Raw genomic sequence first — 72,089 nt, 5'->3', positions numbered from 1 at the left:
ACGCCTTTCCAAGGTGCAACTTTAAGCATGACCATCTCTCCAATTTCAAATTCTATATCTTTTCTTTTAATGTCAGCGTAGCTCTTTTGTCGACTTTGGGCGGTTTTCAACCGTTGTTTAATTTGGATGATCTTCTCGGTAGTTTCTTGTATAATCTCCGGACCTGTAATCTGTCTATCCCCCACTTCACTCCAACAAATCAGAGACCTGCACTTTCTACCATAAAGTGCTTCAAACGGCGCCATCTCAATGCTTGAATGGTAGCTGTTGTTGTAGGAAAATTCTGCTAACGGTAGATGTCGATCCCAACTGTTTCCGAAATCAATAACACATGCTCGTAGCATGTCTTCAAGCGTTTGTATCGTCCTTTCGCTCTGCCCATCAGTTTGTGGATGATAGGCAGTACTCATGTCTAGACGAGTTCCTAATGCTTGCTGTAATGTCTGCCAGAATCTTGAATTAAATCTGCCATCCCTATCAGAGATAATAGAGATTGGTATTCCATGTCTGGAGACGACTTCCTTCAAATACAGTCGTGCTAACTTCTCCATCTTGTCATCTTCTCTTATTGGCAGGAAGTGTGCTGATTTGGTGAGACGATCAACTATTACCCAAATAGTATCAAAACCACTTGCAGTCCTTGGCAATTTAGTGATGAAATCCATGGTAATGTTTTCCCATTTCCATTCCGGGATTTCGGGTTGTTGAAGTAGACCTGATGGTTTCTGATGCTCAGCTTTGACCTTAGAACACATCAAACATTCTCCTACATATTTACCAATATCGGCTTTCATACCCGGCCACCAAAAATGTTTCTTGAGATCCTTGTACATCTTCCCCGTTCCAGGATGTATTGAGCATCTGGTTTTATGAGCTTCTCTAAGTACCATTTCTCTCATATCTCCAAATTTTGGTACCCAAATCCTTTCAGCCCTATACCGGGTTCCATCTTCCCGAATATTAAGATGCTTCTTCGATCCTTTGGGTATTTCATCCTTTAAATTTCCCTTTTTTAAAACTCCTTGTTGCGCCTCCTTTATTTGAGTAGTAAGGTTATTATGAATCATTATATTCATAGATTTTACTCGAATGGGTTCTCTGTCCTTCCTGCTCAAGGCATCGGCTACCACATTTGCCTTCCCCGGGTGGTAACAAATCTCAAAGTCGTAATCATTCAATAATTCAATCCACCTACACTACCTCATATTCAGTTGTTTCTGATTAAATATGTGTTGAAAACTTTTGTGGTCGGTATATATAATACTTTTGACCCCATATAAGTAGTGCCTCCAAGTCTTTAATGCAAAAACAACCGCGCCTAATTCCAAATCATGCGTCGTATAATTTTGTTCGTGAATCTTCAATTGTCTAGACGCATAAGCAATCACCTTCGTTCATTGCATTAATACACAACCAAGACCTTGCTTTGATGCATCACAATAAATCACAAAATCATCATTCCCTTCAGGCAATGACAATATAGGTGCCGTAGTTAGCTTTTTCTTCAATAACTGAAACGCTTTCTCTTGTTCATCATTCCATTCAAATTTCTTCCCTTTATGCGTTAATGCAGTCAAGGGTTTTGCTATTCTGGAAAAGTCTTGGATGAACCTTCTGTAGTAACCAACTAGTCCTAAAAACTGGCGTATGTGTTTCGGAGTTTTTGGGGTTTCCCACTTTTTAATAGTTTCTATCGTTGCCGGATCCACCTTAATACCTTCTTTGTTCACTATGTGACCGAGGAATTGAACTTCTTCCAACCAAAATGCATACTTTGAAAACTTAGCGTACAATTCTTCCTTCCTCAATACTTCTAACACCTTTCTCAAATGTTCACCGTGTTCTTGGTCATTCTTTGAGTAAATAAGTATGTCATCAATGAAAACAATGACAAACTTGTCAAGGTATGGTCCACACACTCGGTTTATAAGGTCCATGAACACAGCTGGTGCATTAGTTAAACCAAACGGCATGACCATAAACTCGTAATGACCGTAACGTGTTCTGAAAGCAGTCTTTGGAATATCATCTTCTTTCACCCGCATTTGATGATACCCGGAACGTAATTCAATCTTTGAATAAACAGACGAGCCTTGTAGTTGATCAAATAAGTCGTCGATTCTCGGTAGTGGGTAGCGGTTCTTGATGGTAAGTTTGTTCAACTCTCGGTAGTCGATACACAACCTGAATGTACCATATTTCTTCTTGACAAACAAAATAGGAGCTCCCCACAGTGATGTGCTTGGTCGAATGAAACCACGCTTTAAAAGTTCTTGTAATTGGCTTTGCAGTTCTTTCATCTCGCTGGGTGCGAGTCTGTAAGGAGCACGAGCTATTGGTGCAGCTCCTGGTACAAGATCTATTTGAAATTCAACGGATCGATGTGGGGGTAATCCCGGTAATTCTTTTGGAAATACATCGGGAAATTCTTTTGCAATGGGAACATCATTGATGCTCTTTTCTTCAGTTTGTACTTTCTCGACGTGTGCTAGAACTGCATAGCAACCTTTTCTTATTAGTTTTTGTGCCTTCAAATTACTAATAAGATGTAGCTTCGTGTTGCCCTTTTCTCCGTACACCATTAAGGGTTTTCCTTTTTCTCGTATAATGTGAATTTCATTTTTGTAACAAACGATCTCTGCTTTCACTTCTTTCAACCAGTCCATACCAATTATCACATCAAAACTCCCTAACTCTACTGGTATCAAATCAATATTAAATGTTTCGCTAACCAGTTTAATTTCTCGATTCCGATATATATTATCTGCTGAAATTAATTTACCATTTGCTAATTCGAGTAAAAATTTACTATCCAAAGGCGTCAATGGACAACTTAATTTAGCACAAAAATCTCTACTCATATAGCTTCTATCCGCACCCGAATCAAATAAAACGTAAGCAGATTTATTGTCAATAAGAAACGTACCCGTAACAAGCTTCGGGTCTTCCTGTGCCTCTGCCGCATTAATATTGAAAACTCTTCCGCGGCCTTGTCCATTCGTGTTCTCCTGGTTCGGGCAATTTCTAATAATGTGGCCCGGTTTTCCACATTTATAACAAACTACATTGGCGTAACTTGCTCCGACACTACTTGCTCCGCCATTACTCGTTCCGACACCATTTGTTCCTTTCGTTCTATTAACCCCTGGTCCGTAGACCTCACACTTCACCGCGCTATGACCATTTCTTTTACACTTGTTGCAAAATTTGGTGCAGAACCCCGAGTGATACTTTTCACACCTTTGGCATAGATGTTTCTGATTGTTGTTGTTGTTGCGGTTATTATTGTTGTTGGGATGATTGTTGTAGTTGCTGTTGTTGTTGTTGTTGGGCCGTTTGTTGTAGTTGCGATTGATGTTACGATTGTTGGGATAATTATTGCGATTATTGTTGTAATTGCTGTTGTTGTTGTATTGGTGATTATTATCACCGTTTTCCTCCCACTTTCTTTTGACTTGCTTCACATTGGCCTCTTCAGCAGTCTGTTCTTTAATTCTTTCTTCAATCTGGTTCACTAGTTTGTGAGCCATTCTACATGCATGTTGTATGGAGGCGGGCTCGTGTGAACTTATATCTTCTTGGATTCTTTCCGGTAATCCTTTCACAAAAGCGTCGATCTTCTCTTCCTCATCCTCGAATGCTCCCGGACACAATAGGCACAATTCTGTGAATCGTCTTTCGTACGTGGTAATATCAAATCCTTGGGTTCGTAACCCTCTAAGTTCTGTCTTGAGCTTATTGACCTCGGTTCTGGGACGGTACTTCTCGTTCATCAAGTGCTTGAATGCTGACCACGGTAGTGCGTACGCATCGTCTTGTCCCACTTGCTCTAGATAGGTATTCCACCATGTTAACCTAGAACCTGTGAAGGTATGCGTAGCGTACTTCACTTTGTCCTCTTCAGTACACTTACTTATGGCAAACACCGATTCGACCTTCTCGGTCCACCGTTTCAATCCGATCGGTCCTTCAGTTCCATCAAATTCCAAAGGTTTGCAGGCAGTGAATTCTTTGTAGGTGCATCCTACACGATTTCCTGTACTGCTAGATCCAAGGTTATTGTTGGTATGTAGCACAGCCTGTACTGCGGCTATGTTTGAAGCTAGAAAAGTACGGAATTCCTCTTCATTCATATTAACGGTGTGTCGAGTAGTCGGTGCCATTTCCTTCAAAATAGTCAAATGGAACAAGTTAATCATACAGAATATTAAGAATAGTTAATAGTATTTCGTAGCATCATATGAACTCATTTATAAAAGCTTTTTCTTCATATTAGCGTTTTATAAGTTTAAATTCGGGTAGTACCTACCCGTTAAGTTCATACTTAGTAGCTAATATACAATTCAACTACTACAATTCTATATGAAAAACTGATTATAATAATATTTCGCGTTCAAACTTTTACACAATATTTTACAAACTTACAATACCGCTTATTTTACATATAGCATGAAATATAGCACACAATAAATTTGATACAAGATGGTTGTGAAGATAATTCTAGTTAGTACACAAGTCGTTCAGCAAAGGCAATAAAGACACGTAATTCATACGTCCAGAAACAAGTCATGCATTCTGGTTTTACTAGGATTACTTCCCATCCTTGGTCTTGTGGAACATAACCGTTATGGCCATTGATAAGACAGCGTGTTGTAACGTCGTCAAAGGGACGAGGGTTACGTAATGTCCAACAGTCCCTTAACAATCTAAAAACCTCATTTCTTACCCCAATTACCGACTCCGTCACTTGTGGGAACGTTTTGTTTAATATTTGTAGCCCGATGTTCTTGTTTTCACTTTGGTGAGAAGCGAACATTGCTAATCCGTAAGCATAACATGCTTCTTTATGTTGCATGTCAGCCGCTTTTTCTAAATCACGAAGTCCAATATTCGGATATATTGAGTCAAAATAATTTCTTAACCCATTGCGTAAAATAGCATTTGGGTTCCCCGCAATATATGCGTCAAAGTAAACACATCGTAACTTATGGATTTCCCAATGTGATATCCCCCATCTTTCGAACGAAAGCCTTTTATAAACCAAGGCATTCTTGGAACGTTCTTCGAATGTCTTACAAACTGATCTCGCCTTAAATAGTTGTGCCGAAGAATTCTGACCGACTCTAGACAAGATTTCATCAATCATGTCTCCGGGTAGGTCTCTTAAAATATTGGGTTGTCTATCCATTTTGTGTTTTTATACTGTAAAATAGACAAGAGTTAGATTCATAAAAAAAAATACTTATTAATACAAGCAATTTTTACATATATCATAAAGCATAAGCACACTATATTACATATATTACACCACACGAATACAACTATCTTATTCCGACTCGCTTGTTTCTTCTTCTTTGGTTTTGGTTCGTTTTGCCAAGTTTCTAGGGATATATGATGTTCCCCTAATACGAGACGTCGTTTTCCACATTGATTTAGAAAAACCTGGTGGTTTAGAGGTTCCCGGGTCATTGTTACAACTTAAGGACTTCGGGGGTTGACGATACATATAAAGTTCATCGGGGTTGGAATTAGATTTCTCTATTTTTATGCCCCTTCCCTTATTATTTTATTTTGCCTTTTTAAATTCAGTTGGGGTAATTTCTATAACATCATCGGAATTCTCGTCGGAATCCGATTCATCGGAGAATTGGTAATCTTCCCAATATTTTGCTTCCTTGGCGGAAACACCATTGACCATAATTAACCTTGGTCGGTTGGTTGGGGATTTTCTTTTACTTAACCGTTTTATTATTTCCCCCACCAGTTCTATTTCTTCATCCGGTTCCGATTCTTCTTCCGGTTCCGATTCTTCTTCCGGTTCCGACTCTTCTTCCGGTTCCTCTTCGGGAACTTGTGAATCAGTCCACGAATCATTCCAATTTACATTTGACTCTTCATTATTATTATTAGGTGAGTCAATGGGACTTGTTCTAGAGGTAGACATCTATCACATAATATCAAACGTGTTAAGAGATTAATATATCACATAATATTCACATGTTAAAAATATATAGTTTCCAACAAAATTTGTTAAGCAATCATTTTTCAAGTAAACACGGTCGAAGTCCAGACTCACTAATGCATCCTAACAAACTTGATAAGACACATTAATGCAAAATTCTGGTTCTCTAAGACCAACGCTCGGATACCAACTGAAATGTCCCGTTCTTATTGATTAAAAACGTTCCATATTAATTGATTTCGTTGCGAGGTTTTGACCTCTATATGAGACGTTTTTCAAAGACTGCATTCATTTTTAAAACAAACCATAACCTTTATTTCATAGATAAAGGTTTTAAAAAGCTTTACGTAGATTATCAAATAATGATAATCTAAAATATCCTGTTTACACACGACCATTACATAATGGTTTACAATACAAATATGTTACAACAAAATAAGTTTCTTGAATGCAGTTTTTACACAATATCATACAAGCATGGACTCCAAATCTCGTCCTTATTTAAGTATGCGACAGCGGAAGCTCTTAATAATCACCTGAGAATAAACATGCTTAAAACATCAACAAAAATGTTGGTGAGTTATAGGTTTAACCTATATATATCAAATCATAATAATAGACCACAAGATTTCATATTTCAATACACATCCCATACATAGAGATAAAAATCATTCATATGGTGAACACCTGGTAACCGAAATTAACAAGATGCATATATAAGAATATCCCCATCATTCCGGGACACCCTTCGGATATGATATAAATTTCGAAGTACTAAAGCATCCGGTACTTTGGATGAGGTTTGTTAGGCCCAATAGATCTATCTTTAGGATTCGCGTCAATTAGGGTGTCTGTTCCCTAATTCTTAGATTACCAGACTTAATAAAAAGGGGCATATTCGATTTCGATAATTCAACCATAGAATGTAGTTTCACGTACTTGTGTCTATTTTGTAAATCATTTATAAAACCTGCATGTATTCTCATCCCAAAAATATTAGATTTTAAAAGTGGGACTATAACTCACTTTCACAGATTTTTACTTCGTCGGGAAGTAAGACTTGGCCACTGGTTGATTCACGAACCTATAACAATATATACATATATATCAAAGTATGTTCAAAATATATTTACAACACTTTTAATATATTTTGATGTTTTAAGTTTATTAAGTCAGCTGTCCTCGTTAGTAACCTACAACTAGTTGTCCACAGTTAGATGTACAGAAATAAATCGATAAATATTATCTTGAATCAATCTACGACCCAGTGTATACGTATCTCAGTATTGATCACAACTCAAACTATATATATTTTGGAATCAACCTCAACCCTGTATAGCTAACTCCAACATTCACATATAGAGTGTCTATGGTTGTTCCGAAATATATATAGATGTGTCGACATGATAGGTCGAAACATTGTATACGTGTCTATGGTATCTCAAGATTACATAATATACAATACAAGTTGATTAAGTTATGGTTGGAATAGATTTGTTACCAATTTTCACGTAGCTAAAATGAGAAAAATTATCCAATCTTGTTTAACCCATAACTTCTTCATTTTAAATCCGTTTTGAGTGAATCAAATTGCTATGGTTTCATATTGAACTCTATTTTATGAATCTAAACATAAAAAGTATAGGTTTATAGTCAGAAAAATAAGTTACAAGTCGTTTTTGTAAAGGTAGTCATTTCAGTCGAAAGAACGACGTCTAGATGACCATTTTAGAAAACATACTTCCACTTTGAGTTTAACCATAATTTTTGGATATAGTTTCATGTTCATAATAAAAATCATTTTCTCAGAATAACAACTTTTAAATCAAAGTTTATCATAGTTTTTAATTAACTAACCCAAACAGCCCGCGGTGTTACTACGACGGCGTAAATCCGGTTTTACGGTGTTTTTCGTGTTTCCAGGTTTTAAATCATTAAGTTAGCATATCATATAGATATAGAACATGTGTTTAGTTGATTTTAAAAGTCAAGTTAGAAGGATTAACTTTTGTTTGCGAACAAGTTTAGAATTAACTAAACTATGTTCTAGTGATTACAAGTTTAAACCTTCGAATAAGATAGCTTTATATGTATGAATCGAGTGATGTTATGAACATCATTACTACCTTAAGTTCCTTGGATAAAACTACTGGAAAATAGAAAAATGGATCTAGCTTCAACGGATCCTTGGATGGCTCGAAGTTCTTGAAGCAGAATCATGACACGAAAACAAGTTCAAGTAAGATCATCACTTGAAATAAGATTGTTATAGTTATAGAAATTGAACCAAAGTTTGAATATGATTATTAACTTGTATTAGAATGATAACCTACTGTAAGAAACAAAGATTTCTTGAGGTTGGATGATCACCTTACAAGATTGGAAGTGAGCTAGCAAACTTGAAAGTATTCTTGATTTTATGTAACTAGAACTTGTAGAATATATGAAGAACACTTAGAACTTGAAGATAGAACTTGAGAGAGATCAATTAGATGAAGAAAATTGAAGAATGAAAGTGTTTGTATTTGTTTTTGGTCGTTGGTGTATGGATTAGATATAAAGGATATGTAATTTTGTTTTCATGCAAATAAGTCATGAATGATTACTCATATTTTTGTAATTTTATGAGATATTTCATGCTAGTTGCCAAATGATGGTTCCCACATGTGTTAGGTGACTCACATGGGCTGCTAAGAGCTGATCATTGGAGTGTATATACCAATAGTACATACATCTAAAAGCTGTGTATTGTACGAGTACGAATACGGGTGCATACGAGTAGAATTGTTGATGAAACTGAACGAGGATGTAATTGTAAGCATTTTTGTTAAGTAGAAGTATTTTGATAAGTGTATTGAAGTCTTTCAAAAGTGTATAAATACATATTAAAACACTACATGTATATACATTTTAACTGAGTCGTTAAGTCATCGTTAGTCGTTACATGTAAGTGTTGTTTTGAAACCTTTAGGTTAACGATCTTGTTAAATGTTGTTAACCCAATGTTTATAATATCAAATGAGATTTTAAATTATTATATTATCATGATATTATCATGTATGAATATCTATTAATATGATATATATACATTAAATGTCTTTACAACGATAATCGTTACATATATGTCTCGTTTAAAAATCATTAAGTTAGTAGTCTTGTTTTTACAGATGTAGTTCATTGTTAATATACTTAATGATATGTTTACTTATCATAGTATCATGTTAACTATATATATATCCATATATATGTCATCATATAGTTTTTACAAGTTTTAACGTTCGTGAATCACCTGTCAACTTGGGTGGTCAATTGTCTATATGAAACATATTTCAATTAATCAAGTCTTAACAAGTTTGATTGCTTAACATGTTGGAAATATTTAATCATGTAAATATCAATCTCAATTAATATATATAAACATGGAAAATTTCGGGTCACTACAGGTACTACCCGAATTTAAACTTATAAAACGCTAATATGAAGAAAAAACTTTTATAAATGAGTTCATATTATGCTACGAAATACTATTAGCTACACTTAATATTCTGTATGATTAACTTGTTCCATTTGACTATTTTGAAGGAAATGGCACCGACTACTCGACAAACCGTGAATATGAATGAAGAGGAATTCCGTACTTTTCTAGCTTCAAACATAGCCGCAGTACAGGCTGCGCTACATACCAACAATAACCTTGGATCTAGCAGTACAGGAAATCGTGTAGGATGCACCTACAAAGAATTCACTGCCTGCAAACCTTTGGAATTTGATGGAACTGAAGGACCGATCGGATTGAAACAGTGGACCGAGAAGGTCGAATCGGTGTTTGCCATAAGTAAGTGTACTGAAGAGGACAAAGTGAAGTACGCTACGCATACCTTCACAGGTTCTGCGTTAACATGGTGGAATACCTATCTAGAGCAAGTGGGACAAGATGATGCTTATGCACTACCGTGGTCAGCATTCAAGCACTTGATGAACGAGAAGTACCGTCCCAGAACCGAGGTCAATAAGCTCAAGACAGAACTTAGAGGGTTATGAACCCAAGGATTTGATATTACCACGTACAAAAGACGATTCACAGAATTGTGCCTATTGTGTCCGGGAGCGTTCGAAGATGAGGAAGAGAAGATCGACGCGTTTGTGAAAGGATTACCGGAAAGAATCCAAGAAGATATAAGTTCACACGAGCCCACCTCCATACAACAGGCATGTAGAATGGCTCACAAACTAGTGAACCAGATTGAGGAAAGAATTAAAGAACAGACAGCTGAAGAGGCCAATGTGAAGCAAGTCAAAAGAAAGTGGGAGGAAAACGGTGATAAGAATCACCAATATAACAACAACAGCAATTACAATAATAATCGCAACAACTATCCCAACAATCGCTACATCAATCGCAACTACAACAAACGGCCCAACAATAACAATAACAACAACAACAACAACAACAACAACAACAACAACAACAACAACAACAACAACAACAACAACAACAACAACAACAACAACAACAACAACAACAATAACAACAACAGCAACTACAACAATCATCCCAACAACAATAATAACCGCAACAACAACAACAACAATCAGAAGCAGCTATGCCAAAGGTGTGAAAAGTATCACTCGGGGTTCTGCACTAAATTTTGCAACAAGTGTAAAAGAAATGGTCATAGCGCAGCGAAGTGTGAGGTCTACGGACCAGGGGTTAACAGAACGAAAGGAACAAATGGTGTCGGAACGAGTAATGGCGGAGCAAGTAGTGTCGGAGCAAGTTATGCCAATGTAGTTTGTTATAAATGTGGAAAACCGAGCCACATTATTAGAAATTGCCCGAACCAGGAGAACACAAATGGACAAGGCCGCGGAAGAGTTTTCAATATTAATGCGGCAGAGGCACAGGAAGACCCGGACCTTGTTACAGGTACGTTTCTTATTGATAGTAATCTGCTTACGTTTTATTTGATTCGGGTGCGGATAGAAGCTATATGAGTAGAGATTTTTGTGCTAAATTAAGTTGTCCATTGACGTCGTTGGATAGTAAATTTTTACTCGAATTAGTAAATGGTAAATTAATTTTAGCAGATAATATATGTCGGAATCGAGAAATTAAACTGGTTAGCGAAACGTTTAAGATTGACTTGATACCAGTAGAGTTAGGGAGTTTTGATGTGATAATCGGTATGGACTGGTTGAAAGAAGTGAAAGCAGAGATCGTTTGTTACAAAAATGCAATTCGCATTATACGAGAAAAAGGAAAACCCTTAATGGTGTACGGAGAAAAGGGCAACATAAAGCTACATCTTATTAGTAATTTGAAGGCACAAAAACTAATAAGAAAAGGTTGCTATGCTGTTCTAGCACACGTCGAGAAAGTACAAACTGAAGAAAAGAGCATCAATGATGTTCCCGTCGCAAAATAATTTCCCGATGTATTTCTGAAAGAATTACCGGGATTACCCCCACATCGATCCGTTGATTTTCAAATAGATCTTGTACCAGGAGCTGCACCAATAGCTCGTGCTCCTTACAGACTCGCACCCAGCGAGATGAAAGAACTGCAAAGCCAATTACAAGAACTTTTAGAGCGTGGTTTCATTCGACCAAGCACATCACCGTGGGGAGCTCCTGTTTTGTTTGTCAAGAAGAAAGATGGTACATTTAGGTTGTGTATCGACTACCGAGAGTTGAACAAACTTACCATCAAGAACCGCTACCCACTACCGAGAATCGATGACTTATTTGATCAACTACAAGGCTCGTCTGTTTATTCAAAGATTGACTTACGTTCCGGGTATCATCAAATGCGGGTGAAAGAAGATGATATTCCAAAGACTGCTTTTAGGACGCGTTATGGTCATTACGAGTTTATGGTTATGCCGTTTGGATTGACTAACGCACCAGCTATGTTCATGGACCTTATGAACCGAGTGTGTGGGCCATATCTTGACAATTTTGTCATTGTTTTCATCGATAACATACTTATTTACTCAAAGAATGATCAAGAGCACGAAGAACATTTGAGAAAAGTGCTAGAACTATTGAGGAAAGAAAAACTGTACGCTAAGTTTTCAAAGTGTGCATTTTGGTTGGAAGAAGTTCAATTCCTCGGTCACATAGTAAACAAAGAAGGTATTAAGGTGGATCCGGCAAAGATAGAAACTGTTGAAAAGTGGGAAACCCCGAAAACTCCGAAACACATACGCCAGTTTTTAGGACTAGCTGGTTACTATAGAAGGTTCATCCAAGGCTTTTCCAGAATAGCAAAACCCTTGACTGCATTAACGCATAAAGGGAAGAAATCTGAATGGAAGGATGAACAAGAGAAAGCGTTTCAGTTATTGAAGAAAAAGCTAACTACGGCACCTATATTGTCATTGCCTGAAGGGAATGATGATTTTTTGATTTATTGTGACGCATCAAAGCAAGGTCTCGGCTGTGTATTAATGCAACGAACGAAGGTGATTGCTTATGCGTCTAGACAATTGAAGATTCACGAGCAAAATTATATGACGCATGATTTGGAATTAGGCGCGGTTGTTTTTGCATTAAAGACTGGGAGGCACTACTTATATGGGGTCAAAAGTATTATATATACTGACCACAAAAGTCTTCAACACATATTTAATCAGAAACAACTGAATATGAGGCAGCGTAGGTGGATTGAATTGTTGAATGATTACGATTTTGAGATTCGTTACCACCCGGGGAAGGCAAATGTGGTAGCCGACGCCTTGAGCAGGAAGGACAGAGAACCCATTCGAGTAAAATCTATGAATATAATGATTCACAATAACCTTACTACTCAACTAAAGGAGGCACAACAAGGAGTTTTAAAAGAGGGAAATTTAAAGGATGAAATACCCAAAGGATCGGAGAAGCATCTTAATATTCAGGAAGACGGAACCCGGTATAGGGCTGAAAGAATTTGGGTACCAAAATTTGGAGATATGAGAGAAATGGTACTTAGAGAAGCTCATAAAACCAGATACTCAATACATCCTGGAACGGGGAAGATGTGCAAAGATCTTAAGAAACATTTTTGGTGGCCAGGTATGAAAGCCGATATTGGTAAATATGTAGGAGAATGTTTGATGTGTTCTAAGGTCAAAGCTGAGCATCAGAAACCATCAGGTCTACTTCAACAACCCGAAATCCCGGAATGGAAATGGGAAAACATTACCATGGATTTCATCACTAAATTGCCAAGGACTGCAAGTGGTTTTGATACTATTTGGGTAATAGTTGATCGTCTCACCAAATCAGCACATTTCCTGCCAATAAGAGAAGATGACAAGATGGAGAAGTTAGCACGACTGTATTTGAAGGAAGTCTTCTCCAGACATGGAATACCAATCTCTATTATCTCTGATAGGGATGTCAGATTTATTTCAAGATTCTGGCAGACATTACAGCAAGCATTGGGAACTCGTCTAGACATGAGTACTGCCTATCATCCACAAACTGATGGGCAGAGTGAAAGGATGATACAAACCCTTGAAGACATGCTAGGAGCTTGTGTTATTGATTTCGGAAACAGTTGGGATCGACATCTACCGTTAGCAGAATTTTCCTACAACAACAGCTACCATTCAAGCATTGAGATGGCGCCGTTTGAAGCACTTTATGGTAGAAAGTGCAGGTCTCCGATTTGTTGGAGTGGAGTGGGGGATAGACAGATTACGGGTCCGGAGATAATACAAGAAACTACCGAGAAGATCATCCAAATTCAACAACGGTTGAAAACCGCCCAAAGTCGAGAAAAGAGCTACGCCAACATTAAAAGAAAAGATATAAAAATTTGAAATTAGAGAGATGGTCATGCTTAAGGTTGCACCTTGGAAAGGCGTTGTTCGATTTGGTAAACGAGGTAAATTAAATCCAAGGTATATTGGACCATTCAAGATTATTGATCGTGTCGGACCAGTAGCTTACCGACTTGAGTTACCTCAACAACTCGCGGCTGTACATAACACTTTCCACGTCTCGAATTTGAAGAAATGTTTTGCTAAAGAAGATCTCACTATTCCGTTAGACAAAATCCAAATCAACGAAAAACTTCAATTCATCAAAGAACCCGTCGAAATAATGGATCGTGAGGTTAAGGTTCAATGGAATGCTCGTAGAGGACCCAAGTTCACCTGGGAATGAGAAGATCAGATGAAGAAGAAATACCCGCACTTATTTCCAGAAGATACGTCAACACCTCCAACTGCTTAAAATTTCGGGACGAAATTTATTTAACGGGTAGGTACTGTAGTGACCCGAACTTTTCGATGTTTATATATATTAAATGAAATTGTTATTTACATGATTAAGTGTTTTCAACATGTTAAGCAATCAAATTTGTTAAGACTTGATTAATTGAAATAGGTTTCATATAGACAATTGACCACCCAAGTTGACCGGTGATTCACGAACGTTAAAACTTGTAAAAACTATATGATGACATATATATGGATATATATATAGTTAACATGATATTATGATAAGTAAACATATCATTAAGTATATTAACAATGAATTACATATGTAAAAGCAAGACTACTAACTTAATGATTTTGAAACGAGACATATATGTAACGATTATCGTTGTAACGACATTTAATGTATATATATCATATTAAGAGATATTCATACATCATATTATCATGATAATATAATAATTTAAAATCTCATTTGATATTATAAACATTGGGTTAACAACATTTAACAAGATCGTTAACCTAAAGGTTTCAAAACAACACTTACATGTAACGACTAACGATGAATTAACGACTCAGTTAAAATGTATATACATGTAGTGTTTTAATATGTATTCATACACTTTTGAAAGACTTCAAGACACTTATCAAAATACTTCTACTTAATAAAAATGCTTACAATTACATCCTCGTTCAGTTTCATCAACAATTCTACTCGTATGCACCCGTATTCGTACTCGTACAATACACAGCTTTTAGATGTATGTATTATTGGTATATACACTCCAATTATCAGCGCTTAGCAGCCCATGTGAGTCACCTAACACATGTGGGAACCATCATTTGGCAACTAGCATGAAATATCTCATAAAATTACAAAAATATGAGTAATCATTCATGACTTATTTACATGAAAACAAAATTACATATCCTTTATATCTAATCCATACACCAACGACCAAAAACACATACAAACACTTTCATTCCTCAATTTTCTTCATCTAATTGATCTCTCTCAAGTTCTATCTTCAAGTTCTAAGTGTTCTTCATAAATTCCAAAAGTTCTAGTTTCATAAAATCAAGAATACTTCCAAGATTGCAAGTTACTTCCAAGTTTTCTAAATCCATTCCAAGTAATCATCCAAGATCAAGAAACCTTTGTTAATTATAGTAGGTTATCTTTCTAATACAAGGTAATAATCATATTCAAACTTTAATTCAATTTCTATAACTATAACAATCTTATTTCGAGTGAAAATCTTACTTGAAATTGTTTTCGTGTCATGATTGTGCTTCAAGAACTTTCAAGCCATCCAAGGATCCTTTGAAGCTAGATCTATTTTTCTCATTTCCAGTAGGTTTATCCAAGGAACTTGAGGTAGTAATGATGTTCATAACATCATTCGATTCATACATATAAAGCTATCTTATTCGAAGGTTTAAACTTGTAATCACTAGAACATAGTTTAGTTTATTCTAAACTTGTTCGCAAATAAAAGTTAATCCTTCTAACTTGACTTTTAAAATCAACTAAACACATGTTTTATATCTATATGATATGCTAACTTAATGATTTAAAACCTGAAAACACGAAAAACACCGTAAAACCGGATTTACGCCTTCGTAGTAACACCGCAGGCTGTTTTGGGTTAGTTAATTAAAAACTATGATAAACTTTGATTTAAAAGTTGTTATTCTGGGAAAATTATTTTTATTATGAACATGAAACTATATCCAAAAATTATGGTTAAACTCAAAGTGGAAGTATGTTTTCTAAAATGGTCATCTAGACGTCGTTCTTTCGACTGAAATGACTACCTTTACAAAAATGACTTGTAACTTATTTTTCTGACTATAAACCTATAATTTTTCTGTTTAGATTCATAAAATAGAGTTCAATATGAAACCATAGCAATTTGATTCACTCAAAACGGATTTAAAATGAAGAAGTTATGGGTAAAACAAGATTGGATAATTTTTCTCATTTTAGCTACGTGAAAATTGGTAACAAATCTATTCCAACTATAACTTAATCAGCTTGTATTGTATATTATGTAATCTTGAGATACCATAGACACGTATATAATGTTTCGACCTATCATGTCGACACATCTATATATATTTCGGAACAACCATAGACACTCTATATGTGAATGTTGGAGTTAGCTATACAGGGTTGAGGTTGATTCCAAAATATATATAGTTTGAGTTGTGATCAATACTGAGATACGTATACACTGGGTCGTGGATTGATTCAAGATAATATTTATCGATTTATTACTGTACATCTAACTGTGGCCAACTAGTTGTAGGTTACTAACGAGGACAGCTGACTTAATAAACTTAAAACATCAAAATATATTAAAAGTGTTGTAAATATATTTTGAACATACTTTGATATATATGTATATATTGTTATAGGTTCGTGAATCAACCAGTGGCCAAGTTTTACTTCCCGACGAAGTAAAAAAATCTGTGAATGTGAGTTATAGTCCCACTTTTAAAATCTAATATTTTTGGGATGAGAATACATGCAGGTTTTATAAATGATTTACAAAATAGACACAAGTACGTGAAACTACATTCTATGGTTGAATTATCGAAATCGAATATGCCCCTTTTTATTAAGTCTGGTTATCTAAGAATTAGGGAACAGACACCCTAATTGACGCGAATCCTAAAGATAGATCTATTTGGCCTAGCAAACCCCATCCAAAGTACCGGATGCTTTAGTACTTCAAAATTTATATCATATCCGAAGGGTGTCCCGGAATGATGGGGATATTCTTATATATGCATCTTGTTAATGTCGGTTACCAGGTGTTCACCATATGAATGAATTTTATCTCTATGTATGGGATGTATATTGAAATATGAAATCTTGTGGTCTGTTATTATGATTTGATATATATAGGTTAAACCTATAACTCACCAACATTTTTGTTGACGTTTAAAGCATGTTTATTCTCAGGTGAATACTAAGAGCTTCCGCTGTTGCATACTAAAATAAGGACAAAATTTGGAGTCCATGCTTGTATGATATTATGTAAAAACTGCATTCAAGAAACTTATTTTTGATGTAATATATTCTTATTGTAAACCATTATGTAATGGTCGTGTGTAAACGGTATATTTTAGATTATCATTATTTGATAATCTACGTAATGCTTTTTAAACCTTTATAGATAAAATAAAGGTTATGGTTGTTTTAAAAATGAATGCAGTCTTTGAAAAACGTCTCATATAGAGGTCAAAACCTCGCGACGAAATCAATTAATATGGAACGTTTATAATCAATATGAACGGGACATTTCAAACAATATATATATGTCTATATATACCACAACATGTAGTTTTTACAATTTTGAAACGTTCGTGAATCGCCGGTCAACATGGGTGATCAATTGTCTATATGAAACTTATTTCATTTAATCAAGTCTTAACAAGTTTGATTGCTTAACACGTTGGAAACATTTAGTCATGTAAATATCAATCTCAATTAATATATATAAACATGGAAAAGTTCTGGTCACTACAATCCATTTGTTTTGCTTCTTCTATGTGGGGGTTTTGGATATTATTACTTGACAATCTTCCCTGCAGTCGGGTTTCAAGGCGTTGTGATAACTGTTCGAGCTGCGTTTCCAGACTTTTGAGCAGAGCCAATTGGTTTCTCATTAGTATCTCCGTCTGATCTTTCCTGGCTGCAGTTCTCTGATTTAGCTGTTATTGTCCTTGAATGAACTGAGTCAACGGATCATCAGCTCCGAGAGTGGGGTTAGCTGCTTTCGTAATCTGGGTGGTAGGGGAATTTTCCTCAACTGGGGTACCAGTGAGTGGAAGTGGTTGATCGTAGGTCAATTGAGATTGTTGGGCTGGATAAGGTGGAGAGCGATAGCGGAAAGGTTGATTGCTTCACAGAAATTGATTTTTTCCTAGGTTGTTGATTGAATCTGGAATTTGGTGGACGAGCTGGGTATTGGACGTAACAGACTGAACCGTCAGGGTTTTTGTACTCAACTTGATATTCTTCAGTGGGTTGTGGGTTGGTACAATTAATACAAGCCTGAGCTTGGTTGACCTGCTGCGGCTGCGACTTCAATTCTCCGAGTTGTTTAGAGAGAGATTCCATCTTATCTATGAGGGATTTGATGGCCTCCGTTTGATTATTGAGTGCAGAGAGTGGAGCAGATGATGAAGTTGTTTCACCACTATTCCAGTCTTGATGATGCATTATCATGTTCTCAAGCAACTCCCATGCATCGTCTGCGGTTTGATTCATCAGATTCCCTTGAGCTACTGGATCGATCGTCATCCTATGATTTACTGTAAGACTATTGTAGAAGGTACGGATTTGGGCTGACCGTTCTAGCTGGTGATTAGGGCATTTCTTCAGCAGGGTTTTGAATCGCTCCCATGCAGTGTAAAGAGATTCATCATAACTTTGTTTGAAGTTAATGATGTCATTCTTTAGTTTGGTTTGTTTAGAAGGAGGGAAATATTTGGTTAGGAATTTAGTAGCCATCTCCGTCCATGACGTGATGGAATCTTTTTCCAGTCCTTCGAACCAAGTTTGATCATGATGAGTGAGAGAATAGGGAAACAAGTATAGCTAGACTATATCTTGTCCTATCCCTAGCTGTTTGTAGGAGTTCGAAAGAGATATGAATTTATCATGGTGAGAATTAGGATCGTCATTCGGTAATCCATGAAACTGACAGCTGTTTTGAATGAGCTGGATGATGTGATGTTTTAACTCGAACTAGTGTCCTTGAATCTCTGAAAATCTGATCGGTCCTCCTCGACCTTCAATCGAGGGTTTAGTATTTTCTGCTAAAGTAACGTATAACGCCATTTGATTTTTGATTCGTGCTTCCTTGCGTGCTTTAGAGATTATTGCGTCTGGATTAGGTACGAATAACAATGGCTCTGGTCTAGATCGGGTTTGGGTCATACATTGGGTATGCCTTTTTTTATTTTTTATTTTTAGCAAATAAACTAAATTTCTAAAGTAATCTAAAGTAAGCTAAACTAGTCTAAGGTAGTCTAATTCTAAGGTAATCTAATCTAATTTAATCTAAGGTAGTCTAAAGTAATCTAATTTAAGGTAATCTAATTTTAATTAACTAACTATCCTTATGGTTGAATATGTTTTTGGTTATGGCTACTGATTCCCTGGTATTTCGGTAACAGAGCTCTGTACGAACTATTCAACAAACCAAGTTGCCAGGCCGACTACAGAGAGGCAGGATCCTTTTGGTCCTAATATAATTGGCGACTGTTCGGAAAATCGAACAACCAAGTTCGTGTATAATTCTCTTTCTTAGACACTACTAAATGCTTGTGAATAAGTTTGATAGAGAGTAGTATTGCCTGATACCAGTTCCCCAGCAGCGGCACCAAAAACTTACACTCCCTCGTGATATGGCCGAAACGGATGGTTTTTATTCGTGCGATGTCATCGGGCCGCAGCGTGCCAGGATCATCCACCCAGGGGAAGGTACTGTTTTAAATTTATATTTAGCGGGGCCTAAATCGTACTACTCCTTAGTATGAGTAAGGGAAGTACGACCTAGAGTGGTATTTTTGAGATATCAGTAGAATCGAACCTATATTTAAGCCTAAGATAGTTAGGAAGGAGTAGTGGTTACTTAATTTTGGGATTTTCTAATTTATAAGACAGATAAAGTAAATGCGATAAAATTCGTAATTCAGATAAAGTTAAAGTGAGTGCATACTATGACCTCATCAGTTTTCTGCCGAGATTATGGAATGCTGGCTCATGAATAGGCAGAGGCCTTGTATTCATTACACTGGTCCTAAACGCCCCTGTCATAAGACATGTCACTGGGTACTGCGTTAGGCTTGAAGATTCTGAATAGACAGCAACGTCCCTTACCCCCGACGCCCGTGCAGTCTGAATACAGGCATACACGTTCAGGAAGCTCATCCAATTGAGCGACTCGGTTGGGTGACGTATTAACATTCCACAATGGTCTAAACTTTCTTAAGTATAATAGAATACATGGTTTACCATATCCGAGAGACGTGATGTGTTTCAATGCTTTCATTAATGATTGGTTTTTTAAAAGATAGTTAGGCCCTGAAAAAGAGTTCAACCATAAAGAACACCATGGCCAAGTCAAGCTGACTTCCATGAACACATTCAGTTATCCTAACGGTCCAATCCTTTATGTGTCGAAACAAACAGTTCCTTAATTAACTAAGAATCCCTCAAGCAGAGTGCAATGCTTGAGACCGCGTTATGGTGCAATGTACAAATCAACACTGACCGGGTTCCATGGCCTTACTTAGCAGAGGTACAGCTTACAACAACCGCTGTGCTTCAGCATGCACGTATGAAGTTTATATGCTTGTTGACTACACTAGCATGGTCTGGGACCGACAATGTACTAAGGTGAAATGTCCCGTTCTTATTGATTAAAAACGTTCCATATTAATTGATTTCGTTGCGAGGTTTTAACCTCTATATGAGACGTTTTTCAAAGACTGCATTCATTTTTAAAACAAACCATAACCTTTATTTCATAAATAAAGGTTTAAAAAGCTTTACATGGATTATAAAATAATGATAATCTAAAATATCATGTTTACACACGACCATTACATAATGGTTTACAATACAAATATGTTACATCGAAATCAGTTTCTTGAATGCAGTTTTTACACAATATCATACAAACATGGACTCCAAATCTTGTCCTTATTTTAGTATGCAACAGCGGAAGCTCTTAGTATTCACCTGAGAATAAACATGCTTTAAACGTCAACAAAAATGTTGGTGAGTTATAGGTTTAACCTATATATATCAAATCGTAACAATAGACCACAAGATTTCATATTTCAATACACATCCCATACATAGAGATAAAAATCATTCATATGGTGAACACCTAGTAACCGACATTAACAAGATGCATATATAAGAATATCCCCATCATTCCGGGACACCCTTCGGATATGATATAAATTTCGAAGTACTAAAGCATTCGGTACTTTGGATGGGGTTTGTTAGGCCCAATAGATCTATCTTTAGGATTCGCGTCAATTAGGGTGTCTGTTCCCTAATTCTTAGATTACCAGACTTAATAAAAAGGGGCATATTTGATTTCGATAATTCAACCATAGAATGTAGTTTCACGTACTTGTGTCTATTTTGTAAATCATTTATAAAACCTGCATGTATTCTCATCCCAAAAATATTAGATTTTAAAAGTGGGACTATAACTCACTTTCACAGATTTTTACTTCGTCGGGAAGTAAGACTTGGCCACTGGTTGATTCACGAACCTATAACAATATATACATATATATCAAAGTATGTTCAAAATATATTTACAACACTTTTAATATATTTTGATGTTTTAAGTTTATTAAGTCAGCTGTCCTCGTTAGTAACCTACAACTAGTTGTCCACAGTTAGATGTACAGAAATAAATCGATAAATATTATCATGAATCAATCCACGACCCAGTGTATACGTATCTCAGTATTGATCACAACTCAAACTATATATATTTTGGAATCAACCTCAACCCTGTATAGCTAACTCCAACATTCACATATAGAGTGTCTATGGTTGTTCCGAAATATATATAGATGTGTCGACATGATAGGTTGAAACATTGTATATGTGTCTATGGTATCTCAAGATTACATAATATACAATACAAGTTGATTAAGTTATGGTTGGAATAGATTTGTTACCAATTTTCACGTAGCTAAAATGAGAAAAATTATCCAATCTTGTTTTACCCATAACTTCTTCATTTTAAATCCGTTTTGAGTGAATCAAATTGCTATGGTTTCATATTGAACTCCATTTTATGAATATAAACAGAAAAAGTATAGGTTTATAGTCGGAAAAATAAGTTACAAGTCATTTTTGTAAAGGTAGTCATTTCAGTCGAAAGAACGACGTCTAGATGACCATTTTAGAAAATATACTTCCACTTTGAGTTTAACCATAATTTTTGGATATAGTTTCATGTTCATAATAAAAATCATTTTCCCAGAATAACAACTTTTAAATCAAAGTTTATCATAGTTTTTAATTAACTAACCCAAAACAGCCCGCGGTGTTACTACGACGGCGTAAATCCGGTTCTACCGTGTTTTTCGTGTTTCCAGGTTTTAAATCATTAAGATAGCATATAATATAGATATAGAACATGTGTTTAGTTGATTTTAAAAGTCAAGTTAGAAGGATTAACTTTTATTTGCGAACAAGTTTAGAATTAACTAAACTATGTTCTAGTGATTACAAGTTTAAACCTTCGAATAAGATAGCTTTATATGTATGAATCGAATGATGTTATGAACATCATTACTACCTCAAGTTCCTTGTATAAACCTACTGGAAATGAGAAAAATAGATCTAGCTTCAAAGGATCCTTGGATGGCTTGAAAGTTCTTGAAGCAGAATCATGACACGAAAACAATTTCAAGTAAGATTTCCACTCGAAATAAGATTGTTATAGTTATAGAAATTGAATTAAAGTTTGAATATGATTATTACCTTGTATTATAAAGATAGCCTATTGTAAGTAGCAAAGGTTTCTTGATCTTGGATGATTAGTTGGAATGGATTTAGAAAACTTGGAAGTAAACTTGCAATCTTGGAAGTATTCTTGATTTTATGAAACTAGAACTTTTGAAATTTATGAAGAACACTTAGAACTTGAAGATAGAACTTGAGAGAGATCAATTAGATGAAGAAAATTGAAGAATGAAAGTGTTTGTAGGTGTTTTTGTTCGGTGGTGTATGGATTAGATATAAAGGATATGTAATTTTGTTTTCATGTAAATAAGTCATGAATGATTACTCATATTTTTGTAATTTTATGAGATATTTCATGCTAGTTGCCAAATGATGGTTCCCACATGTGTTAGGTGACTCACATGGGCTGCTAGCTCTGATCATTGGAGTGTATATAAAAATAGTACATACATCTAAAAGCTGTGTATTGTACGAGTACGAATACGGGTGCATAAGAGTAGAATTGTTGATGAAACTGAATGAGGATGTAATTGTAAGCATTTTTGTTAAGTAGAAGTATTTTGATAAGTGTCTTGAAGTCTTTCAAAAGTGTATGAATACATATTAAAACACTACATGTATATACATTTTAATTGAGTCGTTAAGTCATCGTTAGTCGTTACATGTAAATGTTGTTTAGAAACCTTTAGGTTAACGATCTTGTCGAATGTTGTTAACCTATTGTTTATTATAACAAATGAGATGTTAAATTGTTATATTATCATGATATTATGATATATAATATATCTTAGTATGATATATATACAGTTAAATGTCGTTACAACGATAATCGTTACATATATGTCTCGTTTCGAAATCATTAAATTAGTAGTCTTATTTTTACATATGTATTTCATTGTTAATACACTTAATAATATATTTACTTATCATTTAACATAATTAACCAAGTGTATCAATATCTTAATATGATTCATATCTACCTAGTAAGACGTTGTTATAACGATAATCGTTATATATATCGTTTTCGAGTTTCTTAAATTAATTGTCTCATTTTTATGTATATAACTCATTGTTAAAATACCTAATGAGATATATACTTATAATAAAATCATGTTAACTATATATATAACCATATATATATCATCGTATAGTTTTTACAAGTTTTAACGTTCGTGAATCACCGGTCAACTTGGGTGGTCAATTGTCTATATGAAACCTATTTCAATTAATCAAGTCTTAACAAGTTTGATTGCTTAACATGTTGGAAACACTTAATCATGTAAATAATGATTTCATTTAATATATATATAAACATGGAAAAGTTCGGGTCACTACAGTACCTACCCGTTAAATAAATTTCATCCCGAAATTTTAAGCAGTTGGAGGTGTTGACATATCTTCTGGAAATAAATGCGGGTATTTCTTCTTCATCTGATCTTCACGCTCCCAGGTGAACTCAGGTCCTCTACGAGCATTCCATCGAACCTTAACAATCGGTATCTTGTTTTGTTTAAGTCTCTTAACCTCACGATCCATTATTTCGACGGGTTCTTCAATGAATTGAAGTTTTTCATTGATTTGGATTTCGTCCAACAGAATAGTGAGATCTTCTTTAGCAAAACATTTCTTCAAATTTGAGATGTGGAAAGTGTTATGTACAGCCACGAGTTGTTGAGGTACCTCCAGTTGGTAAGCTACTGGTCCGACACGATCTATAATCTTGAATGGTCCAATGTACCTTGGATTTAGTTTCCCCCGTTTACCAAATCGAACAACGCCTTTCCAAGGTGAAACCTTAAGCATGACCATTTCTCCAATTTCAAACTCTATATCTTTTCTTTTATTAGTCCGCGTAGCTCTTTTGTCGACTCTGGGCGGTTTTCAATCTTTGTTGAATTTGGATGATTTTCTCGGTAGTTTCTTGTATTATCTCCGGACCCGTAATCTGTCTATCCCCCACTTCACTCCAACAAATCGAAGACCTGCACTTTCTACCATAAAGTGCTTCAAACGGCACCATCTCAATGCTTGAATGGTAGCTATTGTTGTAGGAAAATTCTGCTAACGGTAGATGTCGATCCCAACTGTTTCTGAAATTAATAACACAAGCTCGTAGCATGTCTTCAAGCATTTGTATCATCCTTTCGCTCTGCCCATCAGTTTGTGGATGATAGGCAGTACTCATGTCTAGACGAGTTCCCAATGCTTGCTGTAATGTCTGCCAGAATCTTGAAATAAATCTGTCATCCCTATCAGAGATAATAGAGATTGGTATTCCATGTCTGGAGACGACTTCCTTCAAATACAGTCGTGCTAACTTCTCCATCTTGTCATCTTCTCTTATTGGCAGGAAGTGTGCTGACTTGGTGAGACGATCAACTATTACCCAAATAGTATCATAACCACTTGCAGTCCTTGGCAATTTAGTAATGAAATCCATGGTAATGTTTTCCCATTTCCATTCCGGGATTTCAGGTTGTTGTAGTAGACCTGATGGTTTCTGATGTTCAGCTTTAACCTTAGAATACGTCAAACATTCTCCTACATATTTAGCAATATCGACTTTCATACCTGGCCACCAAAAATGTTTCTTAAGATCCTTGTACATCTTTCCCGTTCCAGGATGTATTGAGTATCTGGTTTTATGAGCTTCTCTAAGTACCATTTCTCTCATATCTCTAAATTTTGGTACCCAAATTCTTTCAGCCCTATACCGGGTTCCGTCTTCCCGAATATTAAGATGCTTCTCTGATCCTTTGGGTATTTCATCCTTTAAATTTCCCTCTTTTAAAACTCCTTGTTGCGCCTCCTTTATTTGAGTAGTAAGGTTAGTGTGAATCATTATATTCATAGATTTTACTCGAATGGGTTCTCTATCCTTTCTGCTCAAGGCGTCGGCTACCACATTTACCTTCCCCGGGTGGTAACGAATCTCAAAGTCGTAATCATTCAACAATTCAATCCACCTACGCTGCCTCATATTTAGTTGTTTCTGATTAAATATGTGTTGAAGACTTTTGTGGTCGGTATATATAATACTTTTGACCCCATATAAGTAGTGCCTCCAAGTCTTTAATGCAAAAACAACCGCGCCTAATTCCAAATCATGCGTCGTATAATTTTGCTCGTGAATATTCAATTGTCTAGACGCATAAGCAATCACCTTCGTCCGTTGCATTAATACACAACCGAGACCTTGCTTTGATGCATCACAATAAATCACAAAATCATCATTCCCTTCAGGCAATGACAATATAGGTGCCGTAGTTAGCTTTTTCTTCAATAATTGAAATGCCTTCTCTTGTTCATCCTTCCATTCAAATTTCTTCCCTTTATGCGTTAATGCAGTCAAGGGTTTTGCTATTTTGGAGAAATCTTGGATGAATCTTCTGTAGTAACCAGCCAATCCTAAAAATTGACGTATATGCTTCGGAGTTTTTGGGGTTTCCCACTTTTCAACGGTTTCGATCTTTCCCGGGTCCACCTGGATACCTTCTTTGTTCACTATGTGACCGAGGAATTGAACTTTTTCCAACCAAAATGCACACTTTGAAAACTTAGCATACAGTTTTTCTTTCCTCAAAACTTCTAGCACTTTTCTCAAATGTTCTTCGTGCTCTTGATCATTCTTTGAGTAAATAAGTATGTCATCGATGAAAACAATGACAAACTTGTCGAGATATGGCCCACACACTCGGTTCATAAGGTCCATGAACACAGCTGGTGCGTTAGTCAATCCAAACGGCATAACCATAAACTCGTAATGACCATAACGCGTCCTAAAAGTAGTTTTTGGAATATCATCCTCCTTTACTCACATTTGATGATATCCAGAATGTAAATCGATCTTCGAATAAACCGACGAGCCTTGTAGTTGATCAAATAAGTCGTCAATTCTCGGCAGTGGATAACGGTTTTTGATGGTAAGTTTGTTCAACTCTCTATAGTCAATACACAACCTAAATGTACCATCCTTCTTCTTGACAAACAAAACAGGAGCTCCCCATGGTGATGTGCTTGGTCGAATGAAACCACATTCTAATAGTTCTTGCAATTGGCTTTGCAGTTCTTTCATCTCGCTGGGTGCGAGTCTATAAGGAGCACGAGCTATTGGTGCAGCTCCTGGTACAAGATCTATTTGAAATTCAAAAGATCGATGTGGAGGTAGTCCCGGTAATTCTTTCGGAAATACATCGGGAAATTCTTTTGCGACGGGAATATCATTGATGCTCTTTTCTTCAGTTTGTACTTTCTCGACGTGTGCTAGAACAGCATAGCAACCTTTTCTTATTAGTTTTTGTGCCTTCAAATTAAGAATAATATGTAGCTTCATGTTGCCCTTTTCTCCGTACACCATTAAGGGTTCTCCTTCTTCTCGTACAATGCAAATTGCATTTTTATAACATACGATCTTTGCTTTCACCTTCTTCAGCCAGTCCATGCCAACTATTACATCAAAACTCCCTAACTCTACTGGTATCAAATCAAACTTAAATATTTCGCTACCCAGTTTAATTTCTCGATTTCGGCATATATTATCTGCTGAAATTAATTTACCGTTTGCTAATTCGAGTAAAAATTTACTATCCAACGGCGTCAATGGACAACTTAATTTAGCACAAAAATCTCTACTCATATAGCTTCTATCCGCACCCGAATCAAATAAAACGTAAGCAGATTTATTGTCAATAAGAAACGTACCCGTAACAAGCTCCGGGTCTTCCTGTGCCTCTGCCGCATTAATATTGAAAACTCTTCTGCGGCCTTGTCCATTCGTGTTCTCCTGGTTCGGGCAATTTCTAATAATGTGGCCCGGTTTTCCACATTTATAACAAACTACATTGGCATAACTTGCTCCGACACTACTTGCTCCGCCATTACTCGTTCCGACACCATTTATTCCTTTCGTTCTATTAACCCCTGGTCCGTAGACCTCACACTTCGCCGCGCTATGACCATTTCTTTTACACTTGTTGCAAAATTTGGTGTAGAACCCCGAGTGATAATTTTCACACCTTTGGTATAGCTGCTTCTGATTGTTGTTGTTGTTGTTGTTATTGTTGTTGGGATGATTGTTGTAGTTGCTGTTGTTGTTGTTGTTGTTGTTGTTGTTGTTGTTGTTGTTGTTGTTGTTGTTGTTGTTGGGCCGTTTGTTGTAGTTGCGATTAATGTTACGATTGTTGGGATAATTGTTGCGATTATTATTGTAATTGTTGTTGTTGTTGTATTGGTGATTCTTATCACCGTTTTCCTCCCACTTTCTTTTAACTTGCTTCACATTGGCCTCTTCAGCCGTCTGTTCTTTAATTCTTTCCTCAATCTGGTTCAGTTGTTTGTGAGCCATTCTACATGCCTGTTGTATGGAGGCGGGCTCGTGTGAACTTATATCTTCTTGGATTCTTTCCGGTAATCCTTTCACAAACGCGTCGATCTTCTCTTCCTCATCTTCGAACGCTCCCGGACACAATAGGCACAATTCTGTTAATCATCTTTCGTACGTGGTAATATCAAATCCTTGGGTTCGTAACCCTCTAAGTTCTGTCTTGAGCTTATTGACCTCGGTTCTGGGACGGTACTTCTCGTTCAACAAGTGCTTGAATGCTGACCAGGGTAGTGCGTACGCATCATCTTGTCCCACTTGCTCTAGATAGGTATTCCACCATGTTAACGCAGAACCTGTGAAGGTATGTGTAGCGTACTTCACTTTGTCCTCTTCAGTACACTTACTTATGGCAAACACTGATTCGACCTTCTCGGTCCACCGTTTCAATCCGATCGGTCCTTCGGTTCCATCAAATTCCAAAGGTTTGCAGGCAGTGAATTCTATGTAGGTGCATCCTACACGATTTCCTGTACTGCTAGATCCAAGGTTATTGTTGGTATGTAGCGCAGCCTGTACTACGGCTATGTTTGAAGCTAGAAAAGTACGGAATTCCTCTTCATTCATATTCACGGTGTGTTGAGTAGTTGGTGCCATTTCCTTCAAAATAGTCAAATGGAACAAGTTAATCATACAGAATATTAAGAGTAGTTAATAGTATTTCGTAGCATAATATGAACTCATTTATAAAAGCTTTTTCTTCATATTAGCGTTTTATAAGTTTAAATTCGGGTAGTACCTACCCGTTAAGTTCATACTTAGTAGCTAATATACAATTCAACTACTACAATTCTATATGAAAAACTGATTATAATAATATTTCGCGTTCAAACTTTTATACAATATTTTACAAACTTACAATACCGCTTATTTTACATAAAGCATGAAATATAGCACACAATAACTTTGATACAAGATAGTTGTGAAGATAATTCTAGCTAGTACACAAGTCGTTCAGCAAAGGCAATAAAGACACGTAAATCATACGTCCAGAAACAAGTCATGCATTCTGATTTTACTAGGACTACTTCCCATCCTTGGTCTTGTGAAACATAACCGTTATGGCCGTTGATAAGACAACGTGTTGTAACGTCGTCAAAGGGACGAGGGTTACGTAATGACCAACAGTCTCGTAATAACCTAAAAACCTCATTTCTTACCCCAATTACCGACTCCGTCACTTGTGGGAACGTTTTGTTTAATAGTTGTAGCCCGATGTTCTTTTTCTCACTTTGGTGAGAAGCGAACATTACTAACCCGTAAGCATAGCATGCTTCTTTATGTTGCATGTTAGCCGCTTTTTATAAATCATGAAGTCCTATATTCGGGTACATTGAGTCAAAATAATTTCTTAACCCGTTGCCTAAAATAGCATTTGGGTTCCCCACAATATATGCGTCAAAGTAAACACATCGTAACTTATGGGTTTCCCAATGTGATATCCCCCATCTTTCAAACGAAAGTCTCTTATAAACCAAGACATTCTTGGAAAGTTCTTCGAATGTCTTACAAACTGATTTCGCAGTAAATAGTTGTGCCGAAGAATTCTGACCGATTCTAGACAAGATTTCATCAATCATGTCTCCGGGTAGGTCTCTTAAAATATTGGGTTGTCTATCCATTTTGTATTTTTATACTGTAAAATAGACAAGAGTTAGATTCATAAAAAAAAAATATTTATTAATACAAGCAATTTTTACATATATCATAAAGCATAAGCACACTATATTACATATATTACACCACACGAATACAACTATCTTATTCCGACTCGCTCGTTTTTTCTTCTTCGGTTTTGGTTCGTTTTGCCAAGTTTCTAGGGATATATGATGTTCCCCTAATACGAGCTGTCGTTTTCCACAACGGTTTAGAAAAACCTGGTGGTTTAGAGGTTCCCGGGTCATTGTTACAACTTAAGGGCTTCGGGGGTTGATGATAAATATAAAGTTCATCGGGGTTGGAATTAGATTTCTCTATTTTTATGCCCTTTCCCTTATTATTTTCTTTTGCCTTTTTAAATTCAGTTGGGGTAATTTCTATAAAATCATCGAAATTCTCGTCGGAATCCGATTCATCGGAGAATTGGCAATCCTCCCAATATTTTGCTTCCTTGGCGGAAACACCATTGACCATAATTAACCTTGGTCGGTTGGTTGAGGATTTTCTTTTACTTAACCGTTTTATTATTTCCCCCACCGGTTCTATTTCCTCCTCCGGTTCTTCCTCTTCCGGTTCTGATTCTTCTTCCAGTTCTGATTCTTCTTCCGGTTCTCCTTCGGGAACTTGTGAATCAGTCCAATATATATTCGACTCTTCATTATTATTAGGTGAGTCAATGGGATTTGTGCTAGAGGTAGACATCTATCACACAATATCAAACATGTTAAGAGATTAATATATCACATAGTATATACATGTTAATAATATATAGTTTCCAACAAAAATGTTAAGCAATCATTTTTAAAGAAAACACGGTCGAAGTCCAGACTCACTAATGCATCCTAACAAACTCGATAAGACACACTAATGCAAATTTCTGGTTCTCTAATACCAACGCTCGGATACCAACTGAAATGTCCCGTTCTTATTGATTAAAAACGTTCCATATTAATTGATTTCGTTGCGAGGTTTTGACCTCTATATGAGACGTTTTTCAAACACTGCATTCATTTTTAAAACAAACCATAACCTTTATTTCATAAATAAAGGTTTAAAAAGCTTTACGTAGATTATCAAATAATGATAATCTAAAATATCCTGTTTACACACGACCATTACATAATGGTTTACAATACAAATATGTTACATCGAAATCAGTTTCTTGAATGCAGTTTTTACACAATATCATACAAACATGGACTCCAAATCTTGTCCTTATTTTAGTATGCAACAGCGGAAGCTCTTAGTATTCACCTGAGAATAAACATGCTTTAAACGTCAACAAAAATGTTGGTGAGTTATAGGTTTAACCTATATATATCAAATCGTAACAATAGACCACAAGATTTCATATTTCAATACACATCCCATACATAGAGATAAAAATCATTCATATGGTGAACACCTATTAACCGACATTAACAAGATGCATATATAAGAATATCCCCATCATTCTGGGACACCCTTCGGATATGATATAAATTTCGAAGTACTAAAGCATCCGGTACTTTGGATGGGGTTTGTTAGGCCCAATAGATCTATCTTTAGGATTCGCGTCAATTAGGGTGTATGTTCCCTAATTCTTAGATTACCAGACTTAATAAAAAGGGGCATATTCGATTTCGATAATTCAACAATAGAATGTAGTTTCACGTACTTGTGTCTATTTTGTAAATCATTTTTAAAACCTGCATGTATTCTCATCCCAAAAATATTAGATTTTAAAAGTGGGACTATAACTCACTTTCACAGATTTTTACTTCGTCGGGAAGTAAGACTTGGCCACTAGTTGATTCACGAACCTATACCAATATATTCATATATATCAAAGTATGTTCAAAATATATTCACAACACTTTTAATATATTTTGATGTTTTAAGTTTATTAAGTCAGTTGTCCTCGTTAGTAACCTATAACTAGTTGTCCACAGTTAGATGTACAGAAATAAATCGATAAATATTATCTTGAATCAATCCACGACCCAGTGTATACGTATCTCAGTATTGATCACAACTCAAACTATATATATTTTGGAATCAACCTCAACCCTGTATAGCTAACTCCAACATTCACATATAGAGTGTCTATGGTTGTTCCGAAATATATATAGATGTGTCGACATGATAGGTCGAAACATTGTATACGTGTCTATGGTATCTCAAGATTACATAATATACAATACAAGTTGATTAATTTATGGTTGGAATAGATTTGTTACCAATTTTCACGTAGCTAAAATGAGAAAAATTATCCAATCTTGTTTTACCCATAAATTCTTCATTTTAAATCCGTTTTGAGTGAATCAAATTTCTATGGTTTCATATTGAACTCTATTTTATGAATCTAAACAGAAAAAGTATAGGTTTATAGTCAGAAAAATAAGTTACAAGTCATTTTTGTAAAGGTAGTCATTTCAGTCGAAAGAACGACGTCTAGATGACCATTTTAGAAAACATACTTCCACTTTGAGTTTAACCATAATTTTTGGATATAGTTTCATGTTCATAATAAAAATCATTTTCCCAGAATAACAACTTTTAAATCAAAGTTTATCATAGTTTTTAATTAACTAACCCAAAACAGCCCCCGGTGTTACTACGACGGCGTAAATCCGGTTTTACGGTGTTTTTCGTGTTTCCAGGTTTTAAATCATTAAGTTAGCATATCATATAGATATAGAACATGTGTTTAGTTGATTTTAAAAGTCAAGTTAGAAGGATTAACTTTTATTTGTGAACAAGTTTAGAATTAACTAAACTATGTTCTAGTGATTACAAGTTTAAACCTTCGAATAAGATAGCTTTATATGTATGAATCGAATGATGTTATGAACATCATTACTACCTCAAGTTCCTTGGATAAACCTACTGGAAATGAGAAAAATAGATCTAGCTTCAAAGGATCCTTGGATGGCTTGAAAGTTCTTGAAGCAGAATCATGACACGAAAACAATTTCAAGTAAGATTTCCACTCGAAATAAGATTGTTATAGTTATAGAAATTGAATTAAAGTTTGAATATGATTATTACCTTGTATTAGAAAGATAACCTACTGTAAGTAATAAAGGTTTCTTGATCTTGGATGATTACTTGGAATGGATTTAGAAAACTTGGAAGTAAACTTGCAATCTTGGAAGTATTCTTGATTTTATGAAACTAGAACTTTTGGAATTTATGAAGAACACTTAGAACTTGAAGATAGAACTTGAGAGAGATCAATTAGATGAAGAAAATTGAAGAATGAAAGTGTTTGTAGGTGTTTTTGGTCGTTGGTGTATGGATTAGATATAAAGGATATGTAATTTTGTTTTCATGTAAATAAGTCATGAATGATTACTCATATTTTTGTAATTTTATGAGATATTTCATGCTAGTTGCCAAATGATGGTTCCCACATGTGTTAGGTGACTCACATGGGCTGCTAAGATCTGATCATTGGAGTGTATATACCAATAGTATATACATCTAAAAGCTGTGTATTGTACGAGTACGAATACGGGTGCATAAGAGTAGAATTGTTGATGAAACTGAACGAGGATGTAATTGTAAGCATTTTGTTAAGTAGAAGTATTTTGATAAGTATCTTGAAGTCTTTCAAAAGTGTATGAATACATATTAAAACACTACATGTATATACATTTTAACTGAGTCGTTATGTCATCGTTAGTCGTTACATGTAAATGTTGTTTTGAAACCTTTAGGTTAACGATCTTGTTGAATGTTGTTAACCCATTGTTTATTATAACAAATGAGATGTTAAATTGTTATATTATCATGATATTATGATATATAATATATCTTAGTATGATATATATACAGTTAAATGTCGTTACAACGATAATCGTTACATATATGTCTCGTTTCGAAATCATTAAATTAGTAGTCTTATTTTTACATATGTATTTCATTGTTAATACACTTAATAATATATTTACTTATCATTTAACATAATTAACCAAGTGTATCAATATCTTAATATGATTCATATGTACCTAGTAAGACGTTGTTATAACGATAATCGTTATATATATCGTTTTCGAGTTTCTTAAATTAATAGTCTCATTTTTATGTATATAACTCATTGTTAAAATACCTAATGAGATACATAATTATAATAAAATCATGTTAACTATATATATAACCATATATATGTCATCGTATAGTTTTTACAAGTTTTAACGTTCGTAAATCACTGGTCAACTTGGGTGGTCAATTGTCTATATGAAACCTATTTCAATTAATCAAGTCTTAACAAGTTTGATTGCTTAACATGTTGGAAACACTTAATCATGTAAATAACAATTTCATTTAATATATATATAAACATGGAAAAGTTCGGGTCACTACATAAGGGTCTAGTCAGATGTTTCACTACGAAAGAGTCCTCAGTCAGAATCCAAAGCTTGATAGACTTACTACAACCGGTGTGCCTCAGTCGATCTTACGTTGTATCTGATAGACTTCTCTTACCAAGGGGTGACACAGATAGTGTACTCTGAATCGGCATTCACGACTTCCCAATAACAGAGCCAATAACTACATTCTATTAGTTGAAAAAGCGATTGAGTTTAAAGCATAATCGGAAAGCATTTCAATAGCATACACAAACCATAATATTATTTCGGCATTATAACTGCTTACATCATAGCATACACTAAAGATAACTACTCACTAATCATGGCAACAATATCACATAACATAATGATAGAAGACATTATATAAAGATAAGGGATAGAAGTACCAGTAGATTAAACGAGATCCGAATACCAAAGTGACAACTTCAAGACTCAAGACCGTTCCTAATACAATCTTCGGCGTTCCTCTCCGGGTACTAGGTTTCCCGCACGGAGTTGAAGGCCTTGGGAGTATGACTAATATTGTACAAGAGAGAGAAAGAAGTAAATTGAAGTGTGTGTTGGAATGAATGACAAAGACCCTTTAAATAAGCAAGATTTTTGCCTGCAAATGGCTGGCAGGCCGTTTAGCAGGCCGTTTTTGGAGGTCGTTTGCTAAGGAAAGCCATTTATCGAGCCCGTTTGGCAGGCCGTTTTCCATACTGGCAGGCCATTTGGCAAGCTGTATGGCAGGCCGTTTGCTGGCCTGGTCAGCCTGATTTTCCTGGATCGTAACTTGATTTCTTGTCTTTCACCGTTTTTGCTCTAGAATCTTCGTTTTAGCTCCGATTCTCTTGATTCTTTTTGCACCGTCTTCGTAATTACTTTTTCTTCAATTCTAACCGAGGAAGTGGTTATTTTGCTGACAAAGTTTGAATCTTTCTTGTTTTAGGGCCTTAATACCAGGGTGAAAACATGACTTTATAGCCGATATCAGTGCAAAAAGAATCAAGAGAATTGCAGCTAAAACTAAGATTCTAGAACGAAAACGGTGAAAGACAAGTTACGACCCCGAAAACCAAGTTACGATCCCCGAAACGAGAAAAACGATCCAAGCAAATAGATAATCAAGCAGCCACACCGGTCTCCTGAGCCGGCCTGCCATGCTATTTCCCAGCTAAAACTCAACTATAGAATGGGCCATTTGTCATCCATTTTTCTACACACTTCAATTCACAGCCAAAATTCAACTATAAAATGGGCCATTTGTCATTCATTTTTCCACACACTTCAATTCACTTCTTTCTCTATCTTTCTACAATAATTAGTCATAATTTCAAGGTCTTTGACTTCGAGCAGGAAAATTAGTACCCGGAGAAACACGCCGAAGATTGTATTAGGAGCGGTCTGGAGGTTGAAGTTGTCACTTTTGTATTTTCGGAACTCGTTTAATCTACTAGTACTTCTATCCTTTGTCTTTATATAATGTCTTCCATTATTATGATTTATGATATTGTTACCATGATTAGCGAGTAGTTATCTCTAGCGTATGCTATGATGTAGTTAATTATAATGCCAAAATAATATTATGGTTTATGAATGTTGTTGAAATGCTTTCCGATTATGCTTTAAACTCAATCGCTTTTCCAACTAATAAAATGTAGTTATCGGCTTATTGAAAAGTCGCGAACCCCGATTCAGAGTACACTATATGTGTCACCCCTTTGTAAGAGAAGTCTATCGAATACAACGCAAGTTTGACTGAGGCACACCGGTTTTAGTAAGTTCACCGAGCCTTGGATTTCGACTGAGGACTCTTTTGTAGTGAAACATTTAACTAGGCCCATGGTACATTGTCAGTCCTAGACCATGCTAGTGTAGTCACCAGGCATATAAACTTCATAAATACACATTGAAGCACAACGGTTGTTGTAAGCTGTACCTCTGCTAAGTAAGGCCATGAAACCCGATCAGTGCTTATTAGTACACTTCACCATAATGCGGTCTCAAGCATTGCACCCCGCTTGAGGGATTCTTAGTTAATTAAGGAACTGTTTGTTTAAACACATAAATGATTTGACCGTTAGGATACCCGAACGTGTTCATGGAAGTCAAACTGATTTGGACATGGTGTTCTTTATGGTTGAACTCTTTTAAAGGGCCTAACTATCTTTTTAAACCCAATCATTAACGACAACATCGAAACACATCATGTCTCTCGGATATGGCATACCCTGTATTCTATTATGCTTAAGAAAGTTTAGACATTTGTGGAATGTTAATACGTCACCCTACCGAGTTGCTCAATTGGATGAGCCGTCTGAATGTGTATGCCTGTAGTAAGACTGCATGGGCGTCGGGGGTAAGGGACGTTGCTTTCTATTCAAAATCTTCAATCCTAACGCATTACCCAGTGACATGTCTTATGACAAGGCCGTTAGGACTAGTGTAATGAATACAAGGTCACTGCCTATTCATGAGTCACCATTCCATAATCTCGGCAAAGTAACTGACTAAACCATAGCATGCACTTGCTTTAACCTTATCTGAATTACAAATTTTATCGCATTTACTTTATTTTATCTTATAAACTATAGGTAATATACCACTACTCCTTCACTTTAGGATTATCTTAAGCTTTAATTATAGGTTCGATTCTACTGATATATTAAAAATACGACCCTAGGTCATACTTCCCTTACTCACCATAATAAGGAGTAGTACGATTTAGGCCCCGCTAAATATAAATTTAAAACTATTGACTCTTCTCTCGATAGCTGATTATGACGCCTTGCGGCCTAACGATACCGCATAAATAAAACCGTCTGTATCAGTCACATCAATCGACCATGGATACGGTTCTTGTAGTAATTGTTTCTCGTCTTGTGTGCTCAATTTTGAGGTCTTCAAAGAGTGCCAAAAATTGTATCTTCATGATCTTGAAATCTTCGGATTTTGGATCTCCACAAAAAGAGTTTGTTGTTTTGCACAAATTGCATAAGAGTCGGAGTTGGTGTCAAGTATGTGACATCCCAAAATTTTAAGGTAATAATTTATGTGTATTTAAATTTGAATTGCTTTTTAAGTAACTTTTTGTAAAAGAAAATAAATATTTAAGTCATTAGTTAAATATCACCAAGGACTATGTATACATGTTAAATTAAGGACCTTCTCTAACTAGTTTTTTATGGGGAGGGTAGAAAGTGTATTTAGACCAAAGTTTTGTCAAATTAAGCTAGTAAAGGAGAGAAAATTGTATCAGTTGCAAAACTCAGAGATTTTGTATGTGTTTGTTAGAAGTGGCTACTAGAACAAGCCAAGAGGAGAAATCCTTGTCAAAAATGGAAGATCAACACCCATGCAAACACAAATTCAAGTGATTAGCAGTGCATAAATCCTTGTAGAAGTTGTGAAATCTTCTTTTAATTCCTCTTGTGTAAAATTAGGGTTCTTATACTCTAAAGCTTAAGGTATGAATTTTATACTTGAAATTGAACTAAATGTATGCTTAAATGTGTTTAGATCATGGTTTAACAAGAAGTTCACACTTTTTGGATGTTTAATTTCATGTTTAAGAGTTCTTGTGCAAGTTTTAGTTGATCTTGAATACTTATGTTTATGGGGTTTGGTTCTAACATGAAATTTGGTTAGATTACACTTAAATTGGATTTGTATGATGTATGAGGTGTAGATTGTACACAAACTTGTACAAGAACAAGACTTGTAATGAAAATGATAAATTTGACCATGTTGAAAGTTTAATTAAACTTGTGCACACTAAGTGTTTGTTGAATTGCCTAAAAGAAAGAAAAGTTTGTATTTTGATGAAAGAAATGTAGTAATTAATGTTTTGAACATATAGAGGAAAAGTGGTTAATACTTGTGTATGAAATTGAAATGTAAGATAAATAATAGAGTATAAGATGTGTGAAAGAGTTGAAAGTGCTAGATGGATGAATGTGGTGAGTTAAGTGTTGAGACTAAACTTGTTGTCTTTATGAAATAGCTAAGATGAAGGTGTAAGAGATTAACTAGTTTAAAGATAATCTAGTTGCTTAGTCTATTGTGAAGTTAACGAGATTAGCTCAATGATAGGTGCTAATCAAGAAAAAGGAGCTAAAAGTGGTCAAGGAAGTGCTAAAGAGTAAGGTGAGTTTAGAGGGGGTAAATTGGGCGGGTCAAGAGTGACTTAGTGTTCCCGGATTGCATCCGTGCAAGAGGGCAATGACTAAGGTTACTAGATAGTTAGCTTAGACGCTACAACTATGTTTTCCTAGTAGTGGAGTCTATGGTTGATGTTTAGCTTAGGCATAATCAATAGGTTCGCCTAATGTTTATGCCTATGGTGGGATTCTAGCTTAGACACTTTGTTGTCTATGTACTTGTGTTATGCGATAAAGTTAGCTTAGGCATATGCGTATGCCTATGGTAGTGATTAGCTTAGGCACAATTACTAGTTTGAACTTAATAAGTTATGTCTATGGTAAGATAAGTCGGATCCGTTATTAATAAACAACCTTCGGGTTGAAAGGTTAAGTTAATGCAATGTTTATGTTGTATCATGAATGATGTAAACTAGTCCGGCGGGGGCTTTCAGCCTGCGTATTAATATTTAATGTAGCGTTGTGTATTTACAGAGGGGAAAACGGGCCGTCTGTTAAGCGCCGTTGTAGGTGTCGTCGTCTTCAGTGTTTTTTAAAAGTATCCGTTTCGAACGTAATTAGTTTCGTTTTGTTGATAGATTTATAACGAGTCTAACGATGCTGTCGGAAAAATTTAACTCGCGTCGAGGAGGAAGATACGGGCTGTCATTGTGTTTAGCGTTTTTTAAAAAGTGCCCGTTTCGAACGTGGTTAGTTTCATTTTGTTCATAAAATTATTTCGAGTCTAACGTTTTCGTCGGAAAAATTTAACTCGTGCCGAGCGGGAAGATACTGGTTGTCATTGTGTTTAGCATTTTTTTGAGAAGTGTCCGTTTCGCGTGTAGTTAGTCCCGTTGGGTTCAGAAGATTTTTTCGAGTTGAACGGTGGTCTCTGGAAAATTTAACTCGCACCCAGCGAGAAGATAGGGCCCATTATAAATTCGGGTGAATTAGTTTCTTATATTTTAATTAAATTATATATTTACACTTTTGACCCCTTAAAAAGTGTAAACTTGAGGGACTATTGTGGAAATATTGGCGAAGTTGAGGTACCGGTTGTAATGTGAATGCGAAGGCAAAACTACAATAAAAAATAACTAAAACTACACCATTTGTCACCACATTTAGTATATAAGGTTAATAATTAATAATGTACATTTCTTTTTACTTGCCTATAACTCACTAAGCAATGTAGCTTACCCCGTTGTTATGTTTATGTTGATAGGTTCTAAGGGTCATCGCGAAGGTAAAGAACCAGTCCGTGAATAGAGGAGCATTCGGCACGTAGTAAGTGGTAGTGCAAGTCTCTTTTGTACGTAACTCATGAAACCGCTTAATGATGCCAAGAAGAACTTGTATTTTGTATGAATTGGGACAAATAGTTTGATGGGTTGTAATTTGGGCCATACACCACTATGGCACATGTGTTTTTGAATGTTGGCAACTTAAACGATTATGTTTTCGTTCAAACTTGTGTTTTAATGATGTTGTGTGTCAAATTTGATGTTGTGTGACTGAAATGGATCAGATATGCATGAAAATAGTGAAAATATGGCCTGGGAGACGTGTGCGCCGCGCGCAAATATAATTTCGCCGCGCACAAATATAATTTCGCCGCGCACATCCAAGCAAAAAGCGGACAACGGCTGGGAAGGCAAAGTGCGAGCCGCGCACCTTTTTTTAGCGCACCGCGCATGTGTAAAAAAAATCCTTTTTTTTCTCGATCTTTTTTCTTGAGTTACGGGCGTTATAGGTTGGTATAAGAGCTATGGTTTAAGGGACTTGGATAATCCACTATAGGGGTTATCTAGGCTTAAACCATCGTTGTTGTAAATAAGCGGTTTAGGACTGGCATGATTGATGTTTATGGGATTGTGCCATGCTCCATAGGAATAAATTTGTTACGAGATTTTCGTGTGTTATGCATAGAGTATTAAGCTCTTAAATCATGTGCCATGGTTTGATCAAGTGTGCATTATGGTGATGTAATGACGACTGGCCATCGTTATTACATTATCATAATGCATACGAAGTCTACCGTGGAATTGATGGTGAGTGATAGGGAATAAATGATCGATATGTGCATATATATATGTGTACCTAAATGATGAATGTTTATGGACTAATGAATTGGAATGTATTAGATCAGAATGGCTATTGTATCGCCAGACCAAAGTCATGAAGAGGAAGACGAGTTCGTTCACACTCCGTCAAGTGAGTCCATTGAAACCTCACGAGCGGAGCCAGTTGTAGCCCCTGATGTTAATGATTTGTCCGGTTAAATAACACAAGCCCTAGTTCGTTATACACCGACTCTTTTGGATAAGATCAAGAAACTAATTGATGACCAATTGGATATCAAATTCCAAACCTATATGGCGAATAACCCCCCACGGGATGGTGAGGGGGGAGTGGACTTAAAGGAAATGAGGGTGAAGTTACAAACAAGAAAGAGGAACGTTTCGAGTTTAAGACCTTTGCAAATTGTCATCCGCCGGAGTTTCATGGTAAGGTAGACCCGATTGTAAGTCAAAGGTGGATTGATAAAATAGAGGAAAATTTTCTGTTGTGCTCTTGCCCTGAACGATTGAAAGTGATTTATGCGGCTCACCAATTGAAAAGGAGCGGTTATGAGTGGTGGAATTTTATAGTTAAATCACACGGGCGGGAGATAGCCATAAAATTTTCTTAGGAAAAGTTCCGTGAGATGTTTATGGATTAATTTGCGCCACCCGCCGAAGTTAGTATGTTAAAATCCGATTTTATGAATATAGAGCATGGAATTAAGTCTGTGACCGAGTTTAATGCGGAATTCAATGATAAGTTTCGGTTTTGTCCTGATTTTTTTCAAGTCCAAAGTTGCTAATGGATCACTACCACGAGAAGTTAAATCCCTAGATAAGTGAGTTCATTGATAGGGGCACATACAAGACCTTACCTGAAATGATGAATAAGGCCCTAGTTAAAGAAAATAAGATTAAGAAGAAGGTAGCACTCAAATGAAAACTTGATCAAGATTTTAAGTCATCCGAAGGTATGAGCCCAAAGAAAGGCAAGTTTAATTCCGGGTCTCCACAAAAGTCAAAAGGGGGCTTCAATATGGGAAAGGGGGGTGGTGGTGGAAAAGAAGTAAAAACTTGTAACCGGTGTGGTAAAAATCATGCGGGTGAATGTAGGGCGGGGTTGACCGATTGCTATTCGTGTGGCAAATCGGGTCATAGAGCTGCGAATTGCCCTAACAAGGGCAAGACATGTTATTATTGTTTTCATAAGGGACACATGAAAGTTGATTGTCCCGAGTATAAGAAGGATATGGAAAGTGGTGGTGTCAAGAAATAGGTTAAGAAAGTGGTGGTGTCAAGAAATAGGTTAAGACAGAACTAAGGGCAAATGAAAGTCGCCCAAGATCCTGAGCCCATCAAATTACCGCTCTTGAAGCCAAAGAATCGCAAGATGTGGTGTCAGATACTTTTATTGTAAATTCTATACCTGCACGTGTTTTGTTTGACTCCGGTGCTACGAGGTCATTTATTTCGAATTATTTTTCTAAGCACTTTAACATGACCCCAAGTTTGTTAGAACACCCATTAGAAGTAGAGATAGCAGAAAATAAAACTGTTATGGTCTATAGTGTGTATAAAGGGTGTGAAATTGTTTTAGATGATGAAAAGTTTGTTATAGATCTAATACCCATGCAAATGGGAGAATTTCAAGTGATTGTAGGTATGGATTGGCTTAATAATAATGAAGGGATAATTTTATATCGAAAGAAAATCATACTAGTTCAAGCACCTAATGGGAAAGTTATTTGGATTTATGGAGAACGGGCTAGACGTGCTATCCTAGTATGCACATATGCTAAAGCTAAGCGATTCTTATCCCATGGGTGTTGTGCTTTCTTGGCACATGTAATAGATGATTCAAAGAAGGTTGTTAAGGCGAGTGATGTTCCGGTAGTTAATGAATATTTAGATGTGTTCCCGAATGAATTGCCCGGTGTTCCTCCCGAACGAGAAGTAGAATTTAGAATATAATTAATTCCCGGAGCTACACCGATTGCGAAAGCACCTTATCGATTAGCTCCATCAGAAATGAAGGAAATGATCACTCAATTACAAGAGTTACTTGATAAGAGTTTCATCCGTCCTAGTAGCTCACCTTGGGGAGCTCCGGTTCTATTTGTAAAAAAGAAAGACGGTACGATGAGAATGTATATAGATTATCGTGATTTAAATACGGTCACTATCAAGAATAAATACCCATGATGATTTATTTGATCAATTACAAGGGGCATGTTTCTTTTCAAAGATAGATTTGAGGTTGGGTTATCATCAATTAAAAGTGAAGGAAGAGGATATTCCTAAGACGGCTTTTCGTACTACGTATGGTCAGTACGAATTTGTTGTTATGCCGTTTGGGTTGACTAATGATCCCGCCGCGTTTATGGATTTAATGAATAGAGTGTGTTGTTCGATGCTCGACAAGTTTGTAATAGTATTCATTGATGATATTTTAGTGTACTCGAAGGGCGAAGAAGAACACACTGAGCATTTAAGACAAGTGTTAGAAACTTTAAGGAAAGAAAAACTTTACGCTAAGTTTTTGAAATGTGAATTTTGGCTTCGTGAAGTTCAATTTTTGGGTCATGTCATTAACCAGAAGGGTATACACGTTGATCCGGCAAAGGTTGATGCGGTGTTGAGATGGAAACCGCCTATGAATCCTACCGAGGTTAGAATTTTTCTTGGGTTAGCGGGGTATTATAGACGGTTTATACAAAATTTCTCAAGAATAGCCACCCCACTTACGAAGTTAACGCGTAAGAATGAACAATGGAAATGGGAAGAAAAGCAAGAGCAAGCGTTTCAACTCCTAAAGGAGAAGCTTGTTCAAGCTCCGATTTTAGTATTACCTGAAGGAAATGAGAATATTTCGGTATATTGCGATGCATCTAAGAAAGTTTTGGGGTGTGTCTTAATGCAAAAAGGGTCACGTCAATTAAAATAATATGAAAAACGATACCCTACTCATGACGTAGAGTTGGCAGCCGTAATGTTTGCCTTGAAAATATGGCGTCACTATCTTTATGGTGTAAAGTTTTCTATTTATACCGATCACAAGAGCTTAAAGTATTTATTCGATCAAAAAGATTTAAATAACCGGCAAAGGAGATGGCTCGATTTAGTTAAGGACTATGATTGTGAGATCTTATATCCCCCCGAAAAGGCTAATGTAGTAGCAGATGCTTTACATCGAAAGTCAAGCCATGATTCATTAAGGATAAAGAGCCTAGATATGAGTGTGACCCCAGAAATTTTCGATCGGATACGAGAAGCTCAAAAGGTGGCATTGTCACCCAAAATTGTACAAAAAGAAAGGATAAAAGGTCAAGTCGATGATTTTGAGGAGGATTCTCGAGGTTTAAAACTACGGTATGGGAGGATTTGGGTTCCTATCCAATGTAACGTAAGAAACGAGATTCTAGAAGCGGCTCATAAGTGTAGGTATTCGATCCACCCCGGCGCTACTAAGATGTATAGAGACTTAAAAAGGGACTATTGGTGGCCGGGAATGAAGAGGGATATAATTAAATATGTTCATAAGTGCCTTACTTATCTTCAAGTGAAGGCCGATCATCAAATGCCTTATGGTAAACTTCAACCGTTAGAGGTACCAGAGTGTAAATGGGAGCATATTACTATGGATTTAGTAACTAGGTACCTAGGACTCCTCGTCAGCACGATGCAATATGGGTTATTGTTGATAGGTTGACCAAAAGTGCGCTATTTTTACCTATAAAGGAAGCTTCATCTTCGAAAGCAACGTCGAAATTATATGTGCAAGAGGTTGTAGCTAGACATGGGGTGCCAGTTTCCATTGTCTCGGACCGCGACACTAGCTTTACTTTGCATTATTGGAGGAAGTTTCAAGAAGAAATGGGTACCTAGTTGCATGTAAGTACCGCGTTTCACCCCCAAACAGATGGTCAAAGCGAATGGACCATCCAAACCCTTGAAGATACGCTAAGAGCATGTGTAATAGATTTTGGCGGTAGTTGGGATACTCATCTCCCATTAGTCGAATTCTCATATAACAATAGTTATCATTCTTCCATTGGAATGCCACCCTATGAGATGCTTTATGGAAGAAAGTGTAGAACCCTAATATGTTGGGGTGAAGAGGGTCAAAGGGAATTTGGAAGTATGGAAGTAGTTTTACAAACTACCGAAATGATTGATCAAATTCCTGAGAGATTGAAAACGGCCCAAGATCGAAAAAATTTATATGCGGATAGGAGAAGGAGACCGATAGAATTCGAGGTTGGTGACAAAGTAACGCTTAAGGTTTCCCCATGGAAGGGAATTATTCATTTTCGAAAAAGAGGAAAATTGGGTCCAAGGTTTGTAGGACCGTTCGAGATAATTACAAGAGTTGGCAAAGTTGCTTACCGGTTAGCTTTACCCGATGAACTTAGTGCTATTCATAACACATTTCATGTGTCGCAACTAAGGAAGTGTTTGGCAGATGAATCAACTTATATGCAACTTAATGAAATTATAGTGGATGAAAAGTTAAGATATGCATAAGTACCGGTGAAAGTTCTAGATCATAAAACCAAACAATTGAGGAACAAGTCGGTGACTTTGCTTATGGTTCAATGGGAATTTAGAAAAGGGTCCGAGTGTACTTGGGAACCCGAAGAATGGTTGATGAAATATTATCCTTCAGTGCATCAAGAAGGGTTCATGAGGACACGAACGGTTTAACGGGGGGAGAGTTGTGACATCCCGAAATTTTAAGGTAATAATTTATGTGTATTTAAATTTGAATTGCTTTTTAAGTAAATTTTTGTAAAAGAAAATAAATATTTAAGTCATTAGTTAAATATCACCAAGGACTATGCATGCAATGTTAAATTATGGACCTTCTCTAACTAGTTTTTGGTGGGGAGGGTAGAAAGTGTATTTAGACCAAAGTTTTGTCAAATTAAGCTAGTAAATGAGAGAAAATTGTATCAGTTGCAAAACTCAGAGATTTTGTATGTGTTTGTGAAAAGTGGCGACTAGAACAAGCCAAGAGGATAAATCCTTGTCAAAAATTAGAAGATCAACACCCATGCAAACACAAATTCAAGTGATTAGGAGTGCATAAATCCTTGTAGAAGTTGTGAAATCTTCTTTTAATTCCTCTTGTGTGAAATTAGGGTTCTTATAGTCTAAAGCTTAAGGTATGAATTTTATACTTGAAATTGAACTAAATGTATGCTTAAATGTGTTCAGATCATGGTTTAACAAGAAGTTCACACTTTTTGGAAGTTTAATTTCATGTTTAAGAGTTCTTGTGCAAGTTTTAGTTGATCTTGAATACTTATGTTTATGGGGTTTGGTTCTAACACAAAATTTTGTTAGATTACACTTAAATTAGATTTGTATGATGTATGAGGTGTAGATTGTACACAAACTTATACAAGAACAAGACTTGTGATGAAAATGATAAATTTGACCATGTTGAAAGCTTAATTAAACTTGTGCACACTAAGTGTTTGTTGAATTGCCTAAAAGAAAGAAAAGTTTGTATTTTGATGAAAGAAATGTAGTAATTAATGTTTTGAACATATAGAGGCAAAGTGGTTAGTAGTTGTGTATGAAATTGAAATGTAAGATAAATAATAGAGTATAAGATATGTGAAAGAGTTGAAAGTGCTAGATGGATGAATGTGGTGAGTTAAGTGTTGAGACTAAACTTGTTGTCTTTATGAAATAGCTTAGATGAAGGTGTAAGAGATTAACTAGTTTAAAGATAATCTAGTTGATTAGTCTATTGTGAAGTTAACGAAATTAGCTCAATGATAGGTGCTAATCAAGAAAAAGGAGCTAAAAGTGGTCAAGGAAGTGCTAGAGAACAAGGTGAGTTTATAAGGGGTAAATTGAGCGGGTCAAGAGTGACTTAGTGTTCCCGGATTTCATCCGTGCAAGAGGGCAATGACTAAGGTCACTAGATAGTTAGCTTAGACACTACTACTATGTTTTCCTAGTAGTGGAGTCTATGGTTGATGTTTAACTTAGGCATAATCAATAGGTTCGCCTAATGTTTATGCCTATGGTGGGATTCTAGCTTCGACACTTTGTTGTCTATGTACTTGTGTTATGCGATAAAGTTAGCTTAGGCATATGCGTATGCCTATGGTAGTGATTAGCTTAGGCACAATTACTAGTTTGAACTTAGTAAGTTATGTCTATGGTAAGATAATTCGGATCCGTTATTAATAAACAACCTTCGGGTTGAAAGGTTAAGTTAATGCAATGTTTATGTTGTATCATGAATGATGTAAATGTACTTTTCTTTTTTACTTGCCTATAATTCACTAAGCAATGTAGCTTACCCCATTGTTATGTTTATGTTGATAGGTTTTAAGGGTCATCGCGAAGGTAAAGAACCGGTCCGTGAATAGAGGAGCATTAGGCACGTAGTAAGTGGTAGTGCAAGTCTCTTTTGCACGTAGCTCATGAAACCGCTTAATGACGCCAAGAACGAACTTGTATTTTGTATGAATTGGGACAAATAGTTTGATGGGTTGTAATTTGGGCCATACACGACTATGGCACATGTGTTTTTGAATGTTGGCAACTTAAACGATTATGTTTTCGTTCAAACTGTGTTTTAATGATGCTGTGTGTCGAATTTGATGTTGTGTGACTTAAATGGGTCAAATATGCATGAAAATAGTGAAAATATGGCCTGGGGGATGTGTGTGCCGTGCGCAAATATAATTTCGCCGCGCACATACAAGCAAAAAGAGGATAGCAAAAAGTGCGAGTCGCGCACCTTTTTTAGCGCACTGCGCATGTGTAAAAAAAATTTCCTTTTTTTTCTCGATCTTTTTTCTTGAGTTACGGGCGTTATAAAGTAATTATGATTCCTGACTCAAGCAGTAAAGTGGTTGCTTTGCTGTAGATCTCTCGGCATCCAGATTTGAATGTGAAGCTCAGATCTATAGACTTATTAAAGATTCGCCTGAGCTGATTAGTCACAAATGTGGCTAAGTTGACTCGGGTAGGATCCATATGAGAGAAATGGTTTTTTCGTCTTTCTTCTTCCAATACCACCCATCTTAATTCTTTGATAATCAGATCAGCGTGGTGATCAAGCGTTACGTAAATCACTAGCCTTTCTGGTGTGCTTTCAAAATCATCCCTTGCTAGGAGAATGAATAGGCTATGAAGATTGTCGATCATCTTTGAATCAGTGTAATATGATGGACCTCCGGTGGAGCAGTCCATGTGTTATCGGATACAAGCCAGTAGCAACCTTTAGCTAGCTAAGAAAGTAAGTGTAGATCCAGCTAAGGCATTGTATACCTTAGCGTAGAGAATCTTTTGATCTCAGCGTGCGAACTACTGAATTGTGTTCTCTCTCTCTCGCTTTTCTCTGTAGATGTGATCGTCGAGTTCTTTCATGAAGTCTTGAAGCGCTGTTCTTACATCTCTATATCATCATCTTCTCTTTGTAGGTAACGATCATATTCTCTATCAATAGCCTTAATATGATCTTTTAATCCAGGTGTAAATTCAATTGTGGAGCGATGGATGACTTCTATTATTTTTTGAAATTCCTCATTTTCATTGATGAACGAGATCATATCGGTATGTTTTGATATGATGGGAACCCTAATTCTCTTTGAGTTCAGCTATTCTTGATTTGATGACCGCGAAAGAGAGCGAGTGTCAACATGAATGTTGTAATAGTGATCTTCCTCCTCGTTGCTAACTTCCGTCTCGGTATCTAAATAGTCGGGAATTTCTACTACTTGAGTTTACAAACAAGATTCTATTGTATCCTGAGGTCTGGCTACTCTGCTAGCGGGATCAATTTCAATATCTCGTAAAGCGAATGGTTCCTTTGGTTTTGTTTGGAAACGAATAACCATGCTATTACTTTGATCTTTTACTTATAGCTGCATGATTTGTTCATGATGTTGCTGAGTCTCGGGGGATGTTTCAGTTCCTCCAACCAATTCTTCCTCTTCCCCTAAGTCTTCTTCTTGTTCTATTTCCTCTTCTACTTCCATTTCTTCTTTATGGTCTTCTTCTTCCTCTATTTCTTTTTCGAAATCCTCTTCTTCCATTTTGGTATCTTCAGCTGGTAGCTGAGATTCGTCATCGAAAGTGATCCGTCTAGTGGAGATAGCGAACATCTCTTCCTATTCATAAAAACAGGTTGGGTGGTCAATTTTGAATTTGACGCTCTCCTCATGTGATTGTAAGATCAAAGTTTGATTATACACATTAATGACAGCCCAATTCGTATTCATGAATGGTCTCCCCACGATAATTGTTTTATTTAGGTCTTCCTTAATATCCATGACTACGAAGTCCGTAGGATACAAGAATTTGCCGACTTTCACCAAGACATTCTAAACTATGCCTTTAGGATATCTGATTGTGTGATCGACAAGTTGGATAGTCATTTTCGTTGGTGTTAAGTCTCCTAGCTCCAATCTCTTATAGAGAGAGTAGGGTATAAGATTGATACTTGCTCCTAAATCAGCTAAAGTTTGAATGGTTACATATTGGTAAACTGGACACGAGAAGGTGAATCGACTAGTATCTCCAAGTTTCTTTGGTTGGGAGTTCCTGAGTAGTGTTGACCATTCTGCGCTTAGTGGAATTTGTTTTGGTATATGTCATCCTTTCCTTCGTAGAGATTAGTTTACATATATACCTACTTTGGTTTGGGACTTTGGACATGGTGTCCAAGAATTTTCCATTGAGCTTAAAGGTTCCAAGTCTCTCAGGACTTTTCTTGAGTCTTCCTGGATTAAGTATACGAATTGGATTTGTCTCAGGACTTATCTTAAAGGTTTGAGGGGTCAGTTCTTGTGACACCCCATACAAAACCATCATGTACGAATCGTCAACAACAGGTCTATTACACGGTATAATACTACATGCTGTTTTAAAACAAATTTTGTATTCATGAAAAGATAACGTTTTACAAAAGATAACGTGACACAAAGGTCGTTACAAAGTCATTATTCAAAATAGCATAAGTTGCGAATGCAAAATAAAAGTTCCATGATTGAGACATCTCTAAGTAATGCAGCGGAAGTCTAACACAGCGAGTCTGTAATAGCAAGTCTATAACACCAAGACAGCAAGTCTAACAGCGGAAGCAACAACGTCTAAGCACCTGAGAAATACACGCTTAAAAGTCAACACGAATGTTGGTGAGCTATAGTTTGTTTGTATCAGTAATGTAATATAGACCACGAGATTTCGTATTCAAACAGTATGAAAAGTATATGCTTATCTGCGGGCACCCGGTAACTAACTTAACGTAATAATAATAACCCCTAAAAGTATACTTGGCGAGTGCGTATGTTCTCGAAGTATCAAACACCCGTTAAATGCTAGCGTGACTAGCCCAAGTGGGGATGTCAAACCCTATGGATCCATATCTAATATTCGCGTTCACCAGTTCAAAAACCAATGACTAAACGTTATCGTGCTAAGGGGAATCTTTGTGCCGTTATATCATCCACACATATATAAAGTTTAAGTACTCGTGTCTAGTATGTAAAACATAAAAAGCGCATGTATTCTCAGTTCCAAAAATAGTTAAAGTAAAAAGGGAAGCTATAAATCACAGTGAATAAGTAGTAAAAGTCGGTATGAAAAGTATGCAGGTAGTAAGTCGGTCCGAAAGGTCGTCAACCGGTATGAAAAGTATGCAGGTAGTAAGTCGGTCCGAAAGGTCGTCAACCTAAGTCAAAGGTCACTAAGTTAGTATATTGTCTCCAAAAGCTTAAAAGTGAATAAATTAAGTCTTAAGTATCATCATCATCATCATCATCATCCGTAAAAGCTAAAGTAAGTTTTCAAAAAGAATAGAGATCGAAACAAAAGGCTGACTTTGGTCAGTGGCCAAGGCTCCGTATATGAGTCTTCTAACCCTTATTCAATTTTCAGATCCTAACTCGATGTCGTTTGACCGTGGCGACGGTTCAAGCGCGAGTAGGTCAGAATATTCAGCACGTCGTTACAAGGGCGTAGTGACTTTCGGAAGGCCATAAATCCTAAACCGTATATCGGATTTAGACGAGTCCTAAATGAAAAGTCATCTAATCGAACCGAACTATCTGAAATTCAATTTTCTAGAAGTCCTAGGTATTTAATCAGACCCCGAAAAACAGCAAACAAGTGCTCCGGTGGGTTTCTTCGTGCTTGATGCTCATCACGTTTTCTCATCCTTGATTCGTGTAAGCTTTAAGTGTACAACTCTTTAATGTTTTAGCATCACTTTGACCAAGTTTCAACCATCAACACACAACTAAGAGTAAAAGCTAACATTCTACAAGTTTTGAACATCAATGTTGCCTCTTTATTGCATAAACACAATAAAACTTCAACCTTTGTCCTTTTACACAAGTTTTATGCATCTCCATCATATAAGATGATAAAGACTTGATCTTTATCATCACAACAATCACAAAAAGGTTCCAAGTAAGTGAGATCTACAATGGTAACTTAGATCTCAAGTATTGAGAAAACCCTAAGCTAGAAAGCTTGGATCTTTACAAGATTAATGAGACCATAAGCTAGAAAGCTAAGATCTAGTAAAAGTAATGAGACCATAGGCTAAAAAGCTAAGATCTTTAACAAAATAATGAAACCTTAAGCTAGAAAGCTTGGATCTTTAATGTTCTTGAAGATCCTTAAAGCAAAAGGCTAGATCTTCAAGTTACATGAAGATCATAAACACAAGTTTTGATCTTTTTAACAAAATAAAGGGATCATAAGCTAGAAAACTTAGATCCAACAAAGTAACGAAGATTCATAGCTAAAAAGCTTGAATCTTTCATGTTCTTGAAGGATTCAAACCAAACTTTGAATCTACAAGATATAACAAGATCAAGAAGCTAAAAAGCTTGATCCTTGCATGATGAAGATGATGTCAAAAATGAGAAGAGAAGAAGAAGAAGAAGAAAATTTAAAACTTACACTTTTTAGAGTGAGAAACGCTAGAGAGAGAATTAGAGAGTAAGTGTATGTAAAATGTGAATGAGATTAAGTGTGAAATGGGTGAGATTTGCTTGGTATTTATAGGGTGGTGAGGTGGTGGGGAGGCCCTTAGGCTGTCGGTTTGGGGGGGGGGACAAGTGGGGGACAACTTTTGCTTTTTGGATAATGGTGGTCTAAAGGTGGTGCTTATGTTAGGATCCCATGCAACAATTGTGATTATGGTTAACAAAAATGCTAGTATGTTCCCTCTAATAAATAGGTTTTTGTCTTGTATTTTTATGGGTCATAAACATATTAAAATTGGGCTAATTAAATAGTCCAATAGCTAGAGTAGGGTGGGCTAAAGTCCAACAAGGTAGAAAGTCCAACAAGACTAACTAGTGAGCATAAGTAAATTACTAAGCATAATTAAGCAACCAAAAGCCCAAGTAATTGTTATTAGAAAATAACAATTAGTATTTCGTAGTCGTAACATTCCAATTACGACAAAAGTTAAACGTGTACCAAAACATATAGCTCGTTCTCAACATCAAGTGACACTAACGGTCGTAAAGGCATTTGGGGATCAAGTTAAGTAACTAAGTACTTAATTGCACGTTGTATGGTATGAACGAAAGTAATTAATCATGAAATAAGATCCCAGAATATAATCTAACATAGTACGCACAAATACGCAGTTTCGCAGAAAGTAACAAGCACAAAAGCAAGTCGAAAAAGTCAGGTCGTTACATTACCCACCTGTTAATGAAAATTTCTTCCCGAAATTTTAAGCTGAGGTAGACGGTAGAGTTGTGAAGAGGTGAGGATACTTCTGCATCATCTGATCCTCTTGTTCCCAAGTAAACGCGGGTCCTCATTTAGCATTTCAACGAACTCGGACAATTGGAATCTTGTTCCGTTTCAAGGTTTTGACCTCACGGTCCATAATTTCAACAGGTTCTTCCACGAAGTGGAGTTTGTCATCAATCATAAGCTCCTTAAGTGGTATGACAAGTTCTGGTTCAGCAAGATATTTCTTCAGATTCGATACGTGAAAAGTGGGATGAACTGCACTCAACTGAGTCGGAAGATCCAAATGGTAAGCAACGGGTCCAACACGCTCCAAGACTTCAAAAGGACCAAGATATCGCGGATTTAGCTTCCCACGCTTTCTGAAACGGATTACACCTTTCCAAGGTGCGACTTTCAACATCACTCGGTCACCTACTTGGAATTCGCGATCTTTACGCTTAAGGTCGGCATAGCTTTTTTAAAGATCACGGGCCGTCTTGAGCCTTGCTTGAATTTGGACAATCTTCTCGGTTGTTTCATGGACGATTTCGGGTCCGGTGAGTTGCTTTTCACCTACTTCGGCCCAACAAATAGGAGAACGACATCTGCGGCCATACAAAGATTCGAAAGGTGCGGCCTTAATGCTCGCGTGATAACTATTATTGTAAGAGAATTCAGCTAGAGACAAATGGTTCTCCCAAGCTTTCCCAAAATCAATTACACAAGCACGTAACATGTCCTCCAGGATTTGAATCGTGCATTCACTCTGTCCGTCGGTTTGCGGGTGATACGCAGTACTCATATCTAAATGTGTTCCCAAAGCTTCTTGTAAAGAACACCAAAATCTAGAAGCGAAACGGGCATCTCGGTCGGAAATAATCGATAAGGTTACGTCGTGCCGACATACAACTTCCTTTATGTATAGTTTGTAGTGACCTGAACTTTTCCATGTTTATATATATTAAATGAAATTGATATTTACATGATTAAGTGTTTCCAACATGTTAAGCAATCAAACTTTTTAAGACGTGATTAATTGAAATAGGTTTCATATAGACAATTGACCACCCAAATTGACCGGCGATTCACGAACGTTACAAACTTTTAAAAACTATATGATGACATATATATGGATATATATATATATATATATATATATATATATATATATATATATATATATATATATATATATATATATATATATATATATATAGTTAACATGATATTATGATAAGTATGTATCTCATTAAGTATATTAATAATGAACTACATATGTAAAAACAAGACATATATGTAACGATTATCGTTGTAACGACATTTAAATTTATATATCATATTAAGATATATTAATACATCATACTGTCATGATAATATAATAATTTAACATCTAATTCGATATAATAAACAATAGGTTAACAACATTTAACAAGATCGTTAACTTAAAGGTTTCAAAACAACACTTACATGTAACGACTAACGATGACTTAACGACTTAGTTAAAATGTATATACATGTAGTGTTTTAATATGTATTCATACACTTTTGAAAGACTTCAAGACACTTATCAAAGTACTTCTACTTAACAAAAATGCTTACAATTACATCCTCATTCATTTTCATCAACAATTCTACTCGTATGCACTCGTATTTGTACTTGTACAATACACAGCTTCTAAATGTATTTACTATTGGTATATACACTCCAATTATTAGCTCTTAGTAGCCCATGTGAGTCACCTAACCATGTGGGAACCATCATTTAACATCTAGTATGAAATATCTCATAAGATTACAAACTAATGAAGACTATATTGCCACCCTAAGTTCACGTGAACTAGAGGCACCACAAACACATTTCCATTTCAATTTTCTTGAATCAAATTACTCTCTCTCAAGTGTTCTTCCTTTGTTCTAAGTGTTCTTCATCATTTTCATCAAAACCTAGCTCAATCTAGTTCATAAATCCATACATAAACCAAGATACAAAACTACTACTCAAGAACACACCAACAACACTTCCAAGTTTACTAGCTTACTTTCAATCTTGCAAATCCATTTCAAGTGATCATCCAACCTCAAGAAATCTTTCTTATTTATAGTAATATATCTCTCTAATACAAGGTAGTACTCATATTCAAACTTTGATTCAATTTCTATAACTATAACAATCTTATTTGGAGTGGAAATCTTACTTGAACTTGTTTTCGTGTCATGATTTTGCTTCAAGAACTTTCAAGCCATCCAAGGATCCTTTGAAGCTAGATCTATTTTTCTCATTTCCAGTAGGTTTATCCACAAAACTTGAGGTAGTAATGATGTTCATAACATCATTCGAATCATATATATAAAACTATCTTATTCAGAGGTTTAAACTTGTAATCACTAGAACATAGTTTAGTTAATTCTAAACTTGTTCGCAAACAAAAGTTAATCCTTCTAACTTGACATTTAAAATCAACTAGACACATGTTCTATATCTATATGATATGCTAACTTATTGATTTAAAACCTGAAAACACGAAAAATACCGTAAAACCGGATATACGCCGTCGTAGTAACACCGCGGGCTGTTTTGGGTTAGTTAATTAAAAACTATGATAAAATTTGATTTAAAAGTTGTTCTTCTGGGAAAATGATTTTTCTTATGAACATGAAACTATATCCAAAAATTATGGTTAAACTCAAAGTGAAAATATGTTTTCCAAAATGGTCATCTAGACGTCGTTCTTTCGACTGAAATGACTACCTTTTCAAAAATGACTTGTAACCTGTATTTCCAACTATAAACTTATACTTTTTCTGTTTAGATTCATAAACTTAAGTTCAATATGAAACCATAGCAACTTGAATCACTCAAAACGGATTTGAAACGAAGAAGTTATGGGTAAAACAAGATTGGATAATTTTTCTTATTGTCGCTACGTGAAAATTGGTAACAAATATATATTAATCATATCATAGCTAACTCATATTGTATTATACATGTATTCTAATATATTATGTAATCTTGGGATATCATAGACACATATGCAAATGTTTTGACATATCATATCGACCCATGTATATATATTATTTGGAACAACCATAGACACTCTATATGCAGTAATGTTAGAGTTAGCTATACAGGGTTGAGGTTGATTCCAAATATATATATATACTTTGAGTTGTGATCTAGCCTGAGGCGTGTATACACTGAGTCGTGGATTAATTCAAGATATATATATATATATATATCCATTTATTTCTGTACATCTAACTGTGGACAACTAGTTGTAGGTTACTAACGAGGACAGCTGACTTAATAAACTTAAAACATTAAAATGTATTAAAAATGTTGTAATTTTATTTTGAACATACTTTGATATATATGTACATATTTGTTATAGGTTCGTGACTCGAGCAGTAGCCAAGTCTTACTTCCCGACGAAGTAAAAATCTGTGAATGTGAGTTATAGTCCCAGTTTAAAATCTAATATTTTTGGGATGAGAATTCATGCAGCTTTATAAATGTTTTACAAAATAGACACAAGTACATGAAACTACTTTCTATGGTTGAACGATCGAAGCCGAATATGCCCCTTTTTACTTGATAACCTAAGAATTAGTAAACCAGTCTACTAATTGACGCGAATCCGAAAGATAGATCTATTAGGCCCAACAAACCCCATCCGTTGTAGCGGATGCTTTAGTACTTCGATGTTGTTTTATCATGTCTGATGGATATCCCGGAATGATAGGGGATATTCTTATATGCATCTTGTTAATGTCGGTTACCAGGTGTTCAAACCATATGAATGATTTTTATCTCTATGAATGGGATGTATATTGAAATATAAAATTTTGTGGTCTATTATTACGATTTGATAAATATATAGGTTAAACCAATAACTCACCAACATTTTTGTTGACGTTTAAAGCATGTTTATTCACAGTTGATTATTAAGAGCTTCCACTGTTGCATGCTAAAATTAGGACAAAATTTGGTGTCAGCATGCTTGTATAATATTGTTTAAAACTGCATTCGAGATTTACTTTGTTGTAACATATTAATATTGTAAACCAATATGTATTGGTAGTGTGATATTTTTTAGATTATCATTTTTGGATAATCTAGGTGATGTCCTTTTAACCTTGTCGATAAAATAAAGGTTATGGTTTGTTTTTAAAAACGAATGCAGTCTTTGAAAAACGTCTCATATAGAGGTCAAAACCTCGCAAAGAAATCAATTAATATGGAACGTTTATAATCAATATGAACGGGACATTTCAGTTGGCATCAGAGCTGGTTTAACGCCGTTGATGCGGGTTTGTCGTAAAGGAGGTTCTCACATTGTGACATGTGGTGAAGTATTGGCTCTTACTCCTTGAGATCCCTTACGAGGGTTGGCAGTAGCCGAGAGGCAGGCCCTAAAATCAGTATCTGAGGTATACTCAGTGGTCGCCGGATAGTTAAGGTACTGGGTGGGACGGTGGTTGTCCCTACTGTATATTTCAGTTGGTATCCGAGCGTTGGTCTTAGAGAACCAGAATTTTTGCATTAGTGTGTCTTACCGAGTTTGTAAGGATGCATTAGTGAGTCTGGACTTCGACCGTGTTTTTCTTAAAAAACGATTGCTTAACATTTTTTTTGTTGGAAACTATATATTATTAACATGTAAATATTATGTGATATATTAATCTCTTAACATGTTTGATATTGTATGATAGATGTCTACCTCTAGTACAAATCCCATCGACTCACCAAATAATTATGAAGAGTCGAATATATTTTGGGAAGATTCACAAATTCCCGAAGAGGAACCGGAAGAGGAGGAACCGGAAGAGGAGGAACCGGAAGAGGAGGAACCGGAAGAAGAGGAACCAGAAGAGGAGGAACCGGAAGAGGAAGAGGTTCCAGAGGAAGAAATATTGATACCTACAGTAAATCAATTAAATAAAAGAAAATCATCAACCAACGGACCAAAGTTAAAAATGGTCAATGGTGTTTTCGCCGAGGAAGCAAAATATTGGGAAGACTACCAATTTTCTGATGAATCGGATCCCGATGAGCATTCCGATGATGTTATAGAAATTACCTCGACCCAATTTAATAAAGCAAAAGAAAATAATAAGGGAAAAGGTATAAAAATGGAGAAACCTGATTCCAACTCCGATGAACTTTATATGTATCGGCAACATCCGTATTTTCTAAATTATAACAATAACCCGGGAACCTCTAAACCACCAGGTTTTTCTAAACCATTGTGGAAAACGATGGCTCGTATTAGAGGAACACCATATATCCCTAGAAAATTAGGAAAACGAACCAAGTCCGAAGAAGAAGAAACCAGTGATTCAGATTAGAGGGTTGTAATCATGTTGTATATTATATGTATTGTAGTGTGCTTGTACATTTATGTTCTATGTAAAAATTGCTTGTATTGTTTGTTAATTATCTTTTATGAATCTAATCCTTGTCTATTTTACAGTATAAAAACAAAATAGACGTTAAGGGTAGACAACCGAATATTTTAGAAGAACTACCAGAGGATATGATTGAGGAAATCTTGTCTAGAGTCGGTCAAAATTCATCAGCACATTTAGTTATGGCGAAATTAACTTGTCAAACATTTGAAAGACTTTCCAGAAATGCCTTAGTTTATAAAAGACTTTCCTTTGATAGGTGGGGTATATCACATTGGGGAGACCGTAAGTTACGCCGTGTTTTTTTTAAAGCGTTAAATGCGGGGAACTCAAATGCAATTTTACGCTACGGGTTAAGAACCTATTTTGACTCAACATATCCCAACATAGGATTTCGTGAGTTAGAAAGAGCTTCTAACATGCAACATAAAGAATCATGTTATACTTACAGGTTAGTGATGTTCGCTTCTTACCAAAGTGAGAAAAAGAACATCGGATTACAACTTTTAAATAAAACCTTCCCATAAGTGACGGATTCAGTAGTTGGGGTGAGAAACAAGGTTTTTAGATTATTACGGGGCTGCTGGACATTACGAAACCCTCGTCCTTTTGACGACATTACAACATGCTGCCTAGCCAATGGTCATAACGGTTACTTTCCACAAGATCAAGGATGGGAAGTCGTCTTAGTAAAACCTGAATGCATGACTTGTTTCTAGACTTATGAATTACGTGTCTTTATTTCTTTTGCTGAACAACTTGCGTATTAACTAGAATTGCCTTTATAGCTGCCAAGTAGCAAAGTTATTATGTGCTATATTTCATCCTATATGTATAATAGCGGTATTGTAAGTTTGTAAAATATTGTATAAGTTTGAACGCGAAATATTATTGTAATAAGTTTTTCATATAGAATCGTAGTAGTTAAATTGTATAATAGCTGCTAAGTATGAACTTAACGGGTAGGTACTACCCGAATTAAAACTTTAAAATGCTAATATGAAGAAAAATCTTTTATAAATAAGTTCATATTATGCTACGAAATACTATTGACTACTCTTAAATTCTATATGATTAACTCAATTCTTTTGGCTATTTTTGAAGGAAATGGCACCGACAACTCGTCAAAACTTGAACATGAGTGAGGAAGACTTCCGTGTTTTCCTTGCTGCGAACATAGCCGCAGTGCAGGCCGCAATGCAAAATAACAACAATAACTCTGGTTCTAGCAATGGAACAAATTCCACAAGAAATCGTGTTGGATGTTCCTATAAAGAATTCACTGCCTGCAAACCTTTGAAATTTGATGGAACCGAGGGTCCAATCGGATTGAAATGGTGGACCGAGAAGGTTGAATCGGTGTTTGCCATAAGTAAATGTACTGAATAAGACAAAGTAAGGTACGCTACGCATACCTTCACAGGTATGGCGTTAACATGGTGGAATACCTATCTCGAGCAGGTAGGACAAGATGCTGCTTACGCACTACCGTGGTCAGCATTCAAGCAATTGATGAACGAGCAGTATCGTCCCAGAAACGAGGTCAATAATCTCAAGGTAGAGCTTAGAGGATTACGAACGCAAGGTTTCGATATCACCACGTATGAACGATAATTCACAGAATTGTGCCTATTGTGTCCCAGAACGTTCGAAGACGAAGAAGAGAAGATCGACGCATTTGTAAAAGGGTTACCGGAAAGGATTCAAGAAGTTGTGAGTTCACACGAGCCCGCCTCCATACAAAAGGCAAGTCGAATGGCTCACAAATTAGTGAACCAGATCGAAGGAAGGATTAAAGAGCAGGCGACCGAAGAGGCTTACATGAAACAAGTCAAGAGAAAGTGGGAAGAAACCAATGACAAGAGTCACCAATACAACAACAACAACAATCACAACCACAATCGCAATAACTATCCCAATAACCGCAACATCAATCGCAACAACAACTTCAACAAACGTCCCAACAACAACTACAATAACCGTCCCAACAACAATAACAACAACAACAACAACAACAACAACAACAACAACAACAACAACAACAATAACAACAATAGCAACAATAACAATCCCAACAACAATCTCAATAACAATAATGGCAACAAAAACTAAAAATAGCCATGCCAAAGAGGTGAAGAGCATCACCTGGGGTTCTGCACGACATTTTGCAACAAGTGTAAAATAAATGGTCATAGCGCGAAGAAGTGCGAAATCTACGGACCAATGCATAACAGAACTAAAAGAACAAATAATGTCGAAATAAATAACACCGCCATAGTTTGTTTTGGATGTGGAAAACCGGGCCACTTTAGTAGAAATTGCCCGAATCAGGGGAATACTAATGGGTAGGGCCGCGGAAGAGTTTTCAATATTAATACGGCAGAAGCGCAAGAAGACCCGCAGCTTGTTACGGGTACGTTTCTCATTGACAATAAATCTGCTTATGTTTTATTTGATTCGGGTGCGGATAGAAGCTATATGAGTAGAGATTTTTGTGCTAAACTAAGTTGCACACCGACGCCCTTGGATAATAAATTTTTACTCGAATTAGCAAACTGTAAATTAATTACAGCAGATAATATATGTCGGACTCGAGAAATTAAACTGGTTAGCGAAACATTTAAGATTGACTTGATACCAGTAGAGTTAGGAAATTTTGATGTGATAATCGGTATGGACTGGTTGAAAGAAGTGAAAGCAGAGATCGTTTGTTACAAAAATGCAATTCGCATTATACGAAAAAAAGGAAAACCCTTAATGGTGTACGGAGAAAAGAGCAACGCGAAGTTAAATCTTATTAGTAACCTGAAGGCACAAAAACTAATAAGAAAAGGTTGCTTTGCTGTGCTAGTACACGTCGAGAAAGTCAATTCCGAAGAAAAGAACATCAATGATGTTCCCGTCACAAAAGATTTTCCCGATGTATTTTCGAAAGAATTACCGGGACTATCTCCACACCGATCCGTTGAATTTCAAATAGTCCTTGTACCGGGAGCTGCACTAATAGCTCGTGCTCCATACAGACTCGCACCCAGCGAAATGAAGGAACTTCATAGCCAATTACAAGAAGTTTTAGAGCGTGGTTTCATTCGACCAAGCACATCTCCGTGGGGAGCTCCAGTTTTGTTTGTCAAGAAGAAGAATGGTACATTTAGGTTGTGTATCGACTATCGAGAGTTGAACAAACTTACCATCAAGAACTGCTACCCACTACCGAGAATTGACGACTTATTTGATCAACTAGAAGGCTCGTCAGTTTATTCGAAGATTGATTTACATTTTGGGTATCATCAAATGCGGGTGAAGGAGGATGATATTCCAAAGACTACTTTTAGGACGCGTTACGGTCATTACGAGTTTATGGTTATGCCGTTTAGGTTGACTAACGCACCAGCTGTGTTCATGGACCTCATGAACCGAGTGTGTGGACCATACCTTGACAAGTTTGTCATTGTTTTCATCGATGGCATACTTATTTACTCAAAGAATGACCAAGAGCACGAAGAACATTTGAGAAAAGTGCTAGAGTTGTTAAGGAAGGAAAAACTGTACGCTAAGTTTTCAAAGTGTGCATTTTGGTTAGAAGAAGTTCAATTCTTCGGTCATATAGTGAACAAAGAAGGTATTCAGGTGGATCCAGCAAAGATTGAAACCGTTGAAAAGTGGGAAACCCCGAAAACTTCGAAACATATATGCCAATTTTGAGGACTAGCTGGTTACTACAGAAGAGTCATCCAAGATTTTTCCAAAATAGCAAAACCCTTGACTGCATTAACGCATAAAGGAAGAAATTTGAATGGAAAGATGAACAAGAGAAAGTGTTTCAATTGTTAAAGAAAAAGTTAACTACGGCATCTATATTGTCATTACCTGAAGGGAATGATGATTTTGTGATATATTGTGACGCCTCATAGCAAGGTCTCAGTTGTGTATTAATGCAATGAACGAAAGTAATTGCTTATGCGTCTAGACAATTGAAGATTCACGAGCAGAATTATACGATGCATGATTTGGAATTAGGCACAGTTGTTTTTGAATTAAAGACTTGGAGGCACTACTTATATGGGGTCAAAAGTATTATATATACTGACCACAAAAGTCTTCAACACATATTTAATCAGAAACCACTGAACATGATGCAGCACAGGTGGATTGACTTGTTGAATGATTACGACTTTGAGATTCGTTACCACCCGGGGAAGGCGAATGTGGTAGCCGACGCTTTGAGCAGAAAGGACAGAGAACCCATTCGAGTAAAAGCTATGAATATAATAATTCACAATAACCTTACTACTCAAATAAAGGAGGCGTAACAAGGAGTTTTAAAAGAGGGAAATTTAAAGGATGAAATACCCAAAGGATCGGAAAAACATCTTAATATTCAGGAAGACGGAACCCGGTATCGGGCTGAAAGAATTTGGGTACCAAAATTTGGAGATATGTGAGAAATGGTACTTAGAGAAGCTCATAAAACTAGATACTCAATACATGCTGGAACAGGGAAGATGTACAAGGATCTCAAGAAACATTTTTGGTGGCCGGGTCTGAAAGCTGATGTTTGTAAATACGTAGGAGAATGTTTGACGTGTTCTAATGTTAAAGCGGAGCATCGAAAACCATCAGGTCTACTTCAATAACCCGAAATCCCGGAATGGAAATGGGAAAACATTACCATGGATTTCATCACTAAATTGCTAAGGACTGCAAGTGGTTTTGATACTATTTGGGTAATAGTTGATCGTCTCACCAAATCAGCACACTTCCTGCCAATAAGAGAAGATGACAAGATGGAGAAGTTAGCACGATTGTATTTGAAGGAAGTCGTCTCCAGACATGGAATACCAATCTCTATTATCTCTTATAGGGATGGCAGATTTATTTCAAGATTCTGGCATACATTACAGCAAGCATTAGGAACTCGTCTAGACATGAGTACTGCTTATCATCTACAAACTGATGGGCAGAGCGAAAGGATGATACAAACGCTTGAAGACATGCTACGAGCATGTGTTATTGATTTCAGAAATAGTTGGGATAGACACCTTCTGTTAGCAGAATTTTCCTACAATAATAGCTACCATTCAAGCATTGAGATGGCGCCGTTTAAAGCACTCTATGGTAGAGAGTGCAGGTCTCCAATTTGTTGGAGTGAAGTAGGGGATAGACAGATTACGGGTCAGGAGATAATACAAGAAACTACAGAGAAGATCATCCAAATTCAACAATGGTTGAGAACTGCCCAAAGTCGACAAAAGAGCTATGCTGACATTAAAAGAAAAGATATAGAATTTGAAATTGAAGAGATGGTCATGCTTAAAGTTGCACCTTGGAAAGGTGTTGTTCGATTTGGTAAACGAGGGAAATTAAATCCAAGGTATATTGGACCATTCAATATTATTGATCATGTCGGACCAGTAGCTTACCGATTAGAGTTACCTCAACAACTCGCGGCTGTATATAACACTTTCCATGTCTCGAATTTGAAGAAATATTTTGCTAAAGAAGATCTCCTATTCCGTTAGATGAAATCCAAATCAATGAAAAACTTCAATTCATCGAAGAACCCGTCGAAATAATGGATCGTGAGGTTAAAAGACTTAAGCAAAACAAGTTACCAATTGTTAAGGTTCGATGGAATGCTCGTAGAAGACCTGAGTTCACTTGGGAATGAGAAGATCAGATGAAGAAGAAATACCCACACCTATTTCCAGAAGATACGTCAACACCTCCAACTGCTTAAAATTTCGGGACGAAATTTATTTAACGGGTAGGTACTGTAGTGACCCGAACTTTTCCATGTTTATATATATTAAATGAAATTGATATTTAAATGATTAAGTGTTTCCAACATGTTAAGCAATCAAACTTATTAAGACGTGATTAATTGAAATAGGTTTCATATAGACAATTGACCACCCAAATTGACCGGCGATTCACGAACGTTACAAACTTGTAAAAACTATATGATGACATATATATGGATATATATATATATAGTTAACATGATATTATGATAAGTATGTATCTCATTAAGTATACTAATAATGAACTACATATGTAAAAACAAGACTACTAACTTAAGGGTTTCGAAACGAGACATATATGTAACGATTATCGTTGTAACGACATTTAAATGTATATATATCATATTAAGATATATCAATACATCATATTATCATGATAATATAATAATTTAACATCTCATTTGATATAATAAACAATGGGTTAACAACATTTAACAAGATCGTTAACTTAAAGGTTTCAAAACAACACTTACATGTAACGACTAACGATGACTTAACGACTCAGTTAAAATGTATATACATAGAGTGTTTTAATATAAATTCGTACACTTTTGAAAGACTTCAAGACACTTATCAAAGTACTTCTACTTAACAAAAATTCTTACAATTACATCCTCATTCATTTTCATCAGCAATTCTACTCGTATGCACTCGTATTTGTACTCGTACAATACACAGCTTCTAAATGTATTTACTATTAGTAAGTACACTCCAATGATCAGCTCTTAGTAGCCCATGTGAGTCACCTAACCATGTGGGAACCATAATTTAACATCTAACATGAAATATCTCATAAGATTACAAACTAATGAAGACTATATTGCCACCCTAAGTTCACGTGAACTAGAGGCACCACAAACACATTTCCATTTCAATTTTCTTGAATCAAATTACTCTCTCTCAAGTGTTCTTCCTTTGTTCTAAGTGTTCTTCATCATTTTCATCAAAACCTAGCTCAATCTAGTTCATAAATCCATACATAAACCAAGATACAAAACAACTACTCAAGAACACACCAACAACACTTCCAAGTTTGGTAGCTTACTTTCAATCTTGCAAATCCATTTCAAGTGATCATCCAACCTTAAGAAATCTTTCTTATTTACAATAATATATCTCTCTAATACAAGGTAGTACTCATATTCAAACTTTGATTCAATTTCTATAACTATACCAATCTTATTTCAAGTGGAAATCTTACTTGAACTTGTTTTCGTGTCATGATTTTGCTTCAAGAACTTTCAAGCCACCCAAGGATCCTTTGAAGCTAGATCTATTTTTCTCATTTCCAGTAGGTTTATCCACAAAACTTGAGGTAGTAATGATGTTCATAACATCATTCGATTCATACATATAAAGCTATCTTATTCAGAGGTTTAAACTTGTAATCACTAGAACATAGTTTAGTTAATTCTAAACTTGTTCGCAAACAAAAGTTAATCCTTCTAACTTGACTTTTAAAATCAACTAGACACATGTTCTATATCTATATGATATGCTAACTTAATGATTTAAAACCTGGAAACACGAAAAACACCGTAAAACCGGATTTACGCCGTCGTAGTAACACCGCGGGCTGTTTTGGGTTAGTTAATTAAAAACTATGATAAACTTTGATTTAAAAGTTGTTATTCTGAGAAAATGATTTTTATTATGAACATGAAACTATATCCAAAAATTATGGTTAAACTCAAAGTGGAAGTATGTTTTCTAAAATGGTCATCTAGACGTCGTTCTTTCGACTGAAATGACTACCTTTACAAAAATGACTTGTAACTTATTTTTCTGACAATAAACCTATACTTTTTCTGTTTAGATTCATAAAATAGAGTTCAATATGAAACCATAGCAATTTGATTCACTCAAAACGGATTTAAAATGAAGAAGTTATGGGTAAAACAAGATTGGATAATTTTTCTCATTTTAGCTACGTGAAAATTGGTAACAAATCTATTCCAACCATAACTTAATCAACTTGTATTGTATATTATGTAATCTTGAGATACCATAGACACGTATACAATGTTTCGACCTATCATGTCGACACATCTATATATATTTCGGAACAACCATAGACACTCTATATGTGAATGTTGGAGTTAGCTATACAGGGTTGAGGTTGATTCCAAAATATATATAGTTTGAGTTGTGATCAATACTGAGATACGTATACACTGGGTCGTGGATTGATTCAAGATAATATTTATCGATTTATTTCTGTACATCTAACTGTGGACAACTAGTTGTAGGTTACTAACGAGGACAGCTGACTTAATAAACTTAAAACATCAAAATATATTAAAAGTGTTGTAAATATATTTTGAACATACTTTGATATATATGTATATATTGTTATAGGTTCGTGAATCAACCAGTGGCCAAGTCTTACTTCCCGACGAAGTAAAAATCTGTGAAAGTGAGTTATAGTCCCACTTTCAAAATCTAATATTTTTGGGATGAGAATACATGCAGGTTTTATAAATGATTTACAAAATAGACACAAGTACATGAAACTACATTCTATGGTTGAATTATCGAAATCGAATATGCCCCTTTTTATTAAGTCTGGTAATCTAAGAATTAGGGAACAGACACCCTAATTGACGCGAATCCTAAAGATAGATCTATCGGGCCCAACAAGCCCCATCCAAAGTACCGGATGCTTTAGTACTTCGAAATTTATATCATATCCGAAGGGTGTCCCGGAATGATGGGGATATTCTTATATATGCATTTTGTTAATGTCGGTTACCAGGTGTTCACCATATGAATGATTTTTATCTCTATGTATGGGATGTGTATTGAAATATGAAATCTTGTGGTCTATTATTATGATTTGATATATATAGGTTAAACCTATAACTCACCAACATTTTTGTTGACGTTTTAAGCATGTTTATTCTCAGGTGATTATTAAGAGCTTCCGCTGTCACATACTTAAATAAGGACGAGATTTGGAGTCCATGCTTGTATGATATTGTGTAAAAACTGCATTCAAGAAACTTATTTTGTTGTAACATATTTGTATTGTAAACCATTATGTAATGGTCGTGTGTAAACAGTATATTTTAGATTATCATTATTTGATAATCTACGTAAAGCTTTTTAAACCTTTATTGATGAAATAAAGGTTATGGTTTGTTTTAAAATGAATGCAGTCTTTGAAAAACGTCTCATATAGAGGTCAAAACCTCGCAACGAAATCAATTAATATGGAACGTTTTTAATCAATAAGAACGGGACATTTCAGTTGGTATCCGAGTGTTGGTCTTAGAGAACCAGAAAATTTGCATTAGTGTGTCTTATCGAGTTTGTTAGGATGCATTAGTGATTCTGGACTTCGACCGTGTTTTCTTTAAAAATGATTGCTTAACATTTTTGTTGGAAACTATATATTTTTAACATATGAATATTATGTGATATATTAATCTCTTAACGTGTTTGATATTATGCGATAGATGTCTACCTCTAGAACAAGTCCCATTGACTCACCTAATAATAATGAAGAGTCAAATGTAAATTGGAATTATTCGTGGACTGATTCACAAGTTCCCGAAGAGGAACCGGAAGAAGAGTCGGAACCGGAAGAAGAATCGGAACCGGACGAAGAATCAGAACCGAAAGAAGAATCGGAACCGGTGGGGGAAATAATAAAACGGTTAAGTAAAAGAGAATCCTCAACCAACCGACCAAGGTTAATTATGGTCAATGGTGTTTCCGCCAAGGAAGCAAAATATTGGGAGGATTACCAATTCTCCGATGAATCAGATTCCGACTAGAATTCCAATGATGTTATAGAAATTACCCCAACTGAATTTAAAAAGGCAAAAGAAAATAATAAGGGAAAGGGCATAAAAATAGAGAAATCTAATTCCAACCCCGATGAACTTTATATGTATCGTCAACCCCCGAAGTTCTTAAGTTGTAACAATGACCCGGGAACCTCTAAACCACCAGGTTTTTCTAAACCAATGTGGACAACGACGGTTCGTATTAGGGGAACGTCATATATCCCTAGAAACTTGGAAAAACGAACCAAAACCGAAGAAGAAGAAACGACCGAGTCGGAATAAGATAGTTGTATTCGTGTGGTGTAATATATGTAATATAGTGTTCTTATGCTTTATGATATATGTAAAAATTGCTTGTATTAATAAGTATTTTTTTATGAATCTAACTCTTGTCTATTTTACAGTTTAAAAACACAAAATGGATAGACAACCCAATATTTTAAGAGACCTACCCGGAGACATGATTGATGAAATCTTGTCTAGAGTCGGCCAGAATTCCTCGGCACAACTATTTAAGGCGAGATCAGTTTGTAAGACATTCGAAGAACGTTCCAAGAATGTCTTGGTTTATAAGAGACTTTCGTTTGAAAGATGGGGGATATCACATTGGGAAACCCATAAGTTACGATGTGTTTACTTTGACGCATATATTGCGGGGAACCCAAATGCTATTTTACGCAACGGGTTAAGAAATTATTTTGACTCAATATATCCGAATATTGGACTTCGTGATTTAGAAAAAGCGGCTAACATGCAACATAAAGAAGCATGTTATGCTTACGGATTAGTAATGTTCGCTTGTCACTAAAGCGAGAACAAGAACATCGGGCTACAACTATTAAACAAAACGTTTCCACAAGTGACGGAGTCGGTAATTGGGGTAAGAAATGAGGTTTTTAGATTATTACAGGACTGTTGGACATTACGTAACCCTCGTCCCTTTGACGACGTTACAACACGCTGTCTTATCAACGGCCATAACGGTTATGTTGCACAAGACCAAGGATGGGAAGTAGTCCTAGTAAAACCAGAATGCATGACTTGTTTCTGGACGTATGAATTACGTGTCTTCATTGCCTTTGCTGAACGACTTGTGTACTAGCTAGAATTATCTTCACAACTATCCTGTATCAAAATTATTGTGTGCTATATTTCATGCTTTATGTAAAATAAGCGGTATTGTAAGTTTGTAAAATATTGTATAAAAGTTTGAACGCGAAATATTATTATAATCAGTTTTTCATATAGAATTGTAGTAGTTGAATTGTATATTAGCTACTAAGTATGAACTTAACGGGTAGGTACTACCCGAATTTAAACTTATAAAACGCTAATATGAAGAAAAAGCTTTTATAAATGAGTTCATATTACGCTACGAAATACTATTAACTACTCTTAATATTCTGTATGATTAACTTGTTCCATTTGACTATTTTGAAGGAAATGGCACCGACTACTCGACACACCGTGAATATGAATGAAGAGGAATTCCGTACTTTTCTAGCTTCAAACATAGCCGCAGTACAGGCTGCGCTACATACCAACAATAACCTTGGATCTAGCAGTACAGGAAATCGTGTAGGATGCACCTACAAAGAATTCACTGCCTGCAAACCTTTGGAATTTGATGTAACCGAAGGACCGATTGAAACGGTGGACCGAGAAGGTCGAATCGGTGTTTGCCATAAGTAAGTGTACTGAAGAGGACAAAGTGAAGTACGCTATGCATACCTTCACAGGTTCTGTGTTAACATGGTGGAATACCTATCTAGAGCAAGTGGGACAAGACGATGCGTACGCACTACCGTGGTCAGCATTCAAGCACTTGATGAACGAGAAGTACCGTCCCAGAACCGAGGTCAATAAGCTCAAGACAGAACTTAGAGGGTTACGAACCCAAGGATTTGATATCACCACGTACGAAAGACGATTCACAGAATTGTGCCTATTGTGTCCGGGAGCATTCGAAGATGAGGAAGAGAAGATCGACGCATTTGTGAAAGGATTACCGGAAAGAATCCAAGAAGATATAAGTTCACACGAGCCCGCCTCTATACAACAGGCATGTAGAATGGCTCACAAACTAGTGAACCAGATTGAAGAAAGAATTAAAGAACAGACTGCTGAAGAGGCCAATGTGAAGCAAGTCAAAAGAAAGTGGGAGGAAAACGGTGATAAGAATCACCAATACAACAACAACAGCAATTACAACAATAATCGCAACAATTATCCCAACAATCGCAACATCAATCGCAACTACAACAAACGGCCCAACAATAACAACAACAACAACAGCAACAGCAACTACAACAATCATCCCAACAACAATAATAACCGCAACAACAACAACAACAATCAGAAGCAGCTATGCCAAAGGTGTGAAAAGTATCACTCGGGGTTCTGCACCAAATTTTGCAACAAGTGTGAGGTCTACGGACCAGGGGTTAATAGAATGAAAGGAACAAATGGTGTCGGAACGAGTAATGGCGGAGCAAGTAGTGTCGGAGTAAGTTATGCCAATGTAGTTTGTTATAAATGTGGAAAACCGGGCCACATTATTAGAAATTGCCCGAACCAAGAGAACACGAATGGACAAGGCCGCGGAAGAGTTTTCAATATTAATGCGGCAGAGGCACAGGAAGACCCGGAGCTTGTTACGGGTACGTTTCTTATTGACAATAAATCTGCTTACGTTTTATTTGATTCGGGTGCGGATAGAAGCTATATGAGTAGAGATTTTTGTGCTAAATTAAGTTGTCCATTGACGCCTTTGGATAGTAAATTTTTACTCGAATTAGCAAATGGTAAATTAATTTCAGCAGATAATATATGTCGGAATCGAGAAATTAAACTGGTTAGCGAAACATTTAAGATTGATTTGATACCAGTAGAGTTAGGGAGTTTTGATGTGATAATCGGTATGGACTGGTTGAAAGAAGTGAAAGCAGAGATCGTCTGTTACAAAAATGCAATTCGCATTATACGAGAAAAAGGAAAACCCTTAATGGTGTACGGAGAAAAGGGCAACACAAAGCTACATCTTATTAGTAATTTGAAGGCACAAAAACTAATAAGAAAAGGTTGCTATGCTGTTCTAGCACACGTCGAGAAAGTACAAACTGAAGAAAAGAGCATCAATGATGTTCCCATTGCAAAAGAATTTCCCGATGTATTTCCGAAAGAATTACCGGGATTACCCCCACATCGATCCGTTGAATTTCAAATAGATCTTGTACCAGGAGCTGCACCAATAGCTCGTGCTCCTTACAGACTCGCACCCAGCGAGATGAAAGAACTGCAAAGCCAATTACAAGAACTTTTAGAGCGTGGTTTCATTCGACCAAGCACATCACCGTGGGGAGCTCCTGTTTTGTTTGTCAAGAAGAAAGATGGTACATTCAGGTTGTGTATCGACTACCGAGAGTTGAACAAACTTACCATCAAGAACCGCTACCCACTACCGAGAATCGACGACTTATTTGATCAACTACAAGGCTCGTCTGTTTATTCAAAGATTGACTTACGTTCCGGGTACCATCAAATGCGGGTGAAAGAAGATGATATTCCAAAGACTGCTTTCAGAACACGTTACGGTCATTACGAGTTTATGGTCATGCCGTTTGGTTTAACTAATGCACCAGCTGTGTTCATGGACCTTATGAACCGAGTGTGTGGACCATACCTTGACAAGTTTGTCATTGTTTTCATTGATGACATACTTATTTACTCAAAGAATGACCAAGAACACGGTGAACATTTGAGAAAGGTGTTAGAAGTATTGAGGAAAGAAGAATTGTACGCTAAGTTTTCAAAGTGTGCATTTTGGTTGGAAGAAGTTCAATTCCTCGGTCACATAGTGAACAAAGAAGGTATTAAGGTGGATCCGGCAAAGATAGAAATTGTTGAAAAGTGGGAAACCCCGAAAACTCCGAAACACATACGCCAGTTTTTAGGACTAGCTGGTTACTACAGAAGGTTCATCCAAGACTTTTCCAGAATAGCAAAACCCTTGACTGCATTAACGCATAAAGGGAAGAAATTTGAATGGAATGATGAACAAGAGAAAGCGTTTCAGTTATTGAAGAAAAAGCTAACTACGGCACCTATATTGTCATTGCCTGAAGGGAATGATGATTTTGTGATTTATTGTGACGCATCAAAGCAAGGTCTCGGTTGTGTATTAATGCAACGAACGAAGGTGATTGCTTATGCGTCTAGATAATTGAAGATTCACGAACAAAATTATACGACGCATGATTTGGAATTAGGCGCGGTTGTTTTTGTATTAAAGACTTGGAGGCACTACTTATATGAGGTCAAAAGTATTATATATACCGACCACAAAAGTCTTCAACACATATTTAATCAGAAACAACTGAATATGAGGCAGCGTAGGTGGATTGAATTGTTGAATGATTACGACTTTGAGATTCGTTACCACCCGGGGAAGGCAAATGTGGTAGCCGATGCCTTGAGCAGGAAGGACAGAGAACCCATTCGAGTAAAATCTATGAATATAATGATTCATAATAACCTTACTACTCAAATAAAGGAGGCGCAACAAGGAGTTTTAAAAGAGGGAAATTTAAAGGATGAAATACCCAAAGGATCGGAGAAGCATCTTAATATTCGGGAAGACAGAACCCGGTATAGGGCTGAAAGGATTTGGGTACCAAAATTTGGAGATATGAGAGAAATGGTACTTAGAGAAGCTCATAAAACCAGATACTCAATACATCCTGGAACGGGGAAGATGTACAAGGATCTCAAGAAACATTTTTGGTGGCCGGGTATGAAAGCTGAGGTTGCTAAATACGTAGGAGAATGTTTGACGTGTTCTAAGGTCAAAGCTGAGCATCAGAAACCATCAGGTCTACTTCAACAACCTGAAATCCCGGAATGGAAATGGGAAAACATTACCATGGATTTCATCACTAAATTGCCAAGGACTGCAAGTGGTTTTGATACTATTTGGGTAATAGTTGATCGTATCACCAAATCAGCACACTTCTTGCCAATAAGAGAAGATGACAAGATGGAGAAGTTAGCACGACTGTATTTGAAGGAAGTCATCTCCAGACATGGAATAC

This window comes from Rutidosis leptorrhynchoides, chromosome 7 (assembly GCF_046630445.1).
Source record: "Rutidosis leptorrhynchoides isolate AG116_Rl617_1_P2 chromosome 7, CSIRO_AGI_Rlap_v1, whole genome shotgun sequence".
Lineage (NCBI taxonomy): Eukaryota > Viridiplantae > Streptophyta > Magnoliopsida > Asterales > Asteraceae > Rutidosis > Rutidosis leptorrhynchoides.
The sequence above is the reverse complement of the archived record's forward strand: the minus strand, read 5'-3'. Positions refer to the sequence as shown.